Below are 70,983 nucleotides of genomic sequence, written 5' to 3'. Positions count from 1 at the left end.
AACTCTTCAAAGGGCATCGAGTTTGGTTGTGGCGGCTCACTCATTACCAAGAGTAAGAAACGATCAGCTCATAGTTATTTTTATCTAATTAATATCTTGGATTTGTATGTATGTAGGATTTGTGCTGACGGCTGCTCATTGTGTTGTTGATAGGACTCCGTAAGTACATGCCTTTACAGTTTATCTACGAGAAACCATTTCCAATTGAACCATCATTACAGGATTCAGGTGCGTTTAGGAATGCATGATTTATTTAACAATACTTGCGACAACAATGTTATGGCCAATTGTCCAGAAAACTTTGGAATACAGCAAATCATACCCCACGAACATTATAGTGCTACTCGTCGCATAAATGATATAGCTTTATTAAAGCTATCTACGGATGTCCAATTCAAGTGTAAGCCTTATTTTTAACAAACACATAAAGTAAGCATATGAATCTTTGTAAATTATTTTTTTCCTGTAGTTCACATTAATGTCATCTGTTTGCCCACTTCACATGAACTAATGCAAAGTGCAGAAAATCGATCATATTATAAAGCAGCTGGTTGGGGCTTAACTGAGTATGGCAATTATTCCAATGTTCCAGTAGAGACCATGGTAACTCGCAGAAATTGCGAATTGAATTCAATAAATGACAACACGAAGATTTGTGCCGGCGGCCATATAAATGATACTTGTAATGGTGATTCAGGTAGTCCTCTTATGATGCCAGCGATTTACTATAAAGCACAGCGTTTTGTACAGTTCGGAATCGTTAGTTATGGAGCAAATCTATGCGCATCAGGCACACCAGCAACTTATACAAATATTGTTGCATTTTTACCATGGATCAGTGATACAATTAAGAAGTTCAATAATTCAACTGCACAATGAATGAAAGTCCAATAGTTTGGCATGAAGTAACATAAATGTTTTTATATGTACAATTTTTCGAACAGTATGTTTTGTATGTTTTCGAAAACTCTTTGTTTAATTTTAATAATAAGCAAAGATGTTTGACTCATTTTTACTTAATGCGGGTCTTTAAAAATTAATGCATTAATTTAAAACAAAAGTTCTTATTAAAAATATTGTACAATATTAACATAATTTTACTTCAAAAGTGTCATTTATTGTAAGTGGAAAAAAAATTTGCACAAATTCTAAAATCATAAAAAAAGCTAAATATAACGTTTACATAATGAAAACTTAATCTAGCAGATTTCAATTCCTTTTAGGATATTTAATATTAAAAGGTCACGTTCCATCACCAAATCAAAAATGTTTGCAAAAAAATCTGCAGAAGGCAAAAAAATTAAAAAAATTTATATATTATATTTTTACACTATTGATCGTCATTTTTCGACACATATGTACCTATCATATGAAAATCATATGAAAATCATATTTACTTAACAAATTTAACAGTCTATTGAATAAACAAGATGAATGTATTAAAAAATCTAAAATTTTGAGTCAGAGCGGACAAACGGTTTATCTAAAAAGTCTAATGTTTGGATCAAAGTCACTGTTTTCCACCGATCGTTCCTATGGGAGCTATGTGATATAGTCATCCAATCTTAATCAAATTTGGCACAGTTGTTCATAGGTGTAATATAACCAATATTAAATTTCACGACAATAGCTCAGAAAACAACATTGAGTTATTGACTAAAGTGAATGAGTTTGCGGTTTGTATGGGAGCTATATAATTTAGTAATCCGAAGCGGCTGAATTTGAGATATACAAATTTTACAGTATATACAAGCCAGACAAATGGGCCGACATGGATATTTGAATTCGTATCGTCGTGCTGATCAAAAATATATATACTTTATATGGTCGAAAGTGAGTCCTTCAATGCGTAGCATGCTTCTGACCAAATTTAATATACACTTTTTGCAAGGGTATAAAAATTATTGTATTATCTTCTGGAATTTTGTATAGTAATATATACATATGTACATATATGTATTTATAATAATTTGTAAGAAAACTGTTAGAGGCTTACTAAATATATATAAAATATTGAAAAACTAAGAAACATAACCGGAAGATTTAATGTTCTTTCAAAAGAGAAATTCTCGAGAGTTCTATGCCTTATCAGTAAAATATTTAACCCATAATTGACAGTTCAAGAAACAAATCAGTTTTACTGCCACGTTAATCAAAATTTAACATATGATTTGTTCACAAGAATTATACAGATTAAAGGTTAAAGATGCCAAAAAATCAGAATTTTTCGTTTTTCGGGGAATCGTTTCAAGTCAAGAAATGTGTATTGTAATCAGAAGCGATTTCTTCGAGTTTCTTCTTAGTGCATTTAAAATTACTTGGGTAATATTAAATTCATGTTTCTAATTCTAATAACTAAACAATATCGACAATATCTGAATTTTAATTTCTCTAGTTGTTAGCAGACAAAAAATATTGATTTTTTGAAACACCATTTAATAGACCATTCAAGTAAATTAACCTACTGAGACTGCAATAAGTTGAAGCTATGCTAGTTTAAATTTTTTATAGACAAACTCACAAAACAAAAAAGAAACACATAGAAAATGTGACAAAAATAAAATGAACTCAGTCATAAATTTGCTTTTACGCTAAGATGACTACATAAAGCGACAAATACGCAAAGCATAATGCCTCACAAAAAAAAAGGAGTATCAGAGTTATGTATTTTTGGTGGGAAGAAGAAGTGAAGAAAAGAGTGCAGTCAAGCCAGCCAGCCAGGATAAAGGAACCATGGTAGTGCAGCAGAGGGACAGCAACCAATGTTGTTGTGTTTTGTGTGTGTCTGGCATTGTTGGGAGTCATAGTCGTTTCATATCCTGAAGATTCTTGAGGAAAAGGCAAGGTGCAGGAGGAGCATATCGGAGTAGATTGTCGCCGGTTGCCAGACGACTCTGATTTATATGCATAGAGAGACAGAGACAGGAGAAAACGCGCTGCGAGACGTATTTTTTCTTTCGATTTTGCATTGCATACTTTTTGGGTGAACGCGTCGTCGTCGTTATATGATGATGGCGGATGGCGGAAAGCGTTTCGATTCCAGATCTTCACCATTTGTACTTTTTTTTTAATTTTTTTTTTTTTTCTTTTACTTTGAACACAAATATTGAACGTTTACATTACTCTGCGAAAAAAAATCGTGCTTCCTCTCACTCTGTCACCCGCTTTGTACGCATGAAAGCATTGCAAGTCAGCAACGTGAACGAAGAAAAATTGCCAAAACGACGAGCAAAGCAAATCGAAAATGGCAAACAACAAGAAAAGAAGAGCAGACACCAGGCAAAAGATAACAGAAAGAGAAAAAAAATTATTCTATATTTAGGCACCGTCAAGAAGATACCCAGCATTGTCTAAGTGCTCAAGTGAACTTTATTTGTCGAAAAGGAAAATAGCGAACGAAACACCAATAATGTATAGATAAATCTAATGTATAGATAATAAGGAAACAAAAACCAACAATAGGAAACGTTATCAATTTCGCAATGAATACTTTTTTAACCTATAGCATACTTTAAGGAGGAAAATTGACCCCTTTTGACAGTTCTAGATCCACCTCTACCATATAAAAAAGCACGACGATTGTCTGCATTTTCAAAAAAAAAACAAACAAAATAGTTTCAGATATAAAAAATCAATTCAAACCTTTGACCATCTTAGCAAAAATTGTATCATAGGCATTCTTGCTCAAAAGTATTTTTACAAAAACTTCTGACCAATTTATTCCTGCAACTTTGGTCTAAATTGATTGTACTCCTTCACTCCTTTCACCTTTGCTCCTTGATATTTGGTATTAAATTTCCGAAATTCGATTACTTATTTCATTTTTGTAGATGTATTTATGAATTTGTAATACTCTTTATGACCAAGTAGTAATAATGGTCTAATATTCCCTTTTTGTTAACTGTAACTGATGGGTATCCAAAGAACAAAAACAAAATTCTGGTAAGCAAAAGGGATATGCTTAAAAAGGAAAACGAAAGCAAGGAGAACAAGGACGACGCAGCTTACAAGCGCATTTCGATTATTGTTGATGTAATCATAATTTTTCATTTCCAAAGTAAACGATACCCAGCCACGCCCCCATACCACATCCAAGTCAAAACACACACACACACACACATCCCAAAGACCATGGCCCACGCCCCTTTTTCATGCATTCATGAAGCATATAAAGAATCAACGAGAATTAAACGATACGAAACTTTTCATTTATTTACGCGAAAGGCGCGTTTAAAATTGTGTGTTCACTCCCAAACAAAAGAGAGAGAGATGGTCCATGACCATGACATGCCAATGCGGTGGAGCAGACCAAAGCTTTCGGGCTCTGGGCAGAGATTTTCAGAGAACCGTCTGCGGTTTATGTTGGGTTTGGTTTTGCCCCACCCAACCATCCAACTCACTGGCATACATATGCCTAGCAGTCAGCCTGCAGTCTCTTGTCTTGCATCATTAATTACAATTTGGAGCCCGATATGAAGGAGGAAATGGTCTACGCCTTACATAACCAATTCTGGGCATATCGGATAGCCTCCTCGTTCTCATCATGGGAGCCTTCTGGAGCCTGCGCTGACATTTTAATTGCACTGCATGACTCCATGTAATTCGCTTAATTAATCAACATTTTGCGTGGCGCTTATCACCATGAGTAAAAAAAAAAATAAAACAAGAAAAACTGCTTTAACAGATTGAAATCAAAGAAAAGCGAAAGGGAAATGCAAAATATGTTTAAATGTAATTCTTACTGGTATTCAACTAGCTAAATTCATGCAAAGATAATAGAAATAAAATTGAAAAAAAAATATAAAGTAGCAAATTGCTATCAAGAACAATAAAGAAAAGCAAAGAAAACAGATATGAATAAATTAAATAATTAGCAATATAATAAAATAGGTTGTGGGAAACAATTTAAATACTCTAAAATATAGATTTTTATCTATACGAAGAATTATATTAGCATTCCTGATTTAATCTATAACCTATATGTACCTATAAACCGTAAATATCGAAATGTGTATGCTGATTTCTGCATAATATACATATGCCATCTCCTTTTCCATGCACAGAAATCATACTTTGATTTTGTCTTGTTCGGGTTTGGTTTATATTTAATTCTTTGTTATGACGATTGTTGGCTTGATTGCATGTCGTAATCGTAGATCCATATTTCGTCCTCAGTTATGATCCATTCCATGAATATCGATTAAAAAGTAGCACCAATTTTCGTTTTCTTGAAATGGAAAGAGCTGCGACGTCTTTTAAATGGTCCACCAAAATCAAACAAACAAAATCAAAGATTGCTCGAAACCTTTATCCTTTGATGAAATTTAATAATTTTAAGATTATAAGCAACTTTTACAACAGAATTTTTTATTATTAAAGTATAGGATATAGTTATAAATTATCAACCTAACTATATTTTACAAGCACTGGCAACTAAGGCCTTCGGCTTAGACGAAAACTACATCCATACACTAGCCTGGGATTCGAACCCGGATCCTCGTTGTTCAGTTGACTAAATGACTGGGCCACTTAGACAAATCATCTACCGAGGACTGCACAGAATTTTTTATTTCTTAGTATAGTTTAGAAGTTATTGTAAGAGAGAGCTTCATAGGTACGACATTTGGCACTAGAATAGCCAGCACCACGCTTGAACAAGTTGAGAATTATACATTGAATTTTTAAGAAATATGTATATAAAAACTAACAAAGACCTAACAATGGCATATTATTTAAAAAGCTAAATCTTTGAGACTTACACTATTCTGAAGAAACCGTTTCTGCATGTTAGTTTTTAATATCCAATTTGTTTTAAGCACTGATAGTTAAGGCTAGATTAATTATTTATTTACTCCAGAATATATATTTAAAGAAGTGTTTCTCCTAACATAGAACTATGACGGCCTTAAAGTGTCTAGCGATCATCTTAGTCAGGCTGGGACATTTTACTTTTAAATTCTTAAAGTTACTAAATAACAACACATATGCGCAAACCATTTCCGATTAGATACGCTAATTTATTGTTTTGACTTCATGGCATATCTCTAATACCCTATAATGACATAAATTACCTTTGTTACCACATCAGCTGAGCCATAAAATCTGCACACAAAACCTTTGTTGGATGGTGGCTAAAACGATAATTGTGCAGTAATTGAAACCATCAAAGCTTTAGCTAATGCTATTTGTGTAGGAGAATGAGGGGCTAAAACATTTGGTGTAAGTAGGTTGAACAGATACCCAGATGTAGGGCAATTACAAGCACATACACACAAACACACACACACACATATGAACGGAGGAAAAGCGATAATATTAATGCATATGGGCATAAGCTGGTCAGCAGTTGGATGGCTTTTCTCTTCGGTTATCGCAAATGCGGCGAATATTATCTGCGATAATGAGAAAACTAATTGTGAGCTATGCAAATGTACCTCTACGACAGGTGGGTATGTGTGTGTGTGTGTGTGGGTGTGTTTGGAGTATTTACCAACATTAGGACAGTATGCGAATGCAATTAGATTTGATAGTTTATCAGGCAGACTGACTAATTTGAATAAACGGAAATTAGAACTAAAGGAAAAACTATTAAAGTGCGGCAAATTGAAAAATCAACAAAGTAAACAAAAAAAAAACAAAACCATTAAAATGAAAAATCGACGTATTTATTACGGCACCGATGTGAATATGTTTTACTGTTTAACTGGGGAAGCAAATCATTAAAAAACAGCTTTACCCTTTTATTCTATGAATGATATTTGGATTGTCCATGCCAATAATTTCTTGAGTAACTAACTACTTGAACTCTTTATTTGAAATTTGTGGAAAACTTAAAAGGGATATTACGAATATTTAACATTTTCATTTTATAAATTGTTCAAAAGTTGATGTAATTTTTGGTCAACAGACCTAAACGATATACAGCTCTACAGACTTACTGGTTAACGGTCGAAAAACATATTCGTATTCGGGAATAAGTTTATATAAGTTCATAATTATCTAAGTATATATACATATCTTACGTTTAGATCAGGTATAGTCGGCATTAGATTATATTGTGTATATTACATACAGAAGACTTAACGTCAGCTTCAAGAGCCAATTTAATCCCTATATATAAGGAGTTCTCTGATCAAGTTAATTGTAGCGATTCTTCTATTCTTCTACACATTAACCCAGCATATTTGATTAAAATCGCACTAAAATTAGCTAAATTATGCATATAAACAGCTGATGTTTTAGGTGCTGATTTGTCTTAAGTATACGTTGAATAAAGATTTTCACACTACTTTTCCTGAAAAAAAAACTGAACACTGATTCGCACTTATTACATACTAAAGGACAACTACATATTTAGGTTTGTTAAGGTTTTTGATTATTAAAAAAAAATCCGAAAAAATACTTTTAGAAAAATTTGTTCAACAATTTTAAGTTTATATAATTATATTTGTTGACAACTTCGTGAAGAATAACTAAAGTAAGTACTTACAATATCTACTTTTGAAAAGCATATAGACAGATAACTTTATGGACAGAGACAAGTTTTTTCCATGTTTTACTGAAATTTGTCTTCTCGAGTGTTAAAATCTTCTAAAATTGCTATCCGAAAGACTTAGAAATTGTTTTGATAGTTTTTCAATTCAAAATATGGCTATTTTTTATTCTTCTGGCTTTTTTTAAAATTAATAGAAAACTGTTTTGATAACTTTATTATTAACTACAGATAATATTATATATAATTCCATGCATTTAAATCGATGTATGCGGTCTTTGGAAGTCTCAGAACCAGTCCCAGCCAAAAATGGCCGCTGTTTTCCGCTTATATGAATAAGACAGCCATCACGACTTTTTGGGCATGATTTCGCTGTCATTGGAAAATAGCCAGAGGAGACAAGAAATGGCTAATGACATGGCTACTCAGCCTCCGTTCGACAACTCCATTCCACTTATGTATATATATATATACGTACATAGTACACATTCTTCTTCTCTTCCAGAAAACTTTAAGCCTAAAGCGTAAATGAGAGCTGTCTCCTCAATTTGCAATTCCAAAATATTTTGTTGTTCTTGTTGCTGCTACTACTCTGATTGCTATTGCTGTTTCACCTGTCTTCTACCTGCTGCTTGTGGCATTAACTGAGGCGTTGAATATGAAAATTAATTCAACAAAATTCACCAGGCTGCATTTGACATTCAACTGACAGCATATTGTGGCAATTTCATCACATTATAAACAATTCATTGGCAATTTTCGATTGATGTAATTATCGTTGTATGTATCTGCATATATTTAGCAATTGTTGCACTAAGATCCAATGAATATTTTAAAACAATCAGATAGGCAAAATATTTCAAGATTTATAAACAAATTAATTGTCCAGTTAGTTAGCTAATTGGAATGCTATCATTAAAACTATAGAAATGTAGTGTAAATGTGGTAAATTTTTTTAAATTTTGAATGCAGAATGAAACTAAATTTGGCGCAATGAGGAAAAGTTGTTAAGCGAAAAGGTCAACCAAGGATTTAAAAAAGTACTCAAAATATTGCAGTTTTTTGTTATACATACATATATTAACTAAAAGGATTAAAATTGTACAACTTTATGTAGAAATAGAGTGAATTAATCATCAATCATGGGAAAGTGTTATAAGTTCAATAAGTGTTCTATAGTAATTGGGTGTGCTGATCACGGCTCCGTACTTAGTTTTTGTTCATCATGTCAGTTTTTCGATAAAAATGTGTTTATATTATCCAAAGTGACCGCATTTATAAACGTTATTATTTTAACCTCTTAATATATTAGGTATAATTTAATAACAATTTACAAAATATCAATGAGGCATTTCAAATATATAATGCATAATATCTCAAACTTTGGATATAGTTCGAAAATGAGTAAAATTTGAACTATATACATTCAAAGAATTATTTGTTTTTTAATTTTAAAGAATTATTGCAATGTCGTACATCCAACCAGTTGTTTAAAAGTAATTTTTCAAGCCACAGCTTTTTTTCTTAAACATAATATTCTAAAATCGATGAAAAATATACAAAACTAATTCTTTAACTTTCTGTAGTATACTTTTAAGTACCTATTTTTCATCCACAGATCCCTCGATTTTTCAAAATCGAATGAATTCAGATTTATAATTTCCATGCCCGAATTAGAAAGGGGTTGTTTTAAAAATAAAGTGAACAAAAATCATGTCGGCCTGTGCAATCGTATGCGAATTGGTTTTGCCTATATCATTTAATGGATTAAAGTATTGACCACCTTTAGAGTTCTTCTATCTTATGAGAAATCCGTCGTTTAAATTATTTTTTTGTATCTCTAAGAAATCTTTTTATAATCTTTGTTCGTATTCTTAGATTAAATGTAGTTATAAAATGATAACTACAATTGTCTATGTCAAAAGCTACATGTGGCTCATAGGCAGAAGGTCGACACTGCGGCTGCGCATGAAGATGCTTATTTATAACTCCATCATGAAGCCCATGTGGACATATGGGATTCCAATCTGGGGTACAGCCAGCCGCAAAAATTGTGATCTCATTCAGACCTTCCAGAACAAGGCTCATCTGGAGCGTCTCGACAGGCACCCCAACCAGCTGGCCATAAATCTTCTAGACAACAGCACTAACACCCGCCGCCTAAGAAGACTCTATCCATTGGACCTACCAGCCCGCGAGGAGTGATCAGCTCACTGGCTCTCACCCTAAATACCCTAACCTTAACGATGATTTTGCCTAAACATTATAGTCTGTTATATTTGTTGTAAAATTCAATTCCCTAAGTCACTGTCACGCCCCATAATTTACTTATTGTCCACAAATCGGACAGATTGTAAATAGAAGATCCCCGTTAAAAAAAAAAAAAAAAAAAAAAAAAATTGTCTATGTAACTGTATTTGTAAAGGGAAAGAAAAATTTTAAAAGATTATGATTCTATTTTTAAAGAATGACATTTCTGAAGTATGCAAATTTATTTGCAGATTCCTGTATATTAAAAATTAATTTTAAAAATAAAAATCGAAGGCTCATAATAAATTTAACTATTTAGATTACTCGCAAAATATTACAATTTATTTGTATTTAATGTAAACAGACAAAAAAATTTCCAGAAAATTAAGACAATTTGTTCTTATTTTTAAACTTTTATTAAATTTAGTTGGTTTATTTTTTATTATTTTGCCATTATGTCTTAGGAAAACATTAGGAGACTTAGGTCAAAAATATTTGCAAATTGTAAATATTTCAAATTTTGTTTTATGATTGGCAAGGCAGTTTAAAAAAGTGTGTAATGATATTTTAAAAAGGCTTCTATAAACTAGCATTATCTTCGAACAGTGTACCAAACTTTATATGTTAATTTGTCATTTTATACATTAAAAGAATTTATTAATTTTAACTGATTGTCATGTGCTTAAAAATATTTTAAAGAAGCCTAAGTATAAACCTAAAAAGTGGTAAAAAGTCAAAACAAAATCCAAAATTCTTGGATAATTTGCAGACTTCTATATATAAGATTAAATACATTCAGCTTTAACACTCAGGCAAATGATGTTTACATTATTGATATTGGCCAACTGGTAGAAAAAATGTACACAATCTAATGAAAAAAAAAAAAGGAAAACTCTATACAATCTAATGAAGAAAGAAAACTTCAGGCTTAGCCACAGTCACGAAAGTGCTAAAATGCTAGACGAAACCACAATTTTGATTAGAACATGGCACACAGAGCATAGGAGAATGGAATGAACTAAATTCTATAGAGCACAATCTGCTCTTACAGAGTTTTTGTTGGCTCTATTGTTAGTTATCCTTGCAGCTTGCATTGCATTTAATTGCCATGGAACTGGAGATGATATCGACCTACTTCTTTAAAAGAAACCTTCTATATGTAGTTGCTGGCCCCTATGACCCATCTTAATTGTGGGGGTTAGCAACTGTTTTTTCTTGTCTCTGATGTTGCTGCTCCTGCTGCTGGTGGTGCCTCTTATCTTGCCATGTCCTTTTCTTGCACAGCAACAGCTAAACTGTTTGCTTTGTCTCTCTCTCTCTCTCTCTTTCTCTCTCTCTCTTTCTCTCTCTCTCTCTCTTTCTCTTTGTGTAAGTAACTATCTTTTGGTATTGTCTAGCCACAGCAGCCGCAAAGTGGACAGCTGTATTTATAACGGTGACAGCTGTTGTAACGCTGACAGCTCATTACATAACCTCAGATGGCCTGTTTTTGGAGTATGGGGCATCAAAGAGACAGGAATTTGCAGTTCAATTACCTCACTAATATGAAATGTCGATTCTCATCACAGCGGCAGCCTCAAGCCTACCTACTACTACTTCCTTTCCCTTCTCCTTCTCCATTTGCGCCATATCCAACATCTAGTCATGGGGTTCTCTGGCCATGGCATGCCTCCAACTTGAATTCCTTAATTATTTTGACAGTCGGCTATGTTGACAAGCAGAGCAATCAAATGAAAGCACTTCCAAAGCAGATAGTCGAAAATCTAAGTATACTAATAATACTTATTTCCTAAATCTTTATCTCTTTATTCTTTATCTTGTCAGAGTTTTTTTTGATTTCTAATTCTAAGGTTTGATTTTTTGTAATTTCTAAATACTTTCTAGCTGGCGCTATTATCACTTAGAATGTTAACCATTAGTTTATCTAGTTTAAACCATATTTAAGATTTTATAATTTAAATGAATAATAGAAATTTTATCAAATTTTTTATAATTAAAACCTTTGTTACTCATTTTGGCCAGTTTAAAATGTCTTAAAACTTTCCAATCATTGTTTTCTAACTTTAGGATGTCTTTTTCAGGAATTTTTTGTCTTTTTCCTGTTGTCATTCGTTGATTACTTTTACTTCTAGTTATTTTAGGTATTTATTAGTTAGTTATTCTCATTCCTTATGACAATGTGCACATACCCTTTATAAGTCAGAATGAGAATGTACTCAAGAAGTCCTGTTGCGGCCACATGAAACTTGAATGAGATACACCCTCTGCCTCTTTGTCTTCCATTCTTTCTCTTGTTACCCCTCTCTGTTTCTATGTCTATATATATGAGCATAGTTTGTCTTCATGTCCGTATGTTACTGTAATTTGTGTGGCAGCCACAGCTATTTTGGCAAACCACTGATTATGTCATCTGAAATAGACATGTCAAATTTGCTGAAGGCACGTAAATAGCTACATACACATACATATGTATGTACATATAAACATTCTTTCTTAGACATGGACATTTGCTTATATACACATATATTTATTGAGATGGAATATCATTGAAAAGCTAAAAGTAGGACACAGTTTCATCCTGATCTGCAATTTTCTTCCAGGAAATGAATTATTTGTTGCAGAATGTTTTGTCAAATAACCTTTTATTTATTTTAAATCGTATAACTTTATCCTATATATATCATATAAATTTTACTTTAAAATAAACATTCTTACATACATCATTACACCATAAGTCATTATACCAAATATTGGATATAGTTTTCACTCACAAACACATCTTAAGCGGGACATTGTTAATGCTCATAAAGGCATAGCCAAAAAATTTAACTTGCAGTTTGCCCTAATTTGATAAGAAACACAATTATTTTATTCATAAGGCAAATGATTCATATATTTCTTATCAAGTTGTTCCTTAAATACCACAATTGGCCCTATTTTTATACCCTTGCAAAAAGGGTAATTAATTTTGGTCAGAAGTGTGCAACGCATAGAATGAAGCATCTCCGACCATATAAAGTATATATATTCTTGATCAGCACGACGAGACGAGTTCAAATAGCCATGTCCGTCCGTCCGTCCGTCTGGATCAACGCAAACTCCTCCTAGACCGTAAGAGCTACAGAGCTGAAATTTTGCATGTAGGCTTGTATATACTGCAGGCGTTGTATATCTCGGATTCAGCCGGATCGGATCACTATATCATATAGCTCCCATACAAATGACAAAGTCACGAACAGTGACTTTTCTTAATAACTTCAGTATTTTCTGAGCTATTATCGTGAAATTTAATATTGGTGAGTTAATTACAAATATAAACGACTATGCGAAGTTTGATCAAGATCGGGTGACTATATCATATAGCTCCCATAGGAACGATCTTTCGAAAACAGTGACTTTTGTCAATAACTTCGTTACTTTTGACGCAATTGTCATAAAAATTTATATTTCTCAGTTTAGCATATCTATTAATGACTGTGCCAAATTTGATTAAGATCGGGCGACTATACCATATAGCTCCCATAGGAACAATCGGTGGTGAACAGTGACTTTGATCAATAACTTCGTTATTTTCTAAGCCGTTCTTTCGCAAGCATTAGACCTTTTACACAAAAAACTCGCAAGGGTATACAAACTTTGACGGGGTCAAAGTTAGCCCCGGCCCTCTGGTTTGGCATAAAATTTATGGAATATTATTAGATTTTAACATGTGTTATCCGCAAAAGAACATAGAACATATTCGTATTTCGTATTACAAAACTTAAAGACGTAAAATAAACAAAAAGTGCTCTTCAAAAAAAAAAAAAAAAATTCAACATTTTAGATTTTAGATTCAACAATATACATAGATTTTCTTAAATTCGGTTGCGTTTTTTTATCTGGTATCTGTAGTAAGTAATGAAAAAATTCGGTTATTCTTGTAGACCTTGTGTGACAATATTCCCCATAGATCTTCAATAGGCCCGGACTCCTCGCAGACCATTCCAAAATAGACTCGAGTTGCCGAGTTGCTAAATTTTCAGTCTGATTTAACCTTTAGGTAAACCTACAAAACCTATACAATCCCTTCTATAAAACTTTATTGCCGTCTTATTTGCGAGTAATCTGCTCTGACTACTTTTCCCTTCTCCTCATTACACTGGGCAAAGGCCTCTTTATCAGCCCAGATCTCATAACATCCTAGAAGCTTTTATAAACATAATAAACTGTATAGATAAAAGGAATCAATTACTTTATTATCGGCAAAGAGTGGCATCGATTTGGTCAAGATTTGGCAATTGTTCCCGCAATTTGGCCCTATAACGTTTATCTTTCGCCAATGGATTTTCCTCCAAATATATTGTCCTTAGATTTGTGTTTTCTTTCAATTTTGTTAGACATGACCAGTTTTCAATTGAATTGCCATTCAACCATAATTCATTCAGTTTTTCCTGATTCTCCAAATTATTGATATCAGTGAGAAAATTCTTGGCCAAATCCAATGTATCCAAATTAATAAGTTTTTCTAAATTTTCAATAACTACAATACCATTCTCCGATAGATAAAGCTCTGTTAATTTCGTTAGATTTTCAAGATTCTCAATTTTTCTTATGCGATTCGCTTGCAAACTTAGCACTTCCAGATTGATCAATTTCTCAAGATTTTCAATTTTGCGTATTTTATTTTTACCCAAATACAAATAACGTAGCCCGATCAATATGTCCAAGTTTTTAATCGTTCGCAATTGATTATCACCCAATTCGAGTAATACCAAATTAGTTAATGTTTCAATATTTTGTATTTCTTTTATACGATTCGCACATAGAAATAATCTTTCCAATTTTATTAATAACATCAGATTTTCAATTGTTGTTAAACGATTGAAACTTATATCCAATTGTTCCAAATTCACAAGTTTATCAAGATTTTCAATTTTTGTTATTTGATTATCGCAGAGTTCCAATTCGATGAGAGAATGAAGGGTATCAAGATTCTCAATTTTCTTTATTAAATTCCAACGCAGATATAAACGTTTCAAATTTTTCATATTCTCCAAATCCTCAATCCTTTCGACACGACCATGATTTAAATCCAAACTAGAGGCATTCGGATCAAATTCTATGAGATTTGAGGATTTTATTATCATGAGACCCGAATCATTATTATCGAACGATGAGACCACATTGCGTATTAATTCACATTTCCGTTGTTGAGAATTGTTGCCAGCTGATAAATTCATTACATTAATAAATAACAAATAATTTTGTAGAGTTAACAAAAAAATAATTTTGAAAGTTTGAAATATTTTTCAATGTCTTGTATAGTATGAAACGACTACGTTATCGTATCGTTGTATAGGATTTTATTGCATATTTTCTTTTTTATTAATTTTACTTTTTAATTAATTATTTACTTTTTTATTATATTTTTGCTTATTAGTATTGTTGAAATTTTGTTAAAACATAGAAGTTAATGTGGCAAGATATAGAATGCTAAAAATCCATTCTTTTTTTTTTTTTGTACTCTTGTTACTAGATCTAGTCGAGAGTCTTAGGTCTGTTTGAAAAGTTTCTATAATATTTATTTAAATGGATTAATTTTGGTTCAATTTCTTAACATTTTTACAGAGAAGACTTTTAAATGTATTACTTCAAACCTTTGGGCACAATTTGTGGTAGGAGAATATATATTTCTGTACTATATTTCTAAAGTTAATGCAATGTAACAAAAAAAAAAAAAAATAAACCCTGATTTTGGGGTTTTTACATATCATGTACTTTAAAAAAATTAAATTTTTTGTTTTAAAATACACTTTTTAATCAAAATTGTACAGTGCCGCTCAACTGAATAGGTTTGACTTCTTTTTCAGACTTAGAACATTATATCTTCATAACGAGCACTCAAATTTAAACCAAATAAATTTTGTTAAGTAAAACGATCAATTATTTATAGAATACAAACGGTTTTCTTTCTTTTCGGTTTAGTTTTTACTTTTTTTTTTTATATTTATTATATGTATACTGGGCTTAATAATATACTCGCAAAATTTATTTCTATGCATTAAACCGAATTTACTAATCCCACTAATAGTTATAAAATATCAGTTAACAACTAAATAATTTTATGACTTTATAAGCATACAAATTCTGCAGATAAACTGATAAACTTTTGCCCGTGTTTTGGTATATAAAGTTTGTAGATGGAGTAAAAATTAAACAGTGTGACTAAAATGTTTCGTCCAATCGCATTTCTCAGCCTGCTGGTCATTTCCGCGACCTTTGAAATTAGGCCAATTGTCAAAGATGGTAATGCCAATTGATAAATTGTTAGATTTTACAGAAACTCATTATAAAATTTGCAGGTCTGCCGGGATTTACGGATATTACGACAGCGCCTTTCATCAAAATTGGAGAAGGTTATTATTACATTGAGACGGAGTTGCAGAGGAACTGGTTTGATGCCTATGAAACATGCCGTCTAATTGGCTCAGAGCTAATAACAATTGATACAATGGAGGAATGGGATTTGGTTAATCAGTATCTCCAGAGGTATGAAAATAGAAAATCAGCCCTACTGGACCTCTGGAACGGATTTGGCCAATGAAGGAAAACATGTTTGGTTCTCAAATGGTGTTAGCATTACTCTGGAAGATATTTGGTATCCAGGTGAACCCTCTCATAGTGGAGGCGTTGAGCATTGTGATGAACTGTCGTTTACTTACGATGGTTCTCCGACTGGTCTAAATGACAGAGATTGCTCACACACCGCACGATATATCTGTGAGGCACCTCAGCCCAAAACGGCAGCATTTGTAGTGTGGTGAAGCATTATTTAAATTTAGCATTGAATGTTTGTATTTAAGTTTTGAAAAATTTGAACAATAAACTACCAAAGTCTATATCTTAAGAAACCCATGTTATCCTTTAAATATAAATCAGAGGATTGTGGCAAATTTGGTGACCCTTATAGGTTTTATTTGTTACTTTCCCCTTTACTAACACGCGTCAAAGCATTATGTGATTATTATGTGCGTAAGTTAATTACTTAGTTTAGCGATAGTCGCGTTAGAGACAGAATTATCTTTATAGCTAAAGTCAATAGAATTAGTTGAGAGTTATATGATATAGTCATTTGATCTCGAAATGAAATTTGACATAGTTTTTAAAAAGCTATATTAAACGGGCAAATAAGCCAAAAATAACGATGTTTATATCGTTTCTAAGGGAGCTATAAAATACAGTCGCCAGATCTTGATGAAATTTGACACAGTTGTTAATACGTACATATATTAAACTAACAAATATTAATATTTATATTGTTTTTATGACAATAGCTTTGGAGATAACCAAATTATTGACAAAAGTAATTGTTGATGCTTTAATCGTTTCTTTGGGAGATTCATGACACTGTGGTCCGTTCCGAGATATCCAAACTTTGAAGACTTCCTGTTTTATTCTTGCAAATCTTGAAAATCAACCTTAAAACGAAAAATTTATAAAAAAAAGCAATACTTTATAATACAAAACAAGAAATCTATTTGAAAACAAGAAATCTGTTTTAAAACGTTCGTAAATCTATTTCTATTCATAGTAACTCCTTTAAAAGAAAGACAATTTCAGGTATTTTGTTGTTCCCGTATATTTTTAGTCATTATGTCAGTTCTATTGAGTCCCTTTTCCATCCTTCAAATATACGATTTGATGCCTTTAGAAATTAAAATAGGAAGAAAAATAAACACTCTTGGAGTAAACAACAAATTTTGTACAAAAAAAGATTGCACAAATTCGAAAAATGATTAATTTTAAAAAACAGAACTTGGAAAAATCACATCGTGTGATAAAAGTGACTAGATTTTTTCATTTTACTCGGATCTTATATATTAAAATTTAGTGAAAAATAGTTACTTAAAAGTTTCAACACTTTTTAAAACCATAAATAACCCAAAAACCTGTAATGACTTAATAATTATTTCATGTAATGCATTATGCACGCAGCTGACGTTGAGTAAAATAAAGAAAGAAACTTGTTAAATTGTATGCGTTTCCAACATTTTTTATGATTTTTAGGAAAAAAGAGAGTATTAATTTTGGTTTAGCCATATACAAACAGCATCCTATGCGTAGCATAATATTATTATTTATACCTTAAATGTTATTCATTTACACAGTGCGAGTTAAATTGCTATACTGAGACAACGGCGGCATTAGAATTTCCAAAAGTAGCCAAGCCATCACAAGGGCATAGGCCAATAATGAGAACAATAACCGCCGATGTCGCCACTATATAATCGATATATCCTTGACTATTGCATTATTATCATTATGAGGAATATTATCATTAACATTATGCTTTGACAGGAACTCTCGCCTCTGGGCCGTCCAATTGGGAGCTGCATAATCTTTGAGCAATGTCCAATTGGGCGACGGTATATCCGGTGATAACCAATTGAAATCAGCGACATCTGTATAATTATTTTGGGATTTATTCAAACCCGACTTGATGTAATCATTCTCCAGCTCTGGATAATCATAATTATATTCAGCTATATCGATGCCATTCGAATCTTCGATAATGGCTCGACAGGTGACATGCAAATAGATGCATACGGATTGAGAGGAATGCAAACGCAATTGCTGACAGGCAATGGCCAGAGTACAATTTGTAAGATGTTCGGCAAAAAATGATCTCGATATCGGGCCACATAGTATAGTGCAATGGGCGGCCTTGGAGATCTGTACAGAGCCCGGATGACCTTGCAGTTCAATTAGACAATGACTTAAATTCGAAATGGTTATATCCTGACCATTGACATCATCGCCCGATAGGATTAAATGTCTATTCTTCGAATTGGCTATGGTCCAATCAAATTGTTTGACTTTCTTTTCAGCTGTTTCCAATTTCTCCATTGCATCCGGTTTGTCAATCAATTGAGGTTTCTGTTTAACGTTCACACTTGTCTTTTTGCCACTAAAACCAAATTTCTTCTTTGGTATTAAACGTTGACGTGCCTCATCGCTGCTGCTGGTCAATGAATTTAACATATTTTGACAAGATTTGATTTTAAAATCCGATAGAAACATTGTGGATGCGGTTAAATAGTTTTGCAATTCCTGTATCTGCATTGTGATATCAGCAAAATGTTTGGTCAATTGATTCAAAGCTGGCGGCGCATCACCGCCACTCGTCAATTGAACACTCTTGATACTCTGCTCAATGTCGTAGGCACGTTGCCCGAAAGTTTGGGCAAAATAATCAACACCCTCATTTTCGATACAGTCTTTCGAACGTTGCTCCAATTTGACATCCAAATAATTTTGACGATCCTTGTTACGTTTATTGAGACGATCGAGTACATGATCTTTGCGTGTCCCATCTACAGAGTCCTCCATTGTTTGTTAATCCTTTAGCCACAATACTGAAATCAATCAATCTTTTAGTGTAAAAATCAATCTGTGTGAGTCAACTTCTCTTGTCATCCCTTGCACTTACCGCGCCCCGTGCCAGATGTTTTTTAAGTACTTAAGTTGCTGCAAATTCTGTGCTGCCAATACTTTGTGGAGGTCCTGAGATTACTTAAATTACGTATATGTCTATTTTCCGTTAGTTCAAAAATAAAAACCTAATAAAACCGAGTTAAAAACTCAACATATTAATTTACTATGTCTTACTTGTTATTGTTATGGAGAGAAATCATCGATGACACTATCGATAGGTGAATGTATCGATGTTTCCTTGACACAGCTGACATCAACAAAAACCTGTATTCGAGCCATGAGCCATAAGCACTATTTTCCCTTGACTCCGACTAGAACTAGTTCGTTCTTTTAATATATAATTTCGTGAATCTTTAAATATTTAATGAAGAAAATGTATGATATTATAGTTTTAAGTATAATAAATTGATAACAGAACCCAAACTTTTTTAGCGGCAAGTATCCAAGAATGTTTTTAACGATAATTTAGGGTCATTAATTCTGAATATTTCAAAATAAGTTAAAAAGATTTGGAACAACACCGTTTTGAGTTTTTAAAAATAAATATCTTTCGCATTCCGTTGTGAATTTTTTTTTTCATATTAAAAATTTTTACATCTTAATATGTTACCCTGTAAATATTATCGAAAGATTTCGATTCTCGAAAAGAAAGTTTGAATTAAAGAAAATTAAAAAGTAGTTTTCCTTGAATATCTCAAAAATGAGTGTCACTATCCACTACAAACTACGCCAAAAAACTATTAAAGATCCTTGCCGCAAAATTGGCTGATGCCACGTTTAATAAATTTTAAATTATTATTTCACAGCAATTAACAAAATGGTTTTGGAAAAACTGCTTTTAAAATTAGTAAAATTATATTTTTATATAGCTTTCGGGTAATACAAAACGATTTTACAGGCAATATCCAATCTTCTAGGGCATATCATTTTATAAATTTTAATATAGTTCCAAGAATTTAGTTAAGCTTTTTCCCTAGTTTAAAAAATAGTGGAAAACCATTTCTTCAGAAGACACCATTCGGTGTCTAACTCAATTTTTATTAAAATTTTTGGTAAAGATTCTTGTGGACAATATTACAATTTTTTTTTTACTTTGCAAAAATCTAACGACTTACAGCGGGAAACTTATATTTACCATTTTAAATCTATGTAAAAAAATTTTTTTTTTAAACTCCAGTGTAAACAAAAAAGTATAATAACAATTTACTGCTAAAAGAAAACAGCCTAGACAAAAAAACAATTACACTGTGACAAAATTTCCAAAATGGTTTCAATTAAATTTAAAACATTAAAATCTGCATATTCGAAATTGACAGGACATCCCTAAAAAATCTTCTAGAAACAAAAATCATATTTTTAGGATTTACATTTTAGATTTTACGGCATATCTTGGAAATCACTGATCCAATTTTAATCATTTTTGTAGGGTTGAATTGAAAAAATATCCCTTTATCTTTATGTTTTCCCCTACCGACAAAAGAACTTTAAATTTTACTTGTTTTTGTTAGGTTTTTTGCCTTTGAAATCCTTTGACGACACCAAATCATATAGAAATGACCTTTACCTCTAGAAGGATATTTAGGGACGTCCTGACAATTTCGACACTTGTAAAATCCAACTTAACACATCTTTTCACAAATACAAACATTTTCAAAATCTAAGATGTAGCCCGATTTAGCCTCATTATCTGCTTGCTTTAGCTTTGGTTTACCACTTAAAAGGTTTTAAATTTCAATGTTCGTGCAATCCAATCGACTTTAAGCCAAACTAAATTCATATTTTGTTAATAATATTTGGGATATTAAGCGGAAGGATATAGTTTTCGATTCTGGTCCATATTTGGCTCAATAATCTCCCCTGACAAAAGAAAAACTGATATCGAAATTATCAATTCAAAGCAATCAATTTAATAACTGTCTAAGTTTTGTGGGTATTGTGTGTATATTGCTTATTTGGCTTACAATTTTGAACATATTTACAATTGATTATAATTAAATATATATGTATAAACATTACTATTAATAAGGTGTGTGTGTTTGTGTGTGTGTGTCTGTGTGTGCTTTAAGTATGCATGCAAAATGTACTAAATAGCATTTGTACTTCTAAATAGTTTTAAATTCCATTCAACACTTGTCAACACTTATATACTAACAAAAATATATAAGTATATGTATATATATATTAAATACATCCTTTTTCCAACATTATTCAATTTGGTTTTACAGATTGTTTATGCTCACTTTTCTCTTTTCTAATGTGTGTGTGTGTGTGTGTTTCGTTTCTTGCTGTTTTCTATTCTTTTTTCGTTTTAAGGCACCTGGACACATACCTGAATGTGATAATGTGTGCGTGTTTTATGTTGTTCTATTTAGGAAAGTTAAGTTTATGTGTATAATTAAAATTAAGATTTGCTTTTCCAATCTAATTCTTAGCTACACAATGGTTTACATTTCAAGAATTTGGATTATACATACATATATGTGTACTTGTATATGGAAATAAGTATCGGTAATTAAGTTTTTTTCTGTTTTTGTTTTTTTTTTGTATAAGGTATTTAAAAACTTGTGCTCAAATGGCTAAATAACTAAGCTTAAACTGTTCCAATTAGTAATGCATATGACCAGCAAATGACTATTAAAAAAATACAAGCCACCAGAAGAAGCGATCTTGTCAACAAATATACATAAAAAATGGGAGTTGGGAAATTTTGTTGTTAAAATTAAGTAAACAATATTTGTTGTGTTTTGCTTTTTTTTTGTTTCTTTGTTTTTGATGATGATTTTTTTTCGGAATTGTGTGTATTTGGCCGTTTACTGGCTGCTTATATAGATCATGAGAGTTCGCCAATTGGAGCATTTTGAAGCCACAGATCGTGTATGAAGTTATAGAGATTATCACTGACGGCCACCTGAAATAAATGACAGAAGAGAAAATTAATTAATTATAATATTTAAGCTTAATGGACGAATGATAGTAATGATGAGGAATACTTCAATTTAAGGACTAATTGTAGGATTTAGTTCTTCCTACCTGAACGATTATACCAAAAAGCATACAGGGAATAATAAAATTGCCAAGAATATAAATCAATATGGGGATAATCCTCTATCTCTATCGTAGTACACTGAAACCTCGATAACCAACTTCGTTATTGCGAAAAACTCAACATAACGAATTTTTATAAAGTCCCCTGAAAAAACTAACACTAACGATAAGTACCTGAAGCAAATCAATGGAAAATGTCTGGTTTCCTTCAGATTCGTTATATCAAGGTTTCACTGTATATGAATAGATCACTATCACCTTCAAGTTTTAGAGACTGATGTGACAAACTTTGTGAATATCTGTGCAAATCCCCAAACTGAAATTTCAGCCATTGTAGGATCCCAAAAATATGACGCTTATGGATACAAATTCGAGTAAAAAGCTAAATTTTGTGAAAATTATAACTATTTTGTGTATATTGTTGCTTTTCAATAGAGATGAAGCCAGTCCCAGGCGGAGGGCAACAGAATTTTGCTTGAATTTTTATAAAACTTGTAAACGTAATTTAAAATCGAGCTAGAGCCTCTTGGTGAAAAAAAAACTAAAGTAAATATTTTAAGTTTCTTTTTTAAATATATCTGACAAATTTAGTTTAAAAAAAAAATCATATCGTTTTGTTGGTTTTTAAAGTTTCTAAAGGCATTTGAAGTTCAGCTGTATGTAAATGTATTCGCCTCATTTGAAAAGTTCAATTATTCGATTATTTCTTCTGGTTAATAAAACCAAAATTATGAAATAAATCAGAAAATTATCGAGTCTTAAAAGTGTTATAGTACTCTTCTTCTGAGAACTAAGCACTAGGTGGAACAAAATATATAAAGCTAAACTATTGTTGAGATTTACTAAAATATATGTTTTACAATACTCTCGCCGAAGTATCAAGGTCCAACCTATTTCTTTGATATATATGAATAACTTTTCATGTGCCTCGACAGTTTAAAATTGTCTATTAACAATGTTAGGTGGTTTTTTATTAATAGGTCACTTTAAAATATTTTAAAATGTTTCAAAAGGCGAATTCTAGAACTGCTTAGGGGGCTCCAATTTCCAATATTTCACAGCCCTAGTTCCGTGACTCACATAACAGATCATTTAAAATTCTGCCCTGATTCAAAATATGGGGATAGTTTTTCGATATCAGATTAAGAAACTCTCAATAAACGACTATTCTACTGAAAACAAAACCATATCAGATATTCCTGAATTCGCTAGAGTTATCATGGAACACTTAATACTCATTGACTCACTTATATTCACTCTACAAAACACAGAATTATCCAGATAATTGAACACAACTGAACATTTGAAACAACTGCTTAGAATTTCTTCACTTAAGATTAAAACAAAACATTCATCACTTTTTATCACTATCGTATAAGCAACCAATCTCTATCATAAACTCTAAATAGTTTTGTATGTGTAAATATATATATTCTAACCTTATATGGCGTTGGATTTAAGGTACGCTTGTGATCATTTCTCAGGGTCTTCAAAGAAATTTGAACCTTCTCCCGCACTTGCTCCAGTGTGGGCAATTGTTGGCATATTTTGCCAGATTTCCAATAGACCTTATACAACGATTCCACATGCGATGGTATGACATAGGCACGTTTCGATTCCTGAAACGGATGACGGCATAGAACTTTCTGTCCCACCGCCGGCGGTGGTTCTGTAACTTTTTGCAATAGATCAATCAGGGCATGACCATCGGCACTATATAAACGATATGCACTCTTATTGCCCGGCATGGTAACCTTTTCGACATCTTGACTTAGTTTAATACGCGGTTGACCATTGATCTCGACTAGTTTATAGACACAGCCCAAAGCTGGTTGGCGTTGACAAGTAACTGAAAAGAAAAGATGCAATGGTAAAAATCAGTTGTAGTTTAGTTTTAAATGATATTTACCCAAATGTGTGCCTATGCCAAAGCAATCAATTTTATGTCCTTGCTCATTCAGGCTCAATATGGTATCCTCATTGATGTCATTTGAGGCCACAATGGTTAGTTTATTGAACCATGGTACCTTGAAGCGTTCTGCAACCTTTTCAAAGGCCTCACGTGCCAGACAAGATAAATAGGCTAAATCACCGGAATCAATACGTATGCCCAATGCATGATAACCCAAATCGTTCAAGGCCAAGGCCACGGCACTGAAATTCAATAGACCGCTCCTAGATAGATACAACACAATAAAGAAAAGAGAGACAGAGAGAGATAGAGAGAGAGAAAGAAAAGTTAATTAAACAAATCATTTAAATTGTCATTCAAAACGTTTTTGCTTTCAAATTTAATTTTACAATTTTTGGTTTTGTTTCTTTGTTCGTTTGCCACTAATTTCAAAGCGAGTTGTTGTAAGGTGATTTAAACGTTATACAAAAACAAAATGGGCGTGTGCTTGTGTGAGATTTGTGGGGCATGGCTATAATGCAAAGTAAAACGATTAACTACTAGAACAATTCCATGTGCTATAAAAATGGTTACTAGTAAAAAAAACGTTCGCAAAACATTCTTTCCAATTTTTAATTTCTTTTTTTTTTTAGCTTTAAGAATTTTCTAGGTTTTTTTTTAGGCCTAGTTTTTGGAGCTTCGATTACTGAAAGCCATGCAGTGTGCTCTCTCGGACGCTTTGTTTTTTAATATATATTTGTAATATATTTATATATATTTATAACTATATACATTTAACAACAGGAACAAATTGGTAAATCAAAATGATATTAGACCCAAAAACAAATAGTAAAACGAAAATCGTTCAATTAAACAAATGTTCTTTTTTTTTTTTGTGGGACATATGGACAAACGTAAATATAGTTGATAATCTGTTAGAAGTTGGGGCGTAAAAGAAAGGGGGGCGTGTTTTATGAATACATTTGATTGATTCAGTGTATGTGTGTATATGTATGAGTGTATGTACTTTTTGTATGCATAACACGATTTTTTTTGATAAGAAACCGTTAACGTTAGAGATAAAATCAGAGAAAATTCTAAATTCGTTTCAACTGAAATCTATAAACTTATAGATTTAGAATAGTTTTCTTAAATTTCGTATTAATTATTTTTATCATTGATATTCATTTTTGTGACCCATTTGATTTCAATCTATTGCATACACAGGCTCAAAGTTATTTTAATTTAAAATTTTTAATTTAGAAATTTTTACTGCAGAAAACTTGATATAAATTTTAAAGTTGAAAGTTTTTGTATTAATTTAGTATTCTAATTTTAATACTCAATTTTTTTTTATTTAAATAACAAAAATTTTGGAATATTCTCCAAAACACTGAAAAATTTTACAACCAATAAAAACCAAAACACTAAAAAAAAAATGTTACATATTTAAGTTTTAAAAAAAATTCAGTTGGAAATCTTTTTAAAAAAAATTGCTAATTTTAATCAAATATAATTTTGTATAAAGCAATTTAATTAGAAATATAAAAATATTTATTATTTATTATTCATTGCAATTTATTAAGAAATATAAAATAATTTTGGATATTGGATAAAAAAAAAATTATTTCTAAAATAATTGCGTTTTGATAACAATTTGTCTAATTGTAAGATTTTTAGCTTTTTTATGAAAAACTAAGAAAATGTTTTTAAACTGAATCAAATGTTTAAATGAATTTTCCCTGAATTAATACAAATTTTCCTCTTATCGTTAACGGTTTCATTTGGTTTAATGAATGAGACAATGCATATTTTGTTGTTTTTGGTTGTTTTGTTTTTTTATTTTTTGGTAATAGTTTTTTGAGTTGATTGTTGACGATGCGTTTTACATACCTCTGCCAAAATAGTGCCGGGAAGTCATTTTATAATCTTATGTTAGATGGATTTATATTGTATTTATTGTTCTTGATTTGCTTTCAAGCTGATTCTGATTGAGATTAATGTTTAATCTTTTTAAATTCACACATATAATTTGGAAAAAAAAGACAAGAAATTATAAAGAAAATTTTGAAAAAAAAAACAAATGAAAAAAACATAAAAAATGAAAATGAAGAAGGATAAAATGAAATTGGAGTTTAGTTTTGAAAGGTGCCATTAAAATGTATTAATAAATATTAATGGAAAATTGAGAGAAAAAAAAGGCATTTAATTAGTAGGGTTAGTCAAAGAAAATTATAGCAAAATAAAAGAAATATATAGGGAAAAATTTAGTAGTTAACAAAAAAAGCACATCACCTGAAATTCTTGTTTGATTGAGTCACCTTATTTTTTGAGTGTTGGGAGGCCAATTTTACTTGTTGTTAACATAGAAAGCACATTCAAATACATGAATATATATATATATATATTTACATATATGTATATGGTATGTATGTATATATAGGCATGTACATATATGTTACTTAAATTTTGAATTTAGTAGCAATTTTGTTGTTTTGTTATATAATGAATATCGATTGATGCAGATGACATAACCATGCAGAGAAGAAGAGCCTTAACCGAAAAATTATTGTTTGAAATAAATATATACTAATAAAAAATACCTGAGGTTAGTAGATGATTAAATGATTATGTTTTGAAAGACTTTAGAATTCGAAAAAAAAATAAAATAAAGGAAATGAAAACTCTCTTATTATATTCTTGCAGTAAACCTTAAAACTTGTTCAGAGTATAAACTTATACTTATTTAGTACTTATCTTTATAAACTAAATGTTTATTTTAATACATTCTTTTATTATAAAATCACAATCAAAAAAACAATCATAAAGATTAATGAATGAATCATTGAAATCGTATAAACAACAATCTACATTTTGAGATCAGCTAAATCAAGTTCGTCTTATTTCGATTCAAAAAGTTAAGCTCTACACCGACAAAATTGAATGGTCATTTGAATAGGTATTTAAAATATAATCATAGGCCAAATAATAAAGCCCAATTCGGAAAGTTTATAAAGATATGTTGTACAATTTACAACATTTTTGGAATCTTGTTATTTACTAAAAAACTAAAAAAGATTTCTTGTTCTTTTAATTACTAATCGCAACTAAAGAAAGATTCGTATTCTTCTAATTCTTCATGAAGACTTTTCCTACTATGTATATCTTTCATTATAGAATTTGAAAACTCTATAAAGATATATTTTACAACTTTTTTAAATATTCCAATCGTTACAATTTCACAATGATTCTTGCCCATAAAATTCTTTTAATTCCTTAATTTCAGTTAATTATCTAATTGCCTTAATAAATTTATAGAAAATCTATGACAAACACATATGGAATTTACGAATTTCACAAAGATTTTTGGTATATCTGAATACAAGAATGTGATGTTATAATTCTGAAGCAAACTTCCTTTCTGCTGAGAACTATTCATCCAAACTAAACAAAATATAATTCCTTTTCAATTCTAACTCAACTTACTCACTAAAATTAATGACTTTTCTAATTCTAATTCAAATAAATCCAAGATCTTGAACGACATTTGAGTTTTTAAGTTAAGGAACTGCAAGAATATATAAACTACGGATTGCCGTGTTCAGTTTCCTGAGGGTTATTATGTTAGAATCTCGCTTTGTTTTCTGTTGTTGCCTAACTGAAATTGATTTTTTTTTTTTTTTTTTGCGAATTTACCTGAATGACTTCTCGACATATTTTGGTAGGTATGCTGAACCATTCGACGAAGCTGTTGTTTTTGTTGTGGTTGTTGTTGGTGTGATGATTGAAGTTGAAACAATTTGATTTGGCTCTTTAATGGTTAGGCTACTACCATTATGGTTACCATTTTGTTGACCATTTTCTAGGGTCTTATGACCATTGATTTTGATTTTATTATGTCCATTTGATAATTTGCTAAAACCATTTTTACTTGTTGTTGGAGCTGTTGTTGCTTTTGTTGTTGTTGTTGTTGCTTTTGTTGTTGTTGTTATTGTTGAACTGTTGTTGATATCAGTTTTAACTGATGAAACTGATGATGATAATTGTGTAATTTGTTCTGTTTCTCGGCTGTTACAAAAATACTTTTGATTATTACTTGGAAAGAACGCAAAAAGTAAAACAAACAAACAAACGAACGGAAAAAAAACTAAACTAAGTTAGAAAAAAAAAAACTCAAAAATTTAAATCTCAAAATTCAAATTCAAAAACACAAATAATAATGTTATATAAGACATATTGAGTGCAAGCTGACAGTTACAACAAGTTATTATATATGATAGTTAATATTAAAACTTCTCAAACAAAAAATAAAAAATAAATAACACACGAAAATATATATATTCAGGGAGGAAAATGTCTGGAAGGGGTCGGGGGAAGGAGAGAGAAAGGTGGGCGAAACTAAAATCAAACAGGAATATGAAAAAAAAAACAAAATACAACTCGAAAACTCAAAAACCAAAACCGTTCCGAGAGAATCTGCCTAAAAGCGAAATACCTCTTAACATCATACGTATCGACAAGGGCCATAAAGCCATCCGGAAATGCAATGGCATATGACACCATGGCAGCCAATTCGCCTTCACTTGACTCCTCCGTCGAAACATCAAGGACATGCGATAGCATCTGACGGTGTCGTATGGCATGCTCTAACAAATCCTCCATAATGCCTGTAAAAAAAAATAAAAGTGTAGATATTAACACGGGACAACAGAATCATAATTGTTCATTCTTGCATGATCTTTTTATACAGTTGTCTACAAATTTCAACTGCTGGTCTCGTATCTGCAGTAAGTTCTTTTCGCATCAGCTCTAGTTCTTGAAATACTGGTAACCTAGTGAGTTTGAATGAATAACTAAATGAAATATGAAAACCTTAAATCCTTTTTTCTTGGATTCGATATAGGAAAGATAGTTCCATCTTGAGATGTATTGCTTATTTCTCTAAAACCGAAAGTCCCGCAAAGACAAAAGAACTTGAAATCTCATTTTTTCTTTGAAATTTGTTGACTTTGATGTAAAATGAGATGAAACCAAATTTATTGTTACTGCATACTAAAGTATAGAGTATTAGAATTTTTGACAAATATCGCATACAAAATGGTGAAGCTACATACATATATACGATTTTACTATTTTTCGTTGTTTTCTTCTTAACTTCTTAATTTTTTTGTATATTAGTTCATTTTAAATATCTACATTCTAAAATATTTAGTTTTTGGTTATGAATCAAAAATATTTTAGTGCTTAACTATCAAGTTTCAATTATTAGAATTTAGAGAATCACCAATTTATGAGCCTCTCTGAGTATTAAAAATATATGTTTCTTCATCTTTATGAGCCCTCCTAATTTAATTAACACTTACCCGTTTGCTTATGTTTTAGTAGACGCGTTTTCAACTCGCCAACGCTACTAAAACTAGTGATATAGGCATGCGCATGAGTTCCCTTCACGGGAATGTTGAAAAGTTTACCAGCCAAGACATTGGAAGTGCCATCAAAGCCACCTGTAAGGTAAATAGAAATACAAACCATAATTGTAAATACAAATAGTAATAGACTTGGCTCTTAGCCGGCTTGAACTTAATATGTATAAGATTATTAATTCGTAAGCAGCCCAGAAGAAAAGCAAGTCGTCCGAATTGCTAGTTCTAGAACCAACAAGATCTACAATCAGCAGATCAACAGCTTCTGACATCGACTCTAGAGTTGGTTTTTGGCATAAAATACAATTTTATGAACAATTTTGGTTTCACTACAATTAACTACTGTTTCTCAGTGAAAATACGTAGATACGGATTACCCGTGATTCTGCATTGAATTTGAACTTCGTTTGAACTGATTGCTTACAGTCCCAGTACAGTTTCGATGACTAGCAAGATGGGCAAGGTAGGTTATTGTCAGTGCAAAGACGATCATTCCGACATGGTGTGATAATTGCATTGATAAGCAACAGAAGGGGCAAGAGAGAGATACAGAGTTGACACGGGACTTATGTTCTATATGGCAACTGCCCAGTGATCTATTAAGAATATCGTATCTTTAACGCTTGAACTAGTTAAGAATTATAACTAAATGAAGGAAAAAAGAATGGCAAAAGTTGCTTCCCTATCAGATCTTTGAAGCTTAAACTAGTTTGGGATAACAAATAGTTAGCGTAAGTGCTTTGCCATATGGTAAGTCTTAATATATGATAGCTATACGAAAGAAATGTAATAAATATGAAATCAAACTGCTTCGAAAACGATCACGAGTTAAAGTTAGAATACAAATCTCTTATATTATGTACAATTTTTTCATAAAAAATTCCAAGCAATATGCAAAAATACTTAAACCTCAAGCCTCTGATAATAATATAACTTAAATGACGACTTTAAATGGCGACTACTAAGCCCTTGACGCATTTGATAAGTCCTCTCTAAGTAATAAAAATAATGAATAGATAATGATGAAGTGGATAGAAGCTAACTTTGGCGCTGTCGAAGTTCATATACCCTCATAGGGCAATGCATTTAAAAAATGTTTTATTTACTTGTTTCGACCGATTAATTAATTCCATTTCATCCATAATACGATAAGATATACCAAACCAACATTTTGAAGATTGTTTTAACAGAAATCACCTTGGTGAGTCTATTTTGAGACCTCTTGTTTATTGAAACAGTTTTTTTTCTTACTAGATTTAAAAACAACCTAAAAAAGAATCGTTTTTGATATAAATATGACTTTAAAACGAATTGTATGATGCAAAATTTGAGTCCAAAACAAGTCGAGCAGGATCATCCATAATATTTGTTTTATGTCTATGATTAAAAAAAATGACTCGAACTGATTAAATGAATGGGTTATAAGCATCCCATCAAGAGGGATCGTGGCTAGGGTACGATTAGGTACAATTAGGGTATGATTAGAGAACGATTTCATTTATGACTATAATAAGAAATTCTAGAAAATGCTGGGTGAGATTTCTTACTCACATTATGAGACAATTCTCAGAAGACAAACTTTTCGAGCGATTCTTTTTTTGGCTCCGCTCCATTGATCAGTAACAGCAACTCGAGAATGAGTTGAGAATGAGAATAAGTGATATTAAAATCGAAAACGACATTCCTCTAATTGGTTTGGATAAGAGCTCTCAAAAATCAGCTACCGATTTCAATGAAACAAATGAAAGAATATATTGCTATTAAGAATGTTGTGGCGAATTGTTGGAAACCTTCCCAAGACAATATTGTTAACAGTGTATTGGTCAGGACAGTGACGTAAACGTCCAAGATCAAAATGAAGATGAGTCAATTAAGGCTGAATAAGCTATAATCAGCTTAACTCTCTTGGCTCCTTCGGGTTAAAGCTTCTTCCGGACATACCGTTGGTCCCTTGAGCGTCGTTATAATCGGATTCGTATGTAGTTCGTAATTCCATAATAACCTTAGCAAGGGTATACAAAATGTTAACAAATTGAATACAATCATATGTTTCAAATAAAAACAATTGAATGTGATACCCTTGAAGGGTACCTTGAAGCTATCACAGCTCGTGACTCATGACATCGTGATATTGATTATATAGAAAAAAAACAACAACAAAAAAAGAATGGGGTAAAACCCAACGGGTACATATGTACGTATATAATTGAACGCACATTAAAAACTTTTAGCGTTGAAATTTACTTCTTCTGCTTTTTTGTTCCTCCTCGGAAGTTACGATGTGTGAGCACCAAATTGAAAGTTGACTGACAGAGGCGGTACCAGGCACCTATCCTGGCACCGAAAAAAAATAATACCAAAACCAAAATCCAAACGTACCTAGGTACATACATACATTGTGAGCATACATGGACATATTGCGTGTGCCACCCACTTTATGGCTTTATGACGCATTTAGTTTAACACATAAACAACAAACAGAGTGCGAGAGAGTGAGAGAGAGAGAGAAAGAGAACCGATTGAGCCGTTCTTGAACTTTGAGGAAGAACAAGCGAGGGCGTGCCAGTGGAAAGAGATGAAGAGATGGTAACTATAGGTAGAAGGAGTGCAAGGAGCAGGCTTGTGACAGTGACACATCCTTTGCATGCAAGCACATCATAAAAGCGCACAATATATGACAAGAGCTTGGCACCAAAGGACAGCAAAGACGGTAACCGATCAATGCAGGAAACCCCACTATATTTTGCTTTTGATTCTTCGCTGCTTTTCTCCCTCGTTTTTTGGCGTTTTTAATTGATAATGAGCCGTCTGCATGCAATTTGGCAATGCCAAAAAAAATGTTATATGCATATGTATCGGGCCTTTATGGTTTGACCTTACTTGTCATGGTCCCGCGAGGCGTGTGAAAGTTTAGCTTTACCTGTATAAGAGTATTTTGATGCGGATAGGCCACCATCTGGGCCCTGGGCGCGACGCAAACCAAATTCCAATAGTTTTACATGTTTACCAGCCACCATGCGATATCTGGCAGCATTGGTGGCCATTAAACTAAAAGAAAGAAACAAGTAAGTAAATGATTAATAACTAGGTCAAATGAGTCAACTGACTTGGGATAAATCAATTTATTTTATTACCTGGCATAGTTAACCAATGTTAGAAGCGTTGTTTCCAATAGTTGTACTATAATGAGAGGACCTTCTATTTTTATAATTGGTACCCTGCAAAAAACAAAATAAAATGCCAACAAAAGATTAGAGGTTTTTATAATATCAACAAATATTTATCAACTTTCGTCTGAGTTTCATATTAGGGTATATAAAAAAGAGATTAGTTATCATACTTAATTATTTCTACCTATTATTAAGCAAAAAATTTATCATAGAGATTACATATTTTATGCCTACAATGTGTTCTATTTCTTGCCCAGCTATAAAAATAAAAGAAATTCTTATATATTTACTCATTTAATGTGATCTAAACTTAGTAAATAGTCCAAAGATAATATAATACTATAATATTCATAACTATCATCTTAAAATCTAATGGCGATATATGGGAAGGGAACTGATGGTAATGGGAAGGGAAGGGAATGGGGTGGGAATGGGATGGGAAGGGGATGGGAATGAGATGAGCAGGGAACTGACATTTTTAAACAATAAATACATTTATTGAGATGTTGAAGACTTAAAAATACATACTTTAGGTCTTTATTTTTTGTTGCTAACAAATAGTTATACGTCATTTTAATATGCAGAAGTACAGTTGTATTTGTATATGCTAGCTAATATCCTAGCTGAAAATTAGAGGGTTTTTCTGGCTTTAATGTTTTTTTTAGTTTATTTCTAGAAACCCTGCCAAGCTTTGCTGTGCCCGCTTTTGAAAAATTAAAATGGCGACTATATTTGAGATTTAAACTATCCTATTTCTCAAGTTATATCGAAGTTATATTTAATAAATACTATTTAAAACAACAACTTTTATGTTTATTTTTTATTGATTTTGAAAGGGCAAATGCTATATTTTTAAACAATGTTATTTGTTTGTTAAATGATCCAAAAATGTTTATGTTATGGTTTGTTATGTGTTTATGGAATATCCTATAATTTGAATATAAATTACTATAATTTATTAGAAAATTGTAATCAGTTCTCTGGGTCTAAGTTTTGTCGGCCTGTGTTACCTTCATATTCTTAGTCATTATGACTTTACTATTCATTAATAACTCAATTTAGAATCAACATAAATCAACCTGGAATCAGTGTAATAAGACTCGAAACTTTTGTTTTTTTTTCACACATATATCATGGTTAACATGAGTCGATACTTAAATGCAATCAAATAAATCATTTGGAATGATATATTTAAACTTTAATTTTTACCAAAGACTACAATCTCCCCAGACATATTTCGAAATCTTATAGATAGCCAAAATTATTACTGAAAAGTACAAAAATTATATTTTTTCTGATTTAGATATGATTAAGATAACTATAAGAAGTTAGTTCACCTTTTTTTAAAGTATAATGTATATTATTTTCACAATTTATAGATGATAGTATATAGAATTTCAACAATTGACAGTAATGGCGAAGTCTAATTGCAAATTATTAACCTAACGAACTTATGCTAGTTTTTCTCAAGTCGTTAACAAATGCCCCCTTTATATTAAAAGACATGAACGGGTCTTCAAAATATATCCAATTCCGATATTACAGTCAACCCGCCGCTGGATCTGACCATGCCTACTTATATATGTACACATGTAAGTCTATATCTTTCATATAAAACAAATGTTTTAGCTTACAATTACCTTAACCCTGTAATTTTCCTTGTAGTTATAATATTCACGGCCCTAATTTAGGGTCATTACCCTCATGTTGGACAAATTGGTTACATCATCAAAAATTAACGTATGAATAAGAGAAGGAAATACCTAATTTCTTACTATTAGCCAGAACTATATTTAATCTTATCCTATATCTACATTAATCGTAACATGTATTCTAACCGTGGAAAGGCTACAGTGCCCTCATCAATGGCATACAAGGTGACATCTCGTGCTGTTAGATTACCCAAGTACTCAAAAAACTCATTCTCAATGCCCTCGGGTAATGTTTGCTTTAGGTATTCAATGTCTGAAACAAATACAATTTCAAGATTAGCTATCAAAGAAATGATTCAAACACATTTACTCACCGCTTTGGGAATAATGGAAGCTATCCAAAAATTTAAGGCATTCCTCGAGGCCGGCGAATATGGTAAATTCACCATGGAATGGATTATTGCGAAAGAATAAATCGAAAACAGCCTGATCATCGGTTTTATCCGATTTCCAGTATGCATAGGCCATTGTAATTTGATACAAATCTGTTGACATAGAAATAAAAATGAACGTTTTTGTTTTTATGACTGTGCAATATAACCGAAAACAAAAAAATATATATATTTATATATATAGATATATGCATTTGTATGGGAGTAACAAAAAATTAACCCACATGCTCAGATAAGATACACGCTCAAAGTTCATGACGCGTGTATTTGTACGAGTGAGTGTAGGCAATTAAACGCCACAAACAAATATACAACAAAAAAAATAAAGGTACACAAAATAAAAATAAAAAAAAAGAAGCGAAATGAAATGCAAATTCTTATCTAAGTGCAAAGACCCAATATACTTATACTTTTTGGTCTAATCTAAGGGTATATACATTTTGGTAACAAGCCTGAAATAATTCTTCAAAAGAAACTCGATACATATAAAAATAAAATAAATGAAGAATATTTAATAACAATAAATATAAAATGTAGGTAAAGTTACACAAAAATTCAAATTTTGTGTGGATTTTGTTGTTGGGAGCTTTAAAAACATTAAAAACAAACGTTACTCAATCTTTCAACAGTTCCACAAATCAATTTCAATACACTTAAAGAATTCCCAAAATTACCCCATAGAGGTAATTTATGATTGTACACCAAATTTTTGCGATTTTTATCTAATCTTCTTTTTGTGGGCGCAGGTTGAGGTTTGATATTATAGATAATAATTACCCTTTTATTATGTTTCGTCAAATAAACTCAGCACAAATATTTGCAAAAGGGTGTAAACACTTTAAACACACTTTATCCAAAGTTAGCCTGGCATTCTGTTTATATATTTGTTGTTGTCTGAGTTTATATATACATATGTATATCGAAATTAAAAATAACTTAGACCTGAAAACCGAAAGCGCCAAATTGTCTAAAAGAAATGTAAACACTAAATGTCAGACTAATGATTGGCAAAATGGTGACTAAGTACATACATATATACATTTTGGAATCGAAAAGAAATTGAAAGTAAACTTGGATAGGAATATATTATTACTTATTACAAATGACGAAATTTGAAAATAACTCTCAGAGATTAATATATATGTATGTATTCTTAATTAGTATTGAAATTTGGAAAAGGCTTTTAAATGTTAAAATATATACAGAAACATTTAATAAAAAGCTCAAAAACGCCGATTTTGAAATTATAGTATACATCTATAACCGGCTGAGGTGCGTTGAATAGAAGATATCTTAACTCAAAAGAGCACAAAGAAGGCTTTTTTGCCAATATTTCAAGTTATGTAGCATCAAAGTTTAAATTGACTCAAGCTTAGGAGATATCCTAACCTACAAACACAAAAGAAGACGGTTTTCGCCAGTTTTTGAGGTTATGAACCATTCCATTCCATACCATAAATGCTTAAGCCCTCCCTATTAAATCAGAATATTTGCATTGAATATGAATTTAACGCAACGTTATTTATTAGAAGGATATATGATTCTGGTATCTGATTCTCAAAACAATAGTTTAATGTTTAAAAAGTGAAACTTTGTATGTTATAAATGAAAACAAAATTCCAAACGTACAAAAAAAAAATCAAATGAAAGCTAAAACGATGTAACCACAATGGTGTACAATTAACAAAGTAGATGCAAAATTCCTTACAAATTTTTAAAAATTACAACAAATTTTGTTTTAAAGTAATTAAACCGAAAATGCATGCAAAATAAAGCATTTTTTGAATTTAACTACTTGATTCAATTGAAAAGAATTTGGAATAAATAAGTTTATTAAAAGTTAATTAGTTTAAGAATAGAAAATAATTAAATGAAAGTTTTATCTTTAACCTGTTCTTTAACTTGTGTCAATTAAAAAAATATAGACATACTTAATATGGCGATTTTCCAATAAAACTTAATTACATGATGCAATTTTTAGTTAATTTTTTTGTTTGTTGATTGTTTGACCTTGGTCTAAGAAACTTACCGGTAAGTAATGGCTGAACGACACCATTTTGATTCATACGCCCGCGATCCATAAATTGGCCACCGCCTGAATTGCAACCCAATTCACGGTCATTCATGATGACGACAATCAGTTATTTGTTGGTATTGTTTTTGTTGTTGTTTGTCTTGTTGTATATATTTTTTTATTTTTTTTTTCTTTTTGCTGATTCTATTAAAGAGCACGAGCACACGAGGCGTATTAGCAATAAATGTGCCAAATTATAAATTAATTAATTAATTTGTTTTTGTTGATGATCTGACTAAAAGGCGTTGAACTCTATATGTATATAAAACAGTTTTTCAATTCGCCTAGAGATGATGACGTAAGAGGAGCACCCTGTATACGAATAGTGTTGAAATAGTTTAACATTTAGAATAAAACGCAAAAAGAGAGAAAACAGATTCACACTTCACAATGCAAAAACGAAACTACAATGATTATGAAATTAATTATTCTTATCAGTCATTCAAGACGAATGACTGGGTCATTCAGCCGGCATACAAATTATGATAACACACTTTTATTTTTTTGATCACGACAAACAACACTTTTGATTCTTCACGCTTATCGTCGCTGATAGATAGATAAATTATTTATTTAGACCGCATAGACAAAACTTTTCCGCTAAGCGTTTGAAGCTCAACTGATGATTTGGCCGCCTGGTCTGGCCTGGTGAGTGAGTTAACTTTAGTGAGCAGCAGTAGCGGCAGCGGCAGCGTACAGTGTGGCAAATGTCATGAAAATTTAATTAAAAATTTCAAATATTGAATTTTAATTTCTGAAAATAATTTTATGTGCCATTAAGGAACATTCGAAGGACAATATTTTGGAAAATATTATCAAGCAAATAGATTTGTTAATTTTATGGCCACATTCATAGATTAATAGGTGTGAACATGAGGATTTGTATTTGGGAAAGTTTCTGTACAATGATTTAATGGCTATTTGCCAAGAATAGATACTTTTCTTATAAAGGTTTTAACTGGAAAACTGTATTTTTTTTGTCCTAATAATAGTTTATCTTTTAAAATGTAAATTTTTTTACTTTTATATATGTAAATCTCTGTGATAAGTCAAAGGGAAATTAATAAAATGAATATAATTGTTTCTGTTTATGAAACAAGAGGAGAACGTGGCGTATGCGATATGAGTATATAAGAAACCACTTTAAATTTTTAATTTCAGCTATTTCATTTTTATATTTCGTACAGGTTCCCCTGGGTTTAGCCTTGGCTTTTATCAATGGTAAATTTAAGAAACTCCATTTACTTCTTAAAAGCTTTTTAATGGATTTGATACACTGTATGTAGCTGCAAGCCGAAAGAGTGGCAAAATGAGAGAGCGAAAGAGAGAGAAGGAGAGCGAACGAAAGCGGGTAAACTGATTGCAGTTTTGTTGTTGTTGCTTTTGATAGTAGGGAGAACAATTTGTTGTTGTTGTTGTTGTTGATGGTTACCCCTAGCAGCCGGTCATAAAGGGGGTTTGTTTATTTCGGCAGATGTCGCTGCCGCCGCCAACATCGCTGCTGCTTGCTGATTCTTATTGATTACACACAACGTGTTGCTGCTACTGCTGCTGCTGGGCTGCATGAAGCCACCTTCATGAAGGTCAAGAGGCGAATTGTTTCATTCACTGTTAGAAGGGTGGGCGTGGTTTTTAGAAATTGTAATGCAATCACAAGCGCATTTTCTCCCGCTTTTATGTCATTCTACACTATGCCCCACATTCACTTTCTATGCAATTCAACTTAGTTTTAATTCATAATTTGCCCGCTGTGGTTTATTTATATTTTATCATTTAATTATAGCATCACACACACACACACCCACAAGTTTCACACCTGGAACGAATTTCAAAAATACTTTGTTCTATTTTTGATTGCTTTTATCATAAATTGATTTATTTTATTTGCACATTGCTTAACTGTGTTAACAAACTTTGATTTGAATTCGAACGATTTATTTCACCGTTTTGTTTTATTTTCATTAAAAACCAAACTATAAACTAACATTCCTCTAATGCGCGCACACTCCAGCTATTTGTATTATTATGTTATCGGTAGGGCGGAGCAGCCTGTCGATATGTTATCGGAGCAACATGGCGATTTAATATCGTTATCAGCGTTGTCGGAGCAACGCTATCGGTTATCGATGTCAGCATTTGGCGCAATTTTAAGCGCTTCAAGCAACAGGCGACTTGAACTTAAAATATAATTCTTTTAAAATTTTCAAGCTCAATATTAAAGAATGGATTAATATTACTTAAAATGGATAAATATATTCTTTAAAAGATCTGGGAGTTAAAATCCTGAAATCGAAAACTATTAAAACATCCAATTGTGTAACAAATAATCAACAAGTGTTCTTTATTAATTTTCAACAGCATTATTAACTTGTGGTGGCCAATCCAGTTCAATGCTCTCCACATCCAATGCCAATATATCAATAGGTTTCCCTATAATGGATGATATTGAAGGATTTGTTCGTCCAAATTCCCCATGAACCAGCTCCTTGACATAAGTGCCAGCTTGAGTGACTATGTCGATAACCAAAGATTTCAAATTGTCACGCTGGACTCTTGCCCTAAGACTATAAATAGTCCGTGGACGAGTATGGAGCGGACGACGATGCAGGACACGTATGGGGGTTTTTTGTTGTATGTCAAATGGTTCGGAAATTTGTAATTTTTCCAAGATTTCCAATGTGACAGGCTCCTTAAGAGCACACAAGGCTCGATAGTGTTTCTTTTTCTGTTCTTCACCTGTCTTAATGTAGGTTATTTGATCACGTGGTACTACTTGAAGATCTCGAATGGATACCTTGTTGGACTTGTCTACAGATTGTTCCATTTCGTAGGCAACTTGCTTAGATAAACTTAGCCGCAACGCATTGGGAATTTCCAAAACGAAAGGTCGTCCATTGCCCAAACATCTAACGTCAACATCTTCTCGTCCGCTGGACATAAAAGTTATATTGCCCTGTTCCTCTGTAAAATGTTGGGATATATTACGTATTATGATCTCTTCGATACTATCCTCCATTTGTCGCTGACCATTGAGTACCCAGGGAGTGTGGGATAATTCACGGCTCAATTTACGATAACGTCCAGCCACACAAACGATGGGTCCGGTTAGGGTGATAGATTCAAGCTGCAGAGGCTCTGCCTCTGTCGTTGGTGGTATAGTAAAGTATTTCTCAAATAATTCCAATTTAATTCTAGATGGTTGATATTGCTTCTCCAGCAATCCCCGAGAGATTTCGATACGCTTCTGATTCCTGTGTGGTGGAAAGGCTTCTTGTTGTAATTTGGTCAATTTATCAACTTCATCCTTTTCCACCATATGCTTGAGTTCTATGTTAATCATTAAACCATTAGCATCATATTCCTTGCCCAATTGCTTACAAATTATGGGATGTAGAATCAATTTGACAGCCTCCTTGATTGGAACATCTGGAGAGGAATTCTGATCGATGGGCGGTGAGCCAAATTTTCTTTGTAAGGCAAACCACATAGATAATTGACGTATTTGCAATGTCAGCGGCATACTTATTGCCAGCACTATACTCTGATTTTCATATTTTGCAAAATCTGAAGACAAGATCCGTGAAATTAAATCCTGTTGAAAACTGTCCGAGAATAAGCCCAGGCACAGCGAACAATTGGCTAAACGTGGCTTTTTAACAGGTTCTTGTTTTAGTTCATCATCGTCGTCATTATCCAAATCATCCACTGTTACTTCCAGCTTGAGGAAAAAATTTTAAATTTCTTAATTTTAAATTATCACTAATCTTTAGAATCCTTTACCTTTTGAAATGTTTTCTTTACATCGCGGTATTCAGAGCCCCGCGCCTTAAGATATCGCAATTGGCATATGCGGCAAACACCAAATGATGATAAATAGTCGACGAGCTCTTGGTTCTTCATAGTTTTCTTTTAGAGTTTTATGTTTTTAAAACAATTATTTAAAAAGAAACCAAACAACGTGGATGGCTAATCGAGTGTTTACCATAACAAAAAAGACAGAAGATAGAGCAAAGCCGGGTATTAACATTTGTTTTGACTACGTCAGGAATTAACTTACACCTTGCACCTTCTCTAATATGTGACGTCATTAAAATATCAGTTTCGTGCGTTATCTTATAAATTTGCCTGAAGTGTTTTTTGGTATTAAGTAAATTATTTTTTGGTATTTTTTGTTAGACGGCCACACTCAAAACAACAAAAACAAAATAAAAGTAATTTTCCTAAAAATTTTACAATTTAAGGTAATTTTTAAGGATTTAAAAGATTTTAATACGTGATACATCACTCAATATAAGGGGCTTAACAATCTTAATTGTTTAAACATTACCCAGATATAGCAGTCTGCTCCCTACGGATTTGTTATTGTTACGTCACTTGAAGGAGAGCAAATCTATCATCAATTGGATACTTTAACTAACAATTTTACAACGCATTCTTACAGGAGCCATGTCCCTAACGCCCTTTATCCGTTTGCCGTTAACCGATTTAACTGGCTGTCTGATCAATCATCAGACCTACGACAAATGCGGCCAATTCGAAATGAAAATGATGGACTGCCTGGAGGCTTATGGTCTGGAGCGTGGTAAACAGAAGTGTGCCGATCTTATTGGTGATTTCCAGGAGTGTGTTGGCATGCAGAAGCAACTATTACGTTTTCATGTTAGTCAAATGTGGAATTTTTAATGTGACAAGTTGTTAATTTTAATTCTTCAATTTTGCAGGCCATGCGAAATGAGCGCTACAAGCAATGGCTGATGGGAGAACGCAAGAAGGATGAACTTTTTGCTGAGCCTCCCCGTGTGGATGCCTACTAGAAGCATAATGTCATTTAAATGTAATAGCCCAAAAAATTTGTTTAAACATTAAAACATAAATTTCTTCAAGACGCCATCCAAATGGTTTATGGGGGAAAGGACATTTTTCGAAAAGTTAATGCTGATTTCCGCAATAAGAAAAGCATTTTACAAATATTTGAGATTGGAAAAGCTATTAACCTAATCCTAGGCAAGGTTTTAAACATATATTGAAACATAACAAGGATGTAAAATTACATGAAAAATAACTAGTAAGTCAGTTTAGTATTTTTACATCCTAACAATTTGGAACTAGTTCTCTTTTGCGGTTTGGTATTTTTTCTTAGTGTTACCTTCAGTCAATATTATTGTGTTGTTTGCGGCAGAGTAAATTAACTAGAAAATTTCTAATTTTCTACATTTCCTGAAAATTTATAAGAGAAAATGGGCACCAAGAGACCCAGCAATAGTTTGGTATTGGCCCAAGAGTCAAAGCGTAGTAAAAATGATATCGTAGCCTATACAAATCGGGATAAGGCCCTCTTGGAATCGGTAAGCGTGCCGAAACAATAATAATTTAGAAAAATCTCTCACAAGGACTTGTTTCTAGGGTGTACGTAGGACATCCAATTTACAGGCACCCATAATGCAGTTAGAAGGACATGAGGGAGAGATATTCACCACAGAATTTCATCCAGAAGGCGAACTTTTAATGTCCTCCGGTTATGACAGACAGATTTGTGAGTAGAAGGAAAATTAATGGTTATAATTATAATTTATTAAGATTTCTTTATTTTTCTACAGACATTTGGCAAGTCTATGGCGATTGTGAGAATGTGATGGCCATGTCGGGTCATAGTGGTGCCGTAATGGAGGCACATTTCAATACAGATGGCTCGCACATATTTACCTGTTCCACAGACAAAACGCTGGCCATTTGGGACATTGTGACAGGCCAACGTGTTCGTCGTCTGAAGGGACATAACAATTTTGTCAATAGTATGCAGGGCTCGCGACGTGGACAACAATTTCTATGCTCTGGGAGCGATGATCGTACAATTAAAATTTGGGATGCCCGTAAAAAACATGCGGCTCATACTCTGGAATCCCCCTTCCAGGTCACAGCGGTGTGTTTTAGTGATACTGGTGATCAGGTCATTAGCGGTGGCATTGACAATGAGCTGAAGATCTGGGATATACGCAAACAACAGGTCCTACATCATTTACGTGGCCACACGGACACCATTACGGGAATGTCCCTATCACCCGAGGGTGATTTTGTGCTCACCAACTCAATGGATAATTCTTTAAGAGTCTGGGATGTTCGGCCATATGCACCGGGCGAACGTTGTGTCAAAGTCTTCCAGGGACATCAGCATAATTTTGAAAAGAATTTACTTCGTTGTGCTTGGTCGCCGGGCAGCGATAAGATATCATCAGGCTCTGCGGATCGACATGTATACATTTGGGATGTGAATACACGAAGGATTCTGTATAAATTACCTGGCCACAATGGCAGTGTTAATGATGTGGATTTCAGTCCACGTGAACCTTTAATATTGTCTGCCTCTAGCGATAAGACTTTGTATCTGGGTGAAATTGAAGACTAGTCTCAAATGACATTTTTTAACAACCATTCATAAAAACTTTAAAATAAAAACAAACATGTAAAAATTGACATTCGGTTAAAGCACTTTCTTTCTAAAGATAAATTTGTTCTATAATTTGGACCGATTTCGCATCAGAAATCATTATCAAGTTATACCGATTTAATAGATAGAAAGTAGTTTTTCTCTATTTTCTGTATCACAAAGAAATTTTTATTTTAGTTTTTATTACATTTGCATTTACAATTAAGGTAAAATAAATAAAGCCTATGGAGATATTGGTATATATATATATATATGTATGTATATAATGCGCGCGAGTTTAATTTTATATTATATACATATGTATACTATAACTTAGTCAGGTTATTTCATTTATTGTGTATCATTTCGATCGATGGTCACTCAAACGGGCAAAGCACTCGATGAGGTGGCACTTGATACGCCACTTTTGAATAGTTGGCCAAAGAATTTGAGCCCAGTAGTGCCCCCGGGCACCATGCCCACAACCATGAAGAGTAAGGCAATTATTTGTGCCACCGCAAAGAGGACGGTGAAGGCAGTGCTTTTGGCCACCAGAGCACAATAGAGGGTCAACAGGAGGCATGAGCTGTACGAGATTGATGTCGTTAGTCTGGGTTTCGAGAACATCTGTTTGAGGAATGCACCAAAGCCGGTTAGGAAACAGAAGCTCAATATAAAGAATAGACTGCCCAGTGTGTAGAGTAATGCGAATTTGCGTGCTTTTAGGATAAGAACTGGAATGTACAATGTCGAGAGAGTCATACAGAGGCCGCCCATTCCAAGGCAAGCCACGAAGCCAACTATTCGCTGCAATCGAGACTGCAAAAAAGGGAATAGAAAAAAGTGTTCCAATGGTGAGATATGTCCACACACGTATTTAAGATTAACAGCAATCGTACCAATTTGGGACAGCAAGAGTCCTGTGTATCCTTTAGCCAACTGTTCGCCTCGGGCTCTGAATTCCGGGAAAATATACTACCCAAACTGGGCACCTTTATTTGTGGTATCTTTACATTGAAATTCTTTTTCTGATCGCTTTGTAATAGCAAATATTCATCCAAATCCTGCTTAAGATTGGACATGGTCAATTATTATGATTTAGCGATGGCCTTTACAGTAAACGTGCTATCGATAAATGTTTTACTTATGGGTAATTATTTAGTTAGACGTAAAACAGACTTAAGGTACATAAAATGTGATATAGACGAGCGAGACTTTGGGTGCACCTAATTAAGGTAATTTATTAACGAGTTTTTGTGTAAATAACAAAATAATATTTATAATCTTAGCGGGACTATAGCTAAAAGTAACTTTTTTCGGCTAAAAAAGCGTTAAAGATGACGTGAATATGCGATGACAGGTTCCAAAAATTGTTCAAATTGATAAATTCTTTGAAAGGAGATTTATTCCACCATATAGAGCAGACTTGGGGTAATATAGGCCTGATCAGGACTCGGTACTTAATTATTTTAGCTCTATTGCATAGAAATTTAGACGAGAATATTCTTTTGTATGAATGAAATCCCAATACAGTATCTGATTGAAGTGGATATTGATGTGTAAGTAGGGCCATTGGATGTAGAAGTGGGTCCCGAAAGTAATAAATGTGCATTAACAAATTATGTGCATGTAAATATTCTCTTCACAACATTTTGTATTTTTAAAAAATTATGATTTTTTGTTTGTTTCAGCTCAAATGAGACATAAAGAGGGCAAAGCTTATAGCTTAAACGAGATAATATTTTGAATTCTTACAGAATTAAGAAAATTTTTTAAAAATTTTCAACATATTTTTTAAAGTCTGACCACATAACTTTTTTTAAACCTCACCTCCCAGTATTTTTATTCACTTTTTCGAGGGTTGTTATTGTTGGCATTTATTCTTCGATGTTTGACAAATAGTGAGAGTCGGGTGGTTTAGCTGTGTTCAAGGTTGGCATCAATTGTTTGATGCTGGCATTAAATGTTCGAAGTTCGATGCTCGACTTTCGCTCGATGTCGGCTTCGAATTTGGTATGAAGCACAGGTTCGAAGTTGTGTTGTTTTCGATTTCGAGTTGAGCGGGTGTGCGTGCGGACGTTATTACAAATTTTCGAATTTTGAAAAATTACCGTATTGTTTTTGTTTTCAATCTGAGCAGTTGTGCGGGCGGACGCGCGCAGAAACAAAAAAAAAATTTAAAAAAAGAAAAGAAAATAAATAAACGCCGCCAAAACACACACACAAAGCAAAAAGTTTAAAAATTATAAAAAAGTTAATAATACCTCAACAAAAAAAAGGCAAGTACTTTGCCCGTGCACCCCACTCCCCTCTATCGCTGCATCTCTATCTCTCTCCCTCCTACACTTATCATCTTGATGTGTGAGTGCGTGTGCGTTGTGTGTGTGTGTGCGTGTGTATGTGAGTGTGTGTTTATGTGAAAATGCATTAATTGCAACAACAGCAACAACCACATCAACAACAACAACAACAGGAGAAATGTAAATACAATCAATAAAAATCAAATACAAACAAAAACACACAAAAGCAAATGCAAATTAAATGGAAATAAAATAAAAATTCAAATTAATTAAAGGCGATAAATTTTTTTTATTGTTTAAATTGTTGTTATTTTTTTTCTTGTGTGTGTTGTGAATCAAATTCACAAAAAAAAGAAATCTGCAAAAAAAGGAAAAATTACAAATCGCCGCAAAAGGAAAAGCTAAAGAAAACGCAAGAACTTTCCACGGGCTCGTCGTACGTCTGTCTGTCTGTCTGTCGGTCGGTCGGTCGTTTGTCGTGCGTTGTCTTTGGAGGTTTTTCCTTTTTTTTTGTCGTTTCGTCGTCGAGAAAAACAGTCCAACACAAGATAAAGCTGGAGTCTTTATTTCAGAAATTCAAGGAACGTTTCATCAATGGTGTAAGTTTAAATTCAAATCTTAATAATAATCTTACATATGTATATTATTGAAATCCCAGGTCCTAGTGCTATAATTCCAATTGTATTTTTCTATTCAATTTTTAAGTTTTTATCGTTTAAGCCAACAATTTTAATTAAGTCAGATTTTCTACAAAAGAAGCATTTTCCAAAACCCCAAATTTCACTGTTTTTAAATTTTAAATTATTAAATTTATTATTGATATTATTTTTGTAGATGTATAATTATAACTCATTTTGTTCTGCTGATTTAAATCAATTTTCAATGATATTCATGCCTATATTTAGTATTCTTTATATCATTTCCGTTTATTTAAATAACAGAAACAGCCAAAAAAAATCAAATTAAAATATTAATAACTAGTTTTTGTAAGACTCTAATTTATTCTGAAATACAATTTGATTCTTATAGTGCCCAATCAAAGTCCAAGTGGGTTCAAATAAAAAAATTTAGAGTTATTCGTCTTAAATTGTTAAGAATTTATGTAGTTCGGCTTACAAAATATGTATCAAATTGTTTAAAAATCTCTTTCAGTTATAATAAATTAAAATCTAAAAGTGAATACTTAAAAGAAAAAACTAAAAAAAAATAAGAATAGAAATTTTGTCTGAAATTGTGAGTTTAAAATTTTGTTTCTAATTTTTTTTTTAAATAATTAAATACTTTAAAATAAATTGTAAATTTTTTCTTTAATTTTTTAGGTCCCATTGCAATTGGTAAGGAAATACAAATTCAACAACAAAAGCTAAAAATACAAAATCCGAATATCCAAAAATTGGTCCTAAATTGGCCAAAAAAAAGTGTTACTCAAAAAAAAAAATTTCAAAAATAATTTGTACATAGTGAAAAAAAATGTACAAATAAAAAAAAGTGATGTGAAAATTTGTTACAAATCCAAACAAAAGCAACGAAAGAAAGAAAAAAAACAAAGTTTATGCTAATTTATTTATACTAATTCTCGAAAAACATTAAGGGGGAAAACGTTCTTTTTCCAATTGAGGATCCGATCCATTCGATCTTCAAAGCTACGCAGTAAAAAAAAAATGGCACAAAACGACAACGTACGAGCAGCTCGCTGCTTGCGTTTTGTGGCTCGCTGCCAGCGTCGCGGCTGTAGCTGCTGCTTTGCGCTATAGCAATTAACTCGAAAGCAAAGAATTTCATCAGAAATTCAAAGCACACACAACACGACAACGAACAAACGAGTGATGGATCAGGCGGGGGAGGGGACCGTAAGACGGACGAACGAACAAACGGGGATGACGTGCTGTGGTATCCGGCGGCGGTAGGGGAGGCTACAAAGCGGCAAAAATCCAGGCCTGACAGCTCCCCCAACAAGAAAAAGTAACAACATGGCTGGCGCTGACGACGACGACGACGACGACTACAACTACAACTACAAACGTGACAGAGTGAGAGAGAGGGAGCTACTTATGTACAAATATATACAGTTGATGGCTATGTAAGCCAAAACGAGATAAAGCAATCAAGAGACTGTAAGCAAGAGGGAGAGAGAAATGAAATTGTCGCGTTGCGTTGACGTCGACAGCGGCGTACGAAAAACAAAAAAAAATCGATTCAGCTGCTCGTCTGAGAGAGTTAGAGAGATAAAAACCGCCATAGGAGTGAGTGAAATGCTAGATGCAGTAAAAAATACATACGCACACACAGTCTCACAATATTTCTGTGTGTGTGTGTGTGTGTATTTATATATTTCTTTTTATTTAACCCGTTTTATATGAATGCGCGTGCGCCTGTATGGGTGGACGTGTAGCAAAAGTGGCGCGGCATGTGGTGGCATCCATTTCCTTGCCTCTCCACCCGTCCGTAGTTCCCCCCCTTTGCCCATGTCTCAAATGCGGTCGTACGACGTATGACTTGTTTTTTTTTTTTTGTTATTTGTTTCTTAGTTTTCTATAGATGTGTACATGAGTTAGTTTTCTTGGTATTGGTGTATCTGTGTGGTCACGTAGCCAAGCTACAAAGAAACGACTGCATAGTTCGCTGACTACAGAAAATAATACATATACTAATAAATACATACACACAAAAATTATGTCTATATAGAAGAAGAAGAAAAACTGGTTTCTGCTTAAATAAATTCTGGAATTGTCTTCTTTAAAAATAACAAAAAAAAAAAAAAAAATGGAAACGAAAACGAATTAAAAATTCATGTTTAATGCTAGTTTTTCTATAAATTGCACAGCTTACAATAAAAAAAATGGCTACCGCCCGACACAAAGTACGAAAAATTAAAATTTTCTTTGTGAATTTTTTCTGTTAGTTTTCTTTTAATTTGTTTGTAAAAACTATTTTGCACACGTCGATAAAAAGTTTATGAGCAGAAATATCTGGCAGTAATATAATATCTGAGAATATGTATCTTTTTGCTTTCGCTATTTGTGCTCCTCTTCCAAAAGTCAAAATGCGACTGCAAATTTACGGCGAGAGGGCATGAATTTACGGCGAGAGGGCAAGAATTTACGGCGACTGCAAAGCAGGTAACGAAGATTGTCCGACAAACTTTCACGATCGATAGCCAGAGCCAGAGTATAGAGAGAGAGAGGGCGCTCTCAAGAGTGAGCGAGTGGGATTCATAGTTAAAAGCGTTGGATGAAAAGAGAAGGTGCTATAGGTGTATATAGACAGCGCAGCGTCTGCGCATTTATGAAATACATTTTGTGTACAGCCAGATACGCAAATGTGTGTGTGTGTGTGTGTTGGTGATTTCCTGCTGCGCCCCAAAAGAAAACATACAAAAAAACTACAACAACAACGTTGAGAGGCCCCCATCGAAAAAAAAGTAAAATAAAAACGTAGAGCCAGGCTACAAAACTACACAAAAACATTGTCACTACGAGCAACGTGAAATAACAAAAGCGTTTCCAAAGCAGCAGCAGCAGCAGCAACAACACCCCTCACACGTTTTTATTAAATACATAACTACGTAAATACATACATATGTATGTATGTAGGTATGTGTGTATGTATGTAGCAAGCAAATACTCGTTTTTCCATAACCAAAGTCCCAGGCCAAGTACCAGTACCCACCAGCTATAAATTCTTTATGTACAATAAAATTGTGTTGTACATAATGTGCTATATATGCATGTTTGTGTGTGTGCGCTGAAGCAGCAACGAACAGACCATATATACATACATATGACTATCTCTTTCTAACATTAGGCACCCCACTTTGTATAACCACGTCAGACAGCGGCGGCAGCAACGTTGGCAGCAGCAGCACCAACAACAACAACGCAGTTTTCAGTGCAAACGTCAATTATAAGCAAACACGAGAATGCCATGTTGCCAATTTTCATAGTTGCTCCCTAGCCGCTTAGGCCATTAGGGCGAGAAAGAGAACGAGCTAACACAATACGGCAAGAGGCAACGTTGCCCATTTTCATCAAGCAGCAGCAGCAGCATAAATGTTGTTCTTGTAGCTACTTTTTGGGTTCTTTAATGCATGGAATTTTAACATCATGGCGCACTGCCGCCGCCTCACCACCACCACCAACCGCACCGCACCACACCGCACCGCATCAACAAACCAACCACCGCCACGCTTGGCTTGCCATGGCTCTGGCTCTGGCTCTGGGATGTGGATAGTATCTGTGTGTGTGTTTGTTTGAATGTGTGTGAATTGGGATGGATGGTATGAGAAAGATGTTTTTTTTTTGCCTGTCTTCCCTAGTATGGCCTGGCCTGGCCGGGTCCGGAGCTGGACTGGGATTATAATAACGTGCTGCCTGCTGTCCATGCTATCAGAGCGTTGTTCCTTCGTCACATTTTCCACCTTCTGCCCATAAGAACAAGAGTAATCTTGTTCATGTTGTTGTTTTTATGTACCTACATATTTGTTATTTTCAACTTTCAGATCCTACAGAACTATATCTTTTAGTATACTGTGCTTTAGAACCCATGTAGAACAAGGCGGATCTAAGGCTGCGCCCCTTAAAGTATACAATTGATTGCAAAAGTGAGATATTTCCATTGGACGTTCCAAAAATTACTTTATATGTTTCAACAAGCGAATTCTTGAACGGCTTTTTGAATATTTTAGAGGGCAAAGTGCCCCTAGATCCGCCTATGACCTAGAAGCATGATTTTTCCACCGTGCCGGGGCATTTAGATGATAATAGGACCAAATTGGAACGATAAGATCTTAAAGAGATGTGGATGGATACTATTTTAGTGTACATCGTTGTCGTTGTCGTTGTTGTTATCGTGTACGCCCATTGAAATTTCAATAAATTTAAATTGCTCTAGTTGGGAATTGAATTAAAGCAAATAAACATGTATTTTTAGTGCTAAATTAACATAAATTGGCATAAGCTTTGTCGTTTTTGATGTTGGTGAAGTGGTGAGAGTGGAAGAATACAACAAGATATCTCTACGTATTATGTATATAACCGAAGAAAAAAAGTTTAAAATTCAAAAAACTTAATCATAAAATCTGGTGAAAGAAAATTAAATATCAAGTCAATATATTCCTCAATAATCCCCCTATATATATATGTATAATTCCAGCAGCAGATCCAATCCTTGAAAAGTGTTGTGGAGTGTGAAATGTGTTTTCCAAAGATGAAGAAGAAAATCCAGCAAATTAATTAAAATATACATTAAATATGTATATTTAAAGTGCAAAAAGAAAAGAAAAAAAATCCAAGTGAAATAAGAAATTAATTTAAACAAAATCTGAGAAAAATAAAATCTTTATAAGATTCTGAAAAAAAAGAGAGAAGGAGTATACAAAAAATTGTAACAAAATGTTCAATGGGAGGAGGGCGCCCATAAAAAATTATGCTTCTCCCTCTTCTATATCAAATTAAATACGACGGCATACGGCGAAATGCTGATCCATCAATATATTAAATTCTGTGTGTGTTCCGCGTTGTCGAAACATGGTACGCGACAGCAGTAGCCGTAATAATTGTTTTGGAAAATTAACCGAAACTACTCAACAGCAGCATCAGCAGCAGCAGCAACAACAAATTGCAGTGGATAGTAGCAGTAACAATAATAATAATAACAATAATAATAACATTATTAATAACAACAATCAGAAAATAAAAAGGTAAGTCATAAATTTATGCAATATAGAATCGTTAAAGATCCTTTTACTTCAAGTTTCGATTCTTTATCTCTACCGTTTTAATAACAGTCGTTGTAGCTTAATTAATTCGATGGAACAATCCGTCGAAAAGCAAGTAAAAGAGGACCTGATCATAAGAAAGCCCTACAAAAGTGGTAGTAGGGCAAAAAATGAGATCCCGATCTACATTTTTATAAATAAAACGTCTGCTTTCGGTGTTTTGAATGTTTTTCCACCTATAAGTTCGAGAAATAATTCTCTAGTAGTTACCTTTTACTATTTCAACAGCAAAAGTAGTTGTTGTAGCTCATCATATGTGTTGGAAAATACAGTCAATAAGAAGAAAAGGGATCCATAGTTAATTCCTTAGTAAAGTATTTGGATTAGCAAGTAAAAGAAGAATTAAATATAAGGAAGATTTCGAAAAGTAGTAGTAGAGCAAAAAAGGTGACCCCGATCTGCATAGTTAGCAAACAAAACAAATATTGGTACATATTTCGAAATTTCCTAAAAGACAAAAATCATGAGTTCTAACTGGGAAAAGTGCTTAAATCTAGCAGTAGAGCAAAAAGGTGACCCCAATCTATATACAGTGAAACCTCGATATAACGAATCTGAGGGGGATCGCAAAATTATTCGTTATATCTATTGATTCGCTATAGGTACTGAAATGTAAAACCTTAGTCCTTTCAAGGGACTTAACAAAAAATTCGTTATATTGGGTTTTTCGTTATAACGAAGTTCGTTATATCGAGGTTTCACTGTATTTGAAAAAAACCTAAACATTTTTTTTAAAAATGTTCTTCGGTACTTTTAAATATTGTTAAAAGTACCAGGAAGTACTTTAGCACTTCGATTTATTTTTCAAGAAAACCAAAAGCAGGTACTTTTTTAAAATTGATTAAAAGCAAGAATTCTCAGTTTTTGAAGGAAAAAGTAAAATGGTGACCCCGTTCTTGAATAAACTATAATTTTTCAACGTATACTTTCTGAAAATTCTTTGTACAGTAAATACAAAATGAACATAATACTTTGAAATAATTGGAATTCTTTAGTAATTCTAATAATTGAAATGAATTTGACACGAGAAGTCATGATTCTAGAAAACTTAATTTTTAAATGTTTTAGACCATTCAAAGAAAATAAAGAGGACTAATCATTAAAGGAAATATCATTTTAAGTTTTAAGGGATACTTTAATGTGATGGACCAAAATATAATTGAATGCTTTGCCTCTTAATTTCGAATCGAATCAACATTTTTTCATCCCCTAATAAACCATTTCGAATCCATAAATAATAACGTAAGCAAAATATCGATTCAGTGGATGGGAAAAAGGGGAAGAACCGTCATGGTAGATCTAGCACGCACTTTAAGCCGGTCTTACTACGCTTTTGCTTTTTGGATCGCAGATAATGAACTTATTTCTATTAAAGATAATGCGTAGGAGGTAGGTTCTTCTTCTTCTATAGGCTTGGCATCTCTTCTTCTTCTCTGCTATCTGCTTCTGCTAAATGCATCTTGGTTGGCTTCCTTTTCTCTTCTAGTGCTTCCTCTCATGGGTCAGAAGAAAAAGAAGCTTCTTCAACTACTAAGTGGCCTAAGAACGCGTAACTTTTTTTTTTCCTCTTACCTTGACTTGTCGTTGTCGTTGTTGTTGTTGTTGTTTTTCGTTTCTTATTTCTCTTGTATCTTTTTACCTGATGCCAAACAGAAACTGGCGACGTGTACAAAAAGAAAAAAAGGCTAGCTAGATAGATAGATGATGATGATGGCTAAAAGAATACGAATGTGTGAAGGGAATATATGGGTGCGGTGGGGGCTATGTGATGGTCTCTCTCTCTTTCTCTCTCACTCTCTCTATTTGCCTTAGTCAACATCTTTCTCGACGTCTATTTTGCTATGCCTGTCTATGTGTGTGTGTTTTGTGTTGTTATTACGTAATTTTTCGTATGATTTTTGTGCCTAAAAAGAAGAATATGTATTTTGTGTGTTGTTGTGGCGCGAGGTGTTGTTTTTTTCCTAAACAAGTTTTTTTCCTTCTTCCCGGCTATCTCACTCAAACACTGCAGAGTTGTTGCTGTTGTTGTTTGTCAAGTGCAAAAGTCACTACTTTAATTACTTCATTAGACAAATGTTTAACCGAAAAGTCATTAAACCACCAGCCAAAACCCCGCCTAGTCCGGACCGCTTTCAGTGTTGAGCGGTGCATTAAACCCGCATCAATGTCAAAAACAAAAAAAAACCTCTAACTCTACCTCTATCTTTTTTTTATAGTATATAGAGGAGCGTTAATTACAAGTACATTGAGAGATCGTCAAAATTTGTAGTTCAAAAACCAGCTACCGCCAGGTTTTTTGACATTGACATTGAATGTGGAAAAAAAATAATGCCAAAGCCCCCTGAGATACATATAAAATATAGTTTTAAGCCCAAAATGTGCATACAATAAATTACGCACTATTTTTTGTTTTTTCCTTCCTATTTCTTTACATATATTTCTTTGGCTACCTTTATTTTTGTTTTCTTTCTTTTGATTTGGATTTTTTATTTTTCTTGGCTGATGATGACGCATGAATTGAGTTTTCGTTGTTGTTTGGATTTTGATCAAAAAGTTATTGTTGATTTTAATTATTTGTTTGTTTAATTTATAGGGAATATCTTCAAGTAATCCAATGTTGAAAAAAAAACTGTAGAGAGGTAAAAGTCTAAACATTTTCAATAATTTTTGTAATATGAAATTAGGAATTTTAAAGTTTGGTAATTGTACGGGGAATTGATTATTTTTACTGAAGTATCATGAATAATAGTACCAAAAATCAATTTTCTGATCTCAAAAAATCAGAATTGCATCTATTAACCTGGTCAGAAGTGTATACAAATCTTAATTTTTTTATAAATGTTGTAATTTTTATCGAAGTTACATATGTATTTGAAATAATTTACTTCAAAATCTGTTTTTTTCCAAAACTTAGTAGTTCTGTAAAAGAGGATTTCACCGATTTTAGGCAGGACTTCTATCCCCAATTTAGCCTCTCGCAAGTTTGCTTAGAAATCAATGTAACTATATTTTAAAAAGTGACTTATCTGTGTTAGGAAAACCCTTTGGAATACAACCTATCGAAAATTCATAAAAATCAGTGATTATCATACCTAAATTTCCCCTTGTTAGAATAATATAAACTAATGGAAAAATTTAAGAAATAATATTGATATTCCTTAAAAAACCCAGATACCTTTTCATCTAAAAATAATGATGTTTTGGTTTTAAAGGTTGATTGCTTTTAAATTATTTTTACCACAGGTATTAGAAAACTTGCTTATACGAACTTTATCAACTTTTAATAAAAAATAAATAAAAATAAAAATTCATTTAAATATAGAAAAATATACAAATTATTTTTTGAGTTTCTTGTTTTGAAATGTATGATTTTTAGCAAACAGGTTTATATATTTGCACGGAAGAGTAAATTAAGATTAGCTCCTTTCAAAAAAATGATGATTCCCATCTTGAGATGATAAAATTCCAAAATTCAAGGACGATTTTCCGACCAAAATGACAGATTTTACTTTTCAAAATCTGCCTTTAAAATAATTTCATTTTGAGTTTCTTTTTTTTAGAGAATTTCTGTGGATTTTCTGCAATGTCTAAAAAGAAAACTTAAAAAACTGATGCTACCATTGAAAAACCTTGTTTCGATTTCTCAAAAAAACGTACTACAAATTTCGTAATTTAAAATTTTAAGTATTGTAATATCAAATTATATACTCAAGTTTGTTTCTAGCCATAAATTCCTTGGGCTATAACCGTTAAAAAATATTTCGGTTGCATTGCCTGGTTTTTTTTTGCAGTTTTTTTCTTCTTTTTTTCGTAGCAAATCTTTCCTTTTTTGGATATTTGTGAATTAGATTTGATTCACTTAAGGCATATATAGACATATGTATTATATATATCTATGTATGTTTATTTGGTATACCCCTCATAATACATTTAGCTTTTGTTGTTCATTCATTTAATTGAATTTCGTGTTTGGTTGTTTAACACGAGATGTCAAGCGGCAACAACAACAATAACAATAACAATAACAACAACAGCGACTATAGCAACCTATATCAGTTTATATATGACTTGTTTCAATGTCATGTTACATTTTATATTGTGTGTAGAATTTGTGTGTGTATGTGTGTGTATTTGTCTGTCTATCTACATAAAGTTTGTTGTATTTGCTTTTCTTTTTGGCATTGACAAGTGTCGCGTTCTCAGTTTCTCTGTCTCCCTTGCTCTGCCTCTCTTTCTCGCTGTGGGGGCAAAGCCAAAAACAAAAATTAGATTAGATAGAAATGAAAACGTATCGTCCTACAAACTATAATTGCTTAGATACAAATACATTCCTTACCTTACCTTTAGATGTTGCTTTTGTTTTTCTTTTTCTTCTTCAACAACTTTTGCAACAAAATTTGGTTGAGCAACAACTTTTATTTTGTTGTTATCTTTTCTTGAAGTTAATTTCTTGTTGTTCCCCTTGTCTACTTTTTTTTCGCCTTTTTTTTATCATTTCTCGTGCCTAGAAATATTTGTTTAAGTTTGAGAATTGCCAAGAAGACTATTAGCCACGTTTACAACCTTTGGTTTAATTTTAGCTACAACAGTTTTCAAATTAAACAAAAAGTATGCCACAACTTGGTTTAAATATTAACAATTTCTGGAATTGTATAGATTATTTTTGATTATACAAAATGTTGCTATCTCTAGAAACGACCTTAAAAAATGTTTCCATAAACTGAAACTGATTGAGCAATGTTGCCAAGAATTTTGAAACGATTCTGAGACCTTCTATCATAGGTTAAAGGGGCCAATTTGTTTGGCGTAGGAAAGAAATAAGGGAAATTTAAGTATTAAGCTCATAAAGCTACTAAAATATAGAGCAACTGATAAAAAGCAATTACTTTTCGCTAGTTTTTTTTGTAATTATTCGAATTTTCAAAACAAAATGAACTGATTTAATCTGTAACAATTGGTTTAAAAATTGACTTTCAGTTCGCATTGTAATTTTTGTACACATCATTCTATATTTAGAGAGAAAAAAAGGAGACGATGAGCTGTTGTTCAACAATAGTATAATTATTCAAATGGTTTAGTCATTGGGTAACTAAACAGACATATGTATGTACATATGTATATGGAGTGGGTTTTTTCCCGCTCTCCTAGTGCTGCTTCTGCTCTTCATGGGGGGGGGGGGGGGGGGTTTAAGGTTACTCATTTAAAATTGCCTAGAAAAACTCAATTATAATACACTTGCCAGAGTATCATTTTGCGCAAACAGCTGTTTGTTAGGCTTAAAACAGAAAAATTATATAGAATACTCGAAAAATGATGCAAAGCCAGCTCCAGTCTCTCGTGTATGTATATAATTTCTTCATATTCTTATACTCTGTAGTTTTTTTCATTGAAATCTCCAGCTTAAAAATTTTTTTGAAGGCATTTACATTTTTCTAGTAAGAAACTATTGTGTCTTTAATCTTAAAAACTTCGAAAAAAACAACATTTAATTCGAAAAAAAGTGTGGAAGAGATGGTTTTCAATATAGAACATCTCTAGATCGAAATATGCTGAGGATTTTCTGAAGATTCTTTTTTAAAAACCTTCGATTCCACACTATATAAAGAGTAAATATTGAGGAAAATTCTTTCAAATAATCGAAAAGGAGTACATTTAGAAGAGATATAAGTCAAAATAACAAATGTAATATGGACTATAACCTTATTATAACCTACTTACCCTACATTTTTGGATAACTTTTTCTGTGGGAGACGTGTTGTATTGGTATTTAAGAATATATTTCGACAATTTCCTAAAAGTAGAAACTATTCTTTATACACCCTTCCAAGAGTACTCTAGCGCCACCTACGTCCAAATTTGACCCTTTTGAAACTGTTGAATAATGTTTGGAAGCTTAAAATTGTTATTTTTCGTCAAATTTTTATGATATTTGGTAAGTCGTTAGGTACAAACGCCAATTTTTAGTATACGTAGTTTTAGTTTAGACATTGCATATATTGCAGGAGAAAGTTATACGGGCGAAAGAGGCAATTTATATATTTAAAACTAATTTGATATGCACATAAACTAATAGAGGCAACTTAACATGGTATCTCCGAGATCTAGGGGATTATACAGACTTGATAAGGTCGACTTACTATTTATATCAGAAAATACTTTTTAGAATCCAGAATCCAAAACTCATTTATCTGACAGTTACATACATTTTAACTGCTTAGATAACTTAATAAAGTTAATAACTTCAAGTAGTTTTCTGGCTTAAGCTTCATAGGGGCAAAAATCAACAAAGGACGTCGATTGAAAGAAAATTTTGAAGTGCAAAGTGGGTAAAGAAAAGTGTCATCCAAGTCGACACGAGCCACATTATGAAATGTATAGACTGATTGTTATTTGTTTTTTTTTCGCAAGTCGTGCAGTTATTTTATTTATATATATTAAATGTAAAAATAATTTAATGCCTTTGCATATATGCACATACTTGAGTTATTTTTGTTGTTGGCTAAATTTCGTAATTGTGCAATAGGAGAAACAGAATAGGGAATGATAAGGCAAGGAAAAGGAGGGAACTTTATATAGGGAACGTGACAATTGTTATATGTGGTCGGTCGGGACGCTCGGAGTCGGGGTTTCTGGGTTGCAAAAGGAAGGTTCTGTAAGCTCTGGCTGATGCGATAACTCAAATTAGAAATTTCCCAAATAATTTCATACATGAGTTGAGCTCTGGAAGACCAAAAAGAAGTGTGGAAGGCAATGTTGCCACATTTCAGACAATGGACTCGTTGTTGTTGTTGTTGACAAAAGGTGCTAAAGAACCGGACGGACAGACACACATACATACATGCATAAAAAAAGATTATCATCAAGAGACGCGCTTGTGTGAGTGAGTGTGTGAGCTAAACAAAGAAGGCGCAGCAAGAAATCGATTATTATACCAAGAGCTTGGGATCAGGTCGGGAGGCACTGACAAACGGGCTCAAAGAAAGAGAGAGACAGAGAGAGGTAAGACGACAAAGAAAGACATCGTTGTCAAGACATAAAGAAAGCAGCAACTGGACAGAGGACAGAGAGTAGTACGGGTTCGGTTAGGTTTACCTGTTATTGATAACCAGTTGCTTGGGGATGACGTTTCAAACTGGTTTTTTGTTGTTTAGTTATTGTCAGAAGGAGCCTCTACTCTACTCTTGATCAGGTGCATACATACATATATAATAATAGTAGTAGTAATAATGATAATAAATACTTTTAGCCCTAGAGTTTCATTTTGTCGTCTTTTTTTATCTTCTTTGTCTTCTTCTGGCATTTCCTTTAACTAAAATTGAGCAAAAGAAGATACACAACACTTGGAGCAGATACACGTAGTAAGAGATACAAGCTACAAAGCTACAAAACAGTTTTACAAATGAAAATTGGCAACGTTGCTCTCGGCCAATTGCAAATTTCTAGCAGCGCGCAGAATAAGAGCGAGTAAGAGACCGAAAGCGAGAGAGGGAGAGAGAGAGAGAGAGAGAGAGAGAGAGATGATGTACGCTAGAGGGAGAGTGGCAAAGAGGGAGGGAGAGCAGCTGTAGTGCTGTGTGCTTGTTTTTCGTGTTTCGCACACACACACAAACCCAGAGAAAAGACAAGTTTGCTTGTTTTCAATTAGAGTCGAAAAAAAAAATATTCAGCGGCTAAAAAAATACTACACAAGCAATGGAGGCAGCAGCCGCAGCGCAGCTCAGCGCATAGTTGTAGTTGTTGGACGAGTATCTTGCAAATATACCACACGTTGTGTAAACATCAGCCGACGTTTGCTTCGCAGTCACAGTCGGCAGCGCAGTTGTAGCTCGTCGTCGTCTCAAGCCAATTTGAATTTAGTCTGCTTGTATAAGTGTGTGTGTGTGTGTGCTTTGTGGTTGCGCTGCTTTTGTAGGTTTTCTTCTTCTTTTCGCACACACACACATACACGCGCACACATGGCGTATACTTTATTTTTATGCTTGACATTTTTGCGGCACTTGAAGTTTTCTCAGTCTATTTCTCTCTCCTTCTTTCACTCCCCACTCTTTTTCGCTCTCTGTCGCTCTTTTTTCGCTTGCTTGCTTGTGTGTGTGATTTGCTTTTGCCTTTGTCGCTTAATTGCAAATGACTCATGCATACACGCATACACATCCACACAGACACACACACACACACATGTATAATTCAAAGTCCGCCTGGCTGGCAATTTTTTTAATCAATTGGACTAAGGGGGAGAGGGAGTGAGAGAGGCAGAGCGCAAAAGAACAACAAAAAATAAATAATAAATTAAGCCGCGTGTCCAGGAAGCCACCGCTTAATGTCTCTCTCTCACTCGCTCTCTCTCTCTCTTATTTCTCTATTCTCATCTGCAGCTCTTCTTCTATTGTCATATAAATAAATATGTAACTATTGGATTAGATACAGAAACAGCGAATGAGAGAGATACATTGAGAGATAGAGAGGCGAAATGAGATTAGAGATTTTTCGAGGTTCTTCTCATAAGACACACAAAAAAAAGTAATCTCTTTGATGTTCACAAAAGGAAGTTAATTTATTTAACATTAGAATGATTCAAGTCCAATTTTTTGTCTTAAAAGGTAAAGCTAATGGGACTTTTAATGCTTTGCCATTAACCGAAACCGATTTTGGTTTGAGTATATCATTGAAATCCACTGATTAAGGTTGACTGTAAAGTTTACTGCGCGAAATAAAATTTAATATTGTGTCCTTAGCTAATGAACTTTGGTTCCAATATGTAAATCCCATTTTCAGGATACATTTTCTTAAGCATCGTGGTAATCGTAATATCTTGGTATAAATTTCTTGTTCTACCCAAATAAAACTGGTGGAAATGTTCGTTTTGCTATTTAAAACAAATGTAATTAATATAAAATATGTAGTTAAATTTAATTGTTAAGGTTCGAATAAGGCTCTACATCTGTTTTGGATAAGGTTTTTCTTGGTATAAATATATTCCCAAAGACCGGAACTTTGTTGCTATGTTGTTTTTCGAAACAATGTTTGGAATTCTGGTATAATGATAAGCCACACAAATAATTTCGGTTTAGTAGTAATATTATTGAATAGTTTTTAACATGGGCCAATTTCAATTGAAATTGAAGGGTTGTGGTAAAACTAAGAAACAAAGTAAACCAGAAATTTTCAGAACCATCCTAAATATCCTTCCAGCAACAAAATTTCCTTTTTTTGATTTCTGATTAGTGGTTCTTGCAATTTTGAAAATTCATCTACATTGAAAACTAAGTCATATCTTCAAAATACAGTCGAGTCTCGATAAATTGTAACCCGATAAATCGCAAAACGCGATAAATCGAAAAAAATTAATTCCTTGTCCATTTCAAATAATCGGGAGTCGACTGTATATAAAAATCTCAAAAGCCAAGAAGCTTAGCAGACATTGCTAACTCCAACGCTAAAACTAGTTAGGAATTACAACTAAATGAGGCGAGAAAAGATTGACAAAGTTTGTATTACCAGAGCATTTAAGAAGGTCGTTTGTTTTCTAAATGAAGAGAACGTATTTCTTGACTTTACAAGATTCCATTTGACTGTTTAAAATTTTTTTTATAAAATTTACGATTATTAGGTTTTAAATTTTATGTTTCTTAACTTTGCAGAAGATAGGGGATGAGAATCTCATAATTATTTCCGATACAAAGTAGCCGAAACGAATTCTATATAGTCAGTAAAGTGAAAATTATACGTAGATTAAGGTAGATAAAATCTGGGATTGTTTTTGGTTATAGGATAAATTTCTACAATCTTGCAATTAAATTTTATTTTTAAAATCATTCGACTTGAACACCCTTTTTAATTTATAACATTCGAGAATTATAAATAATAAATGGGCGTATTTTAATTTCCATTTCATTTGATTTATATCCCTTTCTCCCTCACTGCCGCGTTTCCCTTTGGCAATTTGCATGTTTTATTTCATTTGTTTTATTTATTTTACATTATTATTATTTAACGCCTGTTCACTTTTGTTGTTGTTATTTATTTTTTCTTCTTTCTTGTGCAATTAGCGCGAGGCAATTAAAAATAGTAATTAAAAATTTATTATTTCACAAACGAGAGCGAGAAAGTAGAGGAGAGGACCCTTTTGAAACAGCTGACAAGTGTGTATCCATACATATGTATGTACATATATGTAGATGTATTTATATAATAAACGTATATAAATTGTATATAAATTGTTACGTGAATTGTCTGAATTCTATATAGTATATAGATTTCATATGACTTTGCCTTCTTTTCAACAAAAAAAGGCACGCATACGTTTCGTGTAAATATTTTTGCCCCCAACCAGTCAGCCAACCATCCAACCAATATCAAACTGTGTGCAATTGCAGTAATTGACAATAATTTCTGTAATTATACTTTTGTAAATTACTTTGATTTTTTCATATATCTATACATAGTATATAGACAGACCTATGTACATACATATATACACGTTTATCTAGATAGATATCCCTTTAACTTCCGTTGAAAATTTGTCGATATAAATCAGTCAAACAGCGGGCAATTATTTATAGACTATAAACAGGGAGGGGGGGATGAAGATGAGGGAGTAGATAGGTGGGTGGATGGGTGAGCAATAAAAATCATCATAATAAAAATCCCGCAATTATCAATAATAATTTTTTTCTCTTTATAAGTGTATATATATATATACGTATAACAATTTCTCCGCAATTAAAAGTTTGATCACGTGCCTTCCCTAAAAAAAACTATTGTGGATGTGATCATCGTTCAAAAAGAAATCGTACCGCTCCATACTATACCATGAATCGAACCTTCTTCGCACTCTCTTGATAATTGCTTAAAGTGTTTTGGATAATATCATATATGTGTGTGTGTGTATGTGTGTGTGTGTATGTACATATATAGTAGACGGGGGCGTAGGCAATGGCGACGACCCGCATGACTGATTTTAGGCCTCTTTTGTCATTGCATTTTCCGTCAATAAGTTCATTGCACTTGAAGGCTTTGAGACCCAAACCAAAGACACATAAAAATGGACACCGAAAACACACCCACCCAGTCCAAAATAAGAGAATAAAATATTGTGCAAGCGTCTCAACTGCGAACCTTTAAGTCTGCCAGTCGGTCCTACCAAACAGTGTGTTAGTTTTCGGTTTTTATTTTGGCGTCACGCGAGACCTCAAAATGCCAAAATACTAAAATGTTGCTGCTGTTGCACTTGTTGTAAGTCTTTATTGTTGGGCAATGAATCTAACTGAAATCTATGTATATGAACTGGTATAAACTATAAAGGCAGTTCCCAGGATGATGACTAGATTTGGGAGTTAAATGTCGACCAGCTTCAACTTTAAACTAACCATTTAGGTGGCCAAGACCAAGACTCTAAGATTCATGAGAAACGAAATTTGTATGAGGAGAAAAAATTGTTCGAAGACATTAAAAATAAAACATAGTTTTTTAACTTATTTACTTAAACAATTTTAGAAAGATTTACTATTTAAAATGTTACAAGTTTAAGCAAAATCAGTTCAAAGGAGTTTTTGAATAGACAGTTTCGTAAAAGATACGATTAAAAATTATTAACAATAAATACACCTACATAAAATGTCATTAAAGATTATTTCGGGGAAAGCAGAAAATATTGGTCAGGTTGTCAGTTCTATGATCAAAGAGACTTTGCTTAGGAACTTTAGATTTGCAATGCCTATAACACATGTTTAACGCTGAAACTATTTGGGAATTACAACCAAATGGTGCGAAAAAAGAATGGCAAAGTTTACTTCAGCAGACAATGCTAAAGAACTCCAGAATTTGAACGTCAAAGCTTACAATACTTAAGATTTAATGAAGGCGAAAATATAGACAAATATTTCTTTTCAGTTTTACACAAGTGTTTAATTATAAAAATTAAATCCTTCCAGAATCAAATATTAATTATTTAAAAAGGGAACAAAACGGATCAGGTCAATTCGAAGAAAATTAGGAAAATAAAGTTTTATGAATTACACAATGAAATAACACAAAAAATAAAACATTTTTTTCTTAAATAAAAAATATTTTAATAATATTAATTAGTGGTATGATTTGCCGACTCGAGGTTGCAAAAATCAACAATTAATATTATTTAAATTAAATAAGGACTTTTTTTTACGATTTTGTTAACTGCATATGATTAATGATTCAAGTTTTTAAGTTGTTATTATAAATTTGTTTATATTTTAATCATGAAATACTAACTAACTGAAATGAATTAAATATTGTTAATAAATAATATAAACTATTTGGGTTAATAAGTTTACGGAATTTAAAAAAATATGCAATAAAGAAATTTTCTGCCAATTGAGAAACGAAAAATTATTAAATAAAACATTTTAAATTTTAGATATGTATGTTTCTATAGATATAAAAACAGAAACACAAACAAACAAACAATAAATATAGGAAGCTGTTAAGAATTTGATCATAAATCAAATTGAACATGACCAAAAGTGTATATATCAATTAATATTTTTGATACGTAAATATCCAATGGGATGTCGCATTCATTTTCAACATGTGTACAAAATGTATAACTCAATTTGATGATCATCTCGATTGGAATATCTCATCATTATATTGACAATTCGTTGTCAAATTATATATTTTTTATATGTATATATATTTGAATATTTCTGAACACCTTCAAGACCATTAATCACAAAATTACCTGGCAATTCGAAAGCAATAAACCGAGAAACCCCTCAAAACGCAAACACACAAAAAAAAAACATGCCAAATGCAAATTTTGTTGATGTTGTTTTTGAGTTTTGCAATTTGAACTATTAGAGACATTTGAGTAAGTGAAGTAGAGTCTAGGGGGGCAAAAGTGTGTTTGGTGGGAGGTGAGAGGCGGAAGGTAACTTTAGGTCTAGACAGCAATAATAAATATGAAAATTATATTTCGTTTGCCTTTTTACATGTCAGTTTTATGGGGGCTTCTCTCTGTTGCTGTTGCTACTGCTGACTCTGAAGCTGAAGCTCCATGGAGAGCTGAAAGCAAAGACAATTTCCGGGTGTCTAAATTGGACGGACGGCCGGTCGGTTGGCTTGTCGGTCTGTAGGTAGCTTCTCTGTCGTCTATCGGTTCTCATTTTCGACTCTAGACTCGTCGTCACAGTCACATGGAGTTGAAATGAAATGACGTGTAACGTCAGGAAATTTTTTCTATTTTTTTATTTTTTTGCATTGCCCACCCACCCGCAGCACATCCAAAGTGAAATATTTATTAAATAAACTGACAATTTTGTATACCCTGCATTACAACGGGAGTGAGATCGAATGATGAGATGTAAAGCGTTATGGTTACATGATTTGCGAGGAATAAGCCTCATAAGTTCTCAATAGCCAATAAATTTAGTATTTTAAAATCAATATTCTATATAGTCTAGGCCATGCTTATCTTCCTACATTACGGACGGATCCAGAGGGCAGTTTTGGCAGTCTATACTCATCCTCTTTTAAATGTTTTATGTGTTTTTTCGTTCCTATTTCAGTAATTTTTTAAAAAGATCGCGTAATTTTAAAGAACATTTATGTATTTTTTAATACGATAAAATGTCAAATACAATTTTCTAGATCCGTCCATGTCCCAAGTGGGGACACTTAATTTTTATAAATTAAGATCGAAAACATCGATACCCACACTTCTGAAAATTACGAAACAATTTTAAAAGATGTTGTTTGATTTTGGATTTCAGAATTTTTAATAATCATCAAAGATAAAGATTAAACTGCTTTCAATATTCGGAATAAAAAAGTTTTTCAAACATAATTCCTGGATCCCAGAACTGTTAATAATCAACAGAAGATAAAGACAAAATCCTTAATAAATCCTCAAACGCAAAATTGTTAATAACATACATATAAAGGAAACGAATTAAATCCGTAATTTCTATTCATTAATCAAAAGAACCAACTTATCCTAAGGAAACTAATTAGGGTTCAGAAAGTCCTGGTTCTTGTTGCCATTTTAGCCATTTTGGCTCTCGGTCATATCTCAAGTCATGAGTGTGACAGAGAAGAAAAATAGCTAAAGTCAAAACATTAATTCTGGTTCGTATTTATGGTCTTTGTGAAGTGGTCTCTATACGAAATACAGTTTAGAGATGGTATTTAATACAATGGTTTTTAGTTTTGTTTTTCAAAATCTGTTATTTTTGGCTTAACTATCAAACTATGTATATATATATATGTATATATAAAGTTTAGGTTGTATAAACTTCAATTGATCATCATTGAGTTTAATTAATTTCTGTTTTAGTTTTTGCCTTCTATATAAACGTAAACCATTTGAAAGTCACTGATTGGCCCTGCCTTAACAAATCATATAGACGGATAATTCAGTTAACGGCAATTAAGCATCTAAACAAATGTGAAATTTACTGCTGTCAACGAATTTGCATATCTTAACATATATGTATGTATGTATATTTTATATGTTCGTCAAACGATAAATCATCGCGTCATAAAATAAAAAAGGGGTTGCAACAACAAATAGGGGAGGAAATTGTTAAGTTAGAAGAGAGTAGAAAAGAGTACCAAGTTCTAGGCTAAAGCAATAGATGAATGTAGAAACAAAAACAACAAATTTTCATTCATTGAATGGAAAAAACAAATATACATAGGAAGTTGTATATAGGAAGAGGGACTAGGTGTGTTTGCGTGTGTGTGTGTGTGTGTGTGTGTATGCAGCTGCCGTCAAGAGTCTAACCACGTTGTTCCCATTCTCCTTCTCTCGATGATGATTTCCCATCATGGTTTTTAGCATTTGTATTTTTGATTCAACGCGGATTTCCGTTGGCATGTAAAAAATGTTGAGGCCCAACAACACGACATATATGTACACACATACATACATAAATATCTTATGTATACATATTTTGAATGTCAAGTTTTGTTTTTTTTTCGTGATGTTACTGTATGCCTAGCATAATAAATAAGTCAGTCTTTTTTTCAACAGGATGCACACTGAGAGTGAGAGAGAGATAGAAGTGCAACAGCAGCAGGCAAAACAAAGACAAAGCTCAAGGTCCAAAGACCGCTAAATGCCATCTACATGCATGCCGCCTGCCGCCCTACCACCCCCTTTTGTCTCTCTCTCTATCATCATCCGCATTTTATCCTCAGTCCCCATTCTCATTATAAAGTTGCCTCTGCAGGAAGCCAACGACCAACAATCAACATCTCTCCTCTGAACTCTCTTCCATATGTTTTGCAGATACTATTTATATTCTTTTCTTATACTTATGATATCTTCTTTCATGGCTGGTGGACAGTTTTGTTATTATTACACATATAATATGTTGAAGAGGAGTAAAAGAAGTAAAAGGAGTTGAATGACTGAGCATGAAAGCGAAAGCCATGAATGGCATCTACATGTGTTTCAAGCCATTCAAAAAGATGGCTTAAAGACTGTTGTCTTCTAGAAACTTCAGGAGAGTCAAGATATTAATAACTTTTACAATGCATTTGAGGTTAGAATGTGAACTTTGGACATCATCACTCTGTTTAATTGTAATTCCCAACAAGTTTTAAAGTTAAAAAGTGTTGGGAGAGATAACTTGTTATTACTATATGACCTCGAGTCTGCTCAGAGAATAAATTTAGGATAGAAATTAAAGAGAAAAGTTTATAACTATTAAAAAATTAAGACTCCAAAAGTCATATTTAAAGGCTTTTTTCACTAATTGTAAAATCATAAAATCAAATTCTGCCTTTTCTTAATACTAATTTATAAATAGTATATAATATAAAACATTTAACATGGCGGCCTCTTGCCAGTTCCCTTCCCATGGATCCCCACCATTAATTACATTCCATGCTAATCCAAGCAAACAATCTCAATTTTCCATGTGTTTCTTGGCTTTAAACCACAAAACCGCAGATTATTGTTTACGTATTGACCAAACAGAAAGGGTTAAAATGTCAATATTGGTCTCAATTAAATTTCACTTGATATGTGGTAAGAATGTTAAAGTTAACAATATTTTTAATTTATTTCTTTCCATTTTTTGTGGTACATTTTGAAAGTAGTCTTCTGTAATTCTTCTTGAAAACTTTTAAAATCAAAAGATTTTGCATTACATTTCTTAAATCTTATCATAAACATTTGTAAAAATAAATTAAAATATATTTATTTGTCTTATTAAAATTCATAAAGAGCAGAAAATTTAATTCTATATAGTTAAACAATTAAACCAATTCTAAATAGTTACAACTGAAGAGTTCTTTCATCTATCTAAGTCAAGTTGAATTTCTATGTTGATGATTTTAAATAAAATTTTTGTAAATTATTTAAAATGGTAAAATTTATTTTATTTTCTTAATCATTTTGCATTTAGACTAAAATATTATCATCTCCATACGATGATTTGTCATTTGAAGGCAATGATATCATATGGAGCGTTCCCGCTCCGTTTAAATTGCTGACTAAATCGCAAGTGAAATTGCAAAATCTTGAAATGATTATGAACCAGGAAAAAGTAATATATCACATTGTTGTTTGTGGGGATTTTTTCTGTCTCTCGTGTTTTTTAGTTTTTGTATTTTGTTAGTTATTTATCACATTGAAGTAATCTGCAAAAGCAATAAAACTGCCAACGATCCTACAATTCAATCAATTTAATGAGCAACTGATGCGGGCTTTACGATATACGATTTATATATATATGTATGATTATAATCCCCCATAATACAGATGAAGCAGCTGCTGCTGCTGCTGTGGCTTGATGCAACTTTAAAGCTTTGCCTGGCTGAGCTGGCATTCTTTCTCACAGTACTCGGACTGAAGTATTAGCTGTTGTAGTAGTGTTAGTGAAGTGGAGGAGGAGTAGTTCACCCACACTTGAAGACACAAAACACCCACCAAAAGCCACCAACAGTTGAAGTCAAAGTTGTAGTCTTCCCAGGCTGAAACGAGTTTTTAGTATTAGTTTGTTTTTCTTATATACAATGTAGTAAATAAATGTGTGTACGTGTGTGTGTGCACTAGTTGCAACTAGTTTTTTTTTTTTTTTGCAGCAGCAGCATTGTTGTTGCAGCTGGCCGCCTGGGCCAAAGTATCGCATATCGGCTTGTTGTATCTGTATCTGTAACTAAAGAATGAGCTCAACAATTGCCAAGTTGCCTGTTTGTTTGCTGGCTGGTTGACTGGTCTAGTCTGAGTTCGTGAACTGTCAACATTTTCTTCTGCCTTCTGCCTTTCCCTCCTTGAGCTCCCCTTCCAGTGCATCTGGTTCATCTCTTCCTCTGTCTTCTTATTGCAATATATTTTTTTTCTTCTTTTTCTTTATTTTTTGCGCTCTTTAAGTGCAGCTGTCAGTCAAAGTGGCTGCTGCGTCTAAATGTCTCCACATTGTCACTAGTTGGCTGCGGTTGCAAGGAGGCAGCCAGGCAACCAACAAATGAGGTCGCTTAATTGTTTTTTTTTTCTCTCTTTTTTTTAACCCTTATATATACATCACTTCATTGTCCCCACAGTCTGTTTATTAGTTCATCCTGGCTTGTGTAATATGATACTTTTCAATAAGCAACACAACCTTGCCCCCTCTTGTCTTTGTCTTTGTCGTTTTTGTGGTTTGCCTTCGCCTTGTAGAACAGCTCAGCAGGAAGAAAGAGGCGCTTGAATGGCTTGCCCTTAACAACCAGATATTATATATATAATATATGTATATGATATCTTTATGTACATATCTCTTTATTTACATAAATCTCTTTCACAGTGAAAACCATTTTAGGGCAATATAAAATATCATATTTTTGCAAATAACCCTGGAAAAATTTAGTCAAATTTCAATTTCAAGAGGGAAGATGCTGTTAAAAAATGTTCATATTTTATGAAGATTAAAATAAACGATATTCTAAACAATATTAGGAAAATCAAGCAAAATTTTTGTTTTTGTTTTTATTTTTAAAATTAATGTTTTAAAACAATCATATCAAGAATTTAATATTTACACTCGAACGTTACGTTTGAAAGTAATAGAAAATAATATTTATAGTAATTTTTGTTGAGTAATTTGTGGCTCATAAGTTCATATATTTCTTTAGTAAAATTAAATATTTAAAAATAAATGAAACTTATATAAATTTGCAAATTTTAAACTAGAAGAATTTGTTTAAGTTAGCTATAAATCTAAATGGCTTAAATGTGTATAGTTGGAAGTTATTCTTTTAAAGTTAAAATGTTGTTATCTTTCAATTACGTTTAGTCACTTTAATTAGAAAATACCTTTTCAGGGAAGTTGTTTACAAAAAAAAATATAATAATAATCACACAATAGAGGTGTCAGTTAAACGAGTTTTCACTGTATATGTGTTGTATATACATATATAGTCATAACTAAAGACAATGAGCAGCCATTCAATATAGATTTTTGTTATTTTTGCAAAACTTGGCGCTCTTAAAGATCGCAGAGGGAATGGGTGGGAAAGAAAAAAGGAGGAATAAGGCGAAGGTTTGGGGGGAGACTAGCAAGTTCAGATTCAATTCAGGGAGCTGTGTTTGTCAAATGTTGCGTAAAGATAAGATTTGAGCTGCTGCTGGCTTGGCTGACTTGGCTCAGGGCGATGAAAGAAATGAAGACAAGAAAAGAAAGACAAAATAACAACAACATTGAAACAAGAAAACTTCTTTGTTATAATGGTATTATAATGGTGAGTGTGAGTGTGGAGGGAGGGTGTAAGGGAGCCTCCATGGGGGAAGCTTACAACTGACAACTTGACCCAAGGGTACAACTAAGCAAATTAGCTTAATAAAAGCAGAATTATAGCAAGATAAAATTTTTGTTTATATACATGTCTATAGATACAAAGGGATATAAAGAATACGAAATGTGAAATTGTCTCATCAATAAACCCCTAACGACTTTTATTAATCGCTTATACTAATCTATATGAGTTCGAGTACCTACAAGAACCTAATCATCTAAGAGAAGATTGAAATTTAAGTAAATCTAAAACATTTTGAGTCATGTGTAGAATTTAATTTTCACAAATATTTGGAAATTGTAACCTAAAATAATTATAAAATTAAATAAAAAAGAGAAAACTAAAAAATTCTAAGGTCCTTTTATATCTCTTTGTGTTGTGTTTTTAATGAAAATATACATATGTACATATTCTTCGATTTATTTAAAATCACTTAGACTCTTCAATTGAAGATAGTATAACTAATTAGTTATTAATAACTAATAGTTATTTAACTAATAATAACTAATTAGTTATTTTACAACCTACAAGAATTAAACCAAACTATATAAAAATTGAATTACACAAGTTGGAAATTCTTTAAAAATTGGTAAATCAATCGTTAAGAAATAAGTTTCAATCAAAGTTTTATTAAATTATAATATTTGTTTCACGTTTTATTTTGTTTCTTCTCCTTTTTTTTAAATTTCAAAAATTTATTTTTATTTTTGATGCAAAAGGATATAAAGAATTACTTTGAGATTCTTGAATTATCTTGTTTTACTTCAAAAGTAATGAAATTTAATATCATACCTATTTTTATTT

At 32.6% G+C, this 70,983-nt stretch overlaps 9 protein-coding genes across 11 annotated transcripts in view; 4 read left to right on the top strand and 5 right to left on the bottom strand.

Moving 5' to 3' along the window:
* Positions 1-1,020, top strand: part of LOC26529853 (serine protease grass) — a 1,440-nt gene extending 420 nt beyond the window's left edge. Inside the window, exons 2-5 of the mRNA XM_023175467.2 lie at positions 1-52; positions 117-159; positions 222-400; positions 470-1,020. The exon at positions 1-52 is cut by the window's left edge and continues 290 nt beyond it. Coding sequence (XP_023031235.1) covers positions 1-52; positions 117-159; positions 222-400; positions 470-879 — 684 coding nt within the window. The 3' untranslated portion in view covers positions 880-1,020. The remainder of the gene's footprint in view (positions 53-116; positions 160-221; positions 401-469) is intronic.
* A 12,936-nt stretch (positions 1,021-13,956) lies between these two features.
* LOC6641612 (protein phosphatase 1 regulatory subunit 7-like) lies at positions 13,957-15,018 on the bottom strand. Its single transcript, XM_047010994.1, has one exon. The coding sequence runs from the start codon at positions 14,959-14,961 to the stop codon at positions 13,978-13,980; it is 984 nt and encodes a 327-aa protein (XP_046866950.1). The 5' UTR covers positions 14,962-15,018; the 3' UTR covers positions 13,957-13,977.
* A 698-nt stretch (positions 15,019-15,716) lies between these two features.
* Positions 15,717-16,325, top strand: LOC124460390 (C-type lectin 37Da-like). The gene is made up of 2 exons (XM_047011032.1): positions 15,717-16,027; positions 16,084-16,325. Exons 1-2 carry the CDS (start codon positions 15,952-15,954, stop codon positions 16,323-16,325), a joined length of 318 nt encoding a protein of 105 aa, XP_046866988.1. The 5' UTR covers positions 15,717-15,951.
* A 1,525-nt stretch (positions 16,326-17,850) lies between these two features.
* LOC6641614 (tubulin-specific chaperone C) lies at positions 17,851-19,417 on the bottom strand. The gene is made up of 2 exons (XM_002064513.4): positions 19,212-19,417; positions 17,851-19,137 (listed from the first exon to the last, which is right to left on the bottom strand). Exon 2 carries the CDS (start codon positions 19,109-19,111, stop codon positions 18,002-18,004), a length of 1,110 nt encoding a protein of 369 aa, XP_002064549.1. The 5' UTR covers positions 19,112-19,137; positions 19,212-19,417; the 3' UTR covers positions 17,851-18,001.
* A 1,683-nt stretch (positions 19,418-21,100) lies between these two features.
* LOC6641615 (nicotinate phosphoribosyltransferase) lies at positions 21,101-38,949 on the bottom strand. 3 transcript variants are annotated; one of them, XM_023175441.2, is made up of 11 exons: positions 36,879-37,307; positions 34,772-34,942; positions 34,584-34,710; positions 32,710-32,793; positions 32,496-32,623; positions 29,516-29,656; positions 28,648-28,819; positions 27,849-28,220; positions 24,171-24,436; positions 23,701-24,110; positions 21,101-22,124 (listed from the first exon to the last, which is right to left on the bottom strand). In XM_023175441.2, the coding sequence occupies exons 1-11, from the start codon at positions 36,973-36,975 to the stop codon at positions 22,047-22,049; spliced, it is 2,046 nt and encodes a 681-aa protein (XP_023031209.1). In that variant the 5' UTR covers positions 36,976-37,307; the 3' UTR covers positions 21,101-22,046. The 3 variants fall into 3 exon arrangements, with proteins under 3 accessions (XP_023031209.1, XP_002064550.2, XP_046866906.1); XM_002064514.4 differs by lacking the exon at positions 27,849-28,220 and having other exon boundaries at positions 36,879-37,235; XM_047010950.1 differs by lacking the exons at positions 21,101-22,124; positions 23,701-24,110; positions 24,171-24,436 and adding exons at positions 26,046-26,161; positions 38,725-38,949 and having other exon boundaries at positions 36,879-37,235.
* Positions 38,950-39,235: 286 nt separating this feature from the next.
* On the bottom strand, positions 39,236-40,917 carry LOC6641616 (putative tRNA pseudouridine synthase Pus10). Its single transcript, XM_002064515.4, has 2 exons — positions 40,704-40,917; positions 39,236-40,641 (listed from the first exon to the last, which is right to left on the bottom strand). Exons 1-2 carry the CDS (start codon positions 40,821-40,823, stop codon positions 39,268-39,270), a joined length of 1,494 nt encoding a protein of 497 aa, XP_002064551.2. The 5' UTR covers positions 40,824-40,917; the 3' UTR covers positions 39,236-39,267.
* Positions 40,918-41,122: 205 nt separating this feature from the next.
* On the top strand, positions 41,123-41,806 carry LOC6641617 (NADH dehydrogenase [ubiquinone] iron-sulfur protein 5). The gene is made up of 3 exons (XM_002064516.4): positions 41,123-41,164; positions 41,365-41,582; positions 41,645-41,806. Exons 2-3 carry the CDS (start codon positions 41,370-41,372, stop codon positions 41,735-41,737), a joined length of 306 nt encoding a protein of 101 aa, XP_002064552.1. The 5' UTR covers positions 41,123-41,164; positions 41,365-41,369; the 3' UTR covers positions 41,738-41,806.
* Positions 41,807-42,072: 266 nt separating this feature from the next.
* Positions 42,073-43,394, top strand: LOC6641625 (U5 small nuclear ribonucleoprotein 40 kDa protein). Its single transcript, XM_002064517.4, has 3 exons — positions 42,073-42,268; positions 42,327-42,456; positions 42,521-43,394. Exons 1-3 carry the CDS (start codon positions 42,161-42,163, stop codon positions 43,324-43,326), a joined length of 1,044 nt encoding a protein of 347 aa, XP_002064553.1. The 5' UTR covers positions 42,073-42,160; the 3' UTR covers positions 43,327-43,394.
* A 265-nt stretch (positions 43,395-43,659) lies between these two features.
* Positions 43,660-44,477, bottom strand: LOC6641626 (vesicle transport protein SFT2C). Its single transcript, XM_002064518.4, has 2 exons — positions 44,247-44,477; positions 43,660-44,166 (listed from the first exon to the last, which is right to left on the bottom strand). Exons 1-2 carry the CDS (start codon positions 44,427-44,429, stop codon positions 43,729-43,731), a joined length of 621 nt encoding a protein of 206 aa, XP_002064554.1. The 5' UTR covers positions 44,430-44,477; the 3' UTR covers positions 43,660-43,728.
* Between the last annotated feature and the right edge of the window lie 26,506 nt (positions 44,478-70,983).

This window comes from Drosophila willistoni (assembly GCF_018902025.1).
Source record: "Drosophila willistoni isolate 14030-0811.24 chromosome 2R unlocalized genomic scaffold, UCI_dwil_1.1 Seg200, whole genome shotgun sequence".
NCBI lineage: Eukaryota > Metazoa > Arthropoda > Insecta > Diptera > Drosophilidae > Drosophila > Drosophila willistoni.
The sequence above is the reverse complement of the archived record's forward strand: the minus strand, read 5'-3'. Positions and strand labels throughout refer to the sequence as shown.

Bases quoted from the DNA above. Each gene is read 5' to 3' on its own strand.
- LOC6641612 (XM_047010994.1), bottom strand. From the start codon at position 14,961: ATGAATTTATCAGCTGGCAACAATTCTCAACAACGGAAATGTGAATTA.
- LOC124460390 (XM_047011032.1), top strand. From the start codon at position 15,952: ATGTTTCGTCCAATCGCATTTCTCAGCCTGCTGGTCATTTCCGCGACC. The intron at 16,028-16,083 runs GTAATGCCAATT...TAAAATTTGCAG, and splicing joins TAGGCCAATTGTCAAAGATG to GTCTGCCGGGATTTACGGAT.
- LOC6641614 (XM_002064513.4), bottom strand. From the start codon at position 19,111: ATGGAGGACTCTGTAGATGGGACACGCAAAGATCATGTACTCGATCGT.
- LOC6641615 (XM_023175441.2), bottom strand. From the start codon at position 36,975: ATGAATGACCGTGAATTGGGTTGCAATTCAGGCGGTGGCCAATTTATG. The intron at 32,624-32,709 runs GTAATAAAATAA...TCTTTCTTTTAG, and splicing joins ACATTGGTTAACTATGCCAG to TTTAATGGCCACCAATGCTG. The intron at 29,657-32,495 runs GTAAAGCTAAAC...TTTACCTTACAG, and splicing joins ATCAAAATACTCTTATACAG to GTGGCTTTGATGGCACTTCC.
- LOC6641616 (XM_002064515.4), bottom strand. From the start codon at position 40,823: ATGAAGAACCAAGAGCTCGTCGACTATTTATCATCATTTGGTGTTTGC. The intron at 40,642-40,703 runs GTAAAGGATTCT...TTTTTCCTCAAG, and splicing joins TAAAGAAAACATTTCAAAAG to CTGGAAGTAACAGTGGATGA.
- LOC6641617 (XM_002064516.4), top strand. From the start codon at position 41,370: ATGTCCCTAACGCCCTTTATCCGTTTGCCGTTAACCGATTTAACTGGC. The intron at 41,583-41,644 runs GTTAGTCAAATG...TCAATTTTGCAG, and splicing joins AGCAACTATTACGTTTTCAT to GCCATGCGAAATGAGCGCTA.
- LOC6641625 (XM_002064517.4), top strand. From the start codon at position 42,161: ATGGGCACCAAGAGACCCAGCAATAGTTTGGTATTGGCCCAAGAGTCA. The intron at 42,269-42,326 runs GTAAGCGTGCCG...ACTTGTTTCTAG, and splicing joins ATAAGGCCCTCTTGGAATCG to GGTGTACGTAGGACATCCAA. The intron at 42,457-42,520 runs GTGAGTAGAAGG...ATTTTTCTACAG, and splicing joins CGGTTATGACAGACAGATTT to ACATTTGGCAAGTCTATGGC.
- LOC6641626 (XM_002064518.4), bottom strand. From the start codon at position 44,429: ATGTCCAATCTTAAGCAGGATTTGGATGAATATTTGCTATTACAAAGC. The intron at 44,167-44,246 runs GTACGATTGCTG...CCTTTTTTGCAG, and splicing joins ACTCTTGCTGTCCCAAATTG to TCTCGATTGCAGCGAATAGT.